General features: G+C 42.7%; 1 long non-coding RNA gene across 1 annotated transcript; it reads left to right on the forward strand.

Moving 5' to 3' along the window:
- The first annotated feature begins 29,224 nt into the window (after positions 1 to 29,224).
- Positions 29,225 to 30,377, forward strand: LOC142829771 (uncharacterized). Its single transcript, XR_012904522.2, has 3 exons — positions 29,225 to 29,393; positions 29,914 to 29,972; positions 30,221 to 30,377. It is a non-coding gene; the product is annotated as an uncharacterized LOC142829771 (long non-coding RNA).
- Positions 30,378 to 72,089: the final 41,712 nt, after the last annotated feature.

A 72,089-nucleotide genomic window follows, 5' to 3' on the forward strand; every position in this document is an offset into this window, starting at 1 on the left:
CTATCATTCTGGCGTGGCAGCATTTTATGCTCATTTTGTATTCCTTTTGCCTGCATGTAAATGCCAAGACAAGACATAAGGCAGGTTGGCCCTTATGAAGATCCCACTACATGCCTATCTACATCCATAGCTGCTTACATACGTTTGAAAAATCCTTACTCTCTAACCTCTAGAAAGGGGTAATAAAACTTCCCTAACTCACAGGAGTATTCAATAAATACATTACATGCAGGGTCCACAAGTACCTAGATAACTATATATACTGCCATCCCCTTTTCCACAACATGTTGGGAATACATAGGGCCAGATCTTTATAACTGGTGTAAATCAGAATAGCCCCACTTAAGTCAGTGGATGATTGGGCTCTCATTGAACAATAATCCCGTGATGGTGAGAAACCTTTTTTTCCATAGTAATCCTGGTGGGTGGAATCAGCACCACACAGTGCTGTATGTGGGTCGCATGCCTTTGGGATAAGAATGGTAAACAATGCTTCTCCCTGTCATGCTGTTTAGTCACCTCCCTGTAGGTGAATCTTGTTGATCATGTGACACCTATTTTATACTCAAAGACAGGGCTGTAATCATTATGGGAGGGAGAGGAAGGTACCTGTGAAAAATCAAATAATGCTTATTTCCTGAATCATTGCCATTAACAACAAAGACCACTAAAGACTGTATCTCTTTCTGGTTTGGTTGTTGTGTGTGTGTGTGAGAGAGAGAGAGAGAGAAGAGAGGAGAGGAGAGGAGAGAGAGAGAATCATGTATTAGAAGATAGAAAGTCCTTTTTATTGAAAATTGAGCAGAGCAGTTTCACAGGAGAACTGGGTTCCTTGGCCTGTGGCATGCAGGCTGCCTATAGTTTCTGGTAAACAGTTCATTACGAGACACAGGCTTTGTTTACATGTAACAGTTTACAGTGCAGTCACAGCAGTGCTGCTGCAGCAGCACTTTAAGCAGAAAGCGTGGCCATTGCACGAGTGCTGGGAGCGAACCCTCCCAGTGCTCTATGTAAACCACTTCTATGAGGGGAGTAGCTACAGTAGCGCAGCAGCCTGGTTCACATGGTCGCTTTACAGCGCTGTAACTTTCTGTGCTCATGAGGATGTTTTTTCACGCCCTTGTGTCAGAAAGTTACAGCGCTGTAAAGTGTCAGTGTAAACTTGGCCACAGTGCAGACACTTCCATGGGGCCAAATTCAATCTGGACACAAGTGGCATGGCTCTTGCTGACTTCTGAGGGAATCTCTTCTACAGATTTTTCCCAAGGCTGAACTAGCACAGCTTGAACAATTGCAGCCATCACAAGGTACACAGAAGGTTATCGTTTGAAAGACAGTTTTAAGTTAACAGACTTTAACTGTTACATCTGGACTCGTGGTTCGTTGGCCCCTAACCTGCCCAGACTAGCACACAATTTTATTCTGAGTCTTGTGGCAGCGGGTATTCTTCTTAAAGCCCCACCTTCCGCATATTGTGATTGCATGATAGTCTCAGGTTTAAAAAAAACCCATCAATTTCTTGCCATCATGGATGCAAGGGAAAAGCTTGAAAATGTGACCCATATGCACTCTTACAAGCTCAGAAACCAATAGGCAATTAAAAAAACCCTCTAATTTATTATTTAAAAAATCTCATGATTTTAAAGGCAATATCATGATTTTTGAATCCTTGAGGTTGACAGTACTGACAGAGCTGCCAAATTCCACATTTATCAGCTAGCCTGAAAGGATCTAACCAACATTAGGAACCCCGCCCAGGGCCTGAAACTTCCACCGTCAAGGTCTCAAGATCCAGCATCCCCCTCCCTTTCCTGGGGCAACAATTTTGGGCACAGAGAAGGAGGCCGTCCTTCTGTGCTCTGTGTTGAAACACAATGCTCTCCTCCTAATCCTCACTGCAGGACCTGGCTAAGCTCACTCCAGGCTCTACTCAGGACTGGGAGATGTAAAACACTGTGGCTAATACACTGCACTCACACTGAACTCCTGTCAAAAAAAGTGCAACAATAGAATGATTACTATGAAAACAACTTGAGTCCTGCTCTGCCATGTCCTTACAGTCACCTACTGCTTTAAACAAGATCTGCTAAACATTTTGAGGAAGCCATGCTCCCATAATGAACTAATCAAACCTCAGTGCTTTTTATTAACAGAGCAAGGCAAAGGGATTTTGCATATGCAAAGTACTTCATTGATAGTTGATGTAGTAAGTATATTCCAGGGGTTGTGGGCTTTTAAAAATGCTTTTATTATAGTCCCACACCTTTTGAATTATATATACAAACATGAGGTCAAATGCTAAACCAACTAGAAAACATCTAATAAAATGAAAACTTTACATATTATTAAAGGTAAGTTTGAACCAATTATTTATTGTACTTTTATAATACCGGTAAGTGCAAAGGTGACATGAAAGTAAATGCTGACAGTTTTAATGGCACTGAGTCATACCAAACATCACAGTTCAAGGAACTTTGGAACTCAGCCTTCTCATTGTCTCAACTATCATTAGTTTCCAAATAATTGTATCTTTTTTTATATGTTATCCATTATGTTTAGAATGCGTGCAAGTGCAAGAATAAGTGGAAAGAATGCTATCTTTCACTTTACTCACAGATTTTTTATGCCAATTTAGATGTCAAGAGATAAGAACTGAAATATTTTTCTACATAGTAAAACCTGTTACGTTTATGGCATTCTTCAAGCAGCTTTTAACATGATCTTTGGAATTGTGCTCCTTACACAGCTTTGCTGGTTTAGATCAGTCCAGTTTAAAACTGCAATTAAACTAAGGATAGGCCTCTGATTGTGGCCAAGTTTGGTTCTGAATTGGAAATTCCACAAAGTACAGTGATGCTTGGATCTGCAGTTTTAATTTAGCTTATTACAAAGAGAGAGACTTGGATACATGTAGAGTTTGGATCATGGTTTTGGTCCATAATTAAATGTAACATTGTTATTAAAAATATGTTTTAATGAGTTAGAAAATACCAGCTCCATGACTTTAGTCAGTTTCCAAGCACCGATTTTTCTGTGTACTTCACATGAACTTCATAACAGGATACATCAAACCTGATACCATCTATCCCTGAACAGGATACTAGTTATACAGCTCTTGGATAGAACTTGTGTGTTGTTTATTTATTATCTCTCATATAGTTTATTATCTCTGTTATACAATCTATGAACCCCACAAGTATCAGAGCCCCATTGTGTTCATTGTACAAGTTAATAGTAAAAAGTACAATCCTTCCAAAGAGCCAAATCTGTGAAAGGCTTGTGCTATCTGCTCAGGGGTTCTTTTGATTGCAGTGCCTTTTGTTTTACGTGCACTATATCTTACATTTCTAAACACTCTATGTGCAGAGTTCAGCAGTTCTCGTACCCAGAAGAGACACACAGTGTTCATTATCTTGGAGACTCATTTTAAAAAAAAAGTAAACCAAGGATCTTTTGCTTATATTACTTTTGAATTAAACTGTGTTTTTAAATCCTAGTTCCAGATAATGAGGTATTTTGTGTAATGAATAATACATTCCTTGGAGGAAAAATCTTTATTTCGCTTAGAACAAGGATAAAATGTATTGCTTCTCTAAACTCTGCATGTGCCTACATGCTAGTAGGTTTTTCAACATTTTCTTATTGCTCAAACTCAGGCCTTAAATGTGAACAAGGAATAACTTTGTGCACAAGCCTTTGTCTTTATAAAAGAAATCCCACCCAGAGTGCTTATCTTAACGTACCTGCCGAAAAATTAAGGAACAGAATTTAGTTAATCTGATTAGATTTTTGTTTCAGTTAATAGAATTTTTAATTTATTTCATGTATACATCTGAGTGCAGACAGTTTAAAGCAATGGTAGAAGGAACAGGGGTATATTGGTCTTTTCTATATCACACTGTGCTCACAGACATAAACACTGTGCAATAATTCATGATATTTGGCAATGTTTCTTTCAGATCTATTGATCAGAAAAGAAAAACAAACAAACACAGATCTTGTTTGAATCTGATTCATTTAACCAGCCTTTAAAAAATTACCTATTATCAAAAAAGGTTGGTTTCAAGCAAGTATTTCAGTCTCCTTGAGTCAAGATACATCTGTACTGTTCACTCTTGTGACATAAATACCATTAAGCCTATCTTTCCAATAATTAAATGCCTGCTGCATGACACCCAATATCATATTTGTTGTCAGGTATGGCGCAAGACACAATGGTGATATATGATCACACAAATTCAGTGTGAGAGGCACCACACTCCAACAAAGAAATTTACCTTTGGTATATTATTCTAGTTGTATATTTTACTTTTATTTGGTTAACCATTTAAACATGCATGTCATGTAATATACCAAAGCCAAGAATGGCTGGATTATTAAGGTACAACTGTACAATACAGTTAAAATCAAACACAATTAATTGAAGACATGGTCAGCTTTCCTACTTCTCCCTTAACAGATTTAATACATTTACTAAACCCTTCCCCTAATTCTATTGTGCTGTAGAATGCAAAAATCCATTACTGTAATCACTTTAAAGTGCCACCGTACCAGGAGTTTTAGAACAGCTTCAAATAGGAATTTAAATAAAACAGAAGAAGCTTACTGTGCTTTTCATAATTCTATTTCATTCTGCTCTTCTGGGATTACCATAGTTTCTGGAAAACAAAAGCCCCACTCCTGCCATTGTTGTTCATACAGAACTCCTATGGAAGGCAGTGGGAGTTTGAATCACTTGCAATTTTGAACCCAAAGGATGAAATCCAATCCCCATTAAAGACAATGGCATAATTCCCATTCACCTCAATGTCACTCATACTGTATACAAATAACATATAGACCTGATTCTTACTGTCTTTCCCATTGTGCAAACTGTGCAAAGTGAATGCAAAATGCTACCAAATCAGCATTCTCCAGATACTTTCATTGGGGTAGCAATTTACATTCACTTTACACAGCTGTAAGTGTCTGTATCCAACATAATTTTTGATGGAAAATGCAATTCGAGGAAAAGTTTGAAAATTCCAATTTTCACTCAGTTCTCACAGTAAGCCACTTTGGCCTGAGTTTCATTTACACTGGCCAATTGTTAGCTGAGTCTGTGTCATTTACACTAAAGGATATGTATACAAAGGATCCTCTTCATTGACCCAGGGTCGTCCACTTTAAGGCCCTTTACAGAGCAATGCAAAGAGGCCTCGTTGTGAAAGGGAATAAGACCCTACGTATTTATTTTCTCATCACTGTCAACTCCTCTCTTTCCTTGTCATCTCTCTTCTAACCACTCATCTTCCTTCCTTAACCCAGGCCCGACAATAAAGGCAGGCAAAAGAGGCAGTTGCCCTGGGACCCAGTGATTCTTTTAAGCGGCTCGGGGTGCCTAGCTGCTGCTGCTGTTACTGTGGCAGCAATAGTGAGTGGAGCCCCGTACCCCTTTGATCTGCTGCTGGAGAGCTGCTCCACCACTCCACACATCTCTCAGGGCTGGGGGGAAGAGATACATGCTGCTATCTGGGCATCAATGAGGATCACCTTCTTCCAGTCCCTCCCCTTTGGCCTAAACCCCTACCCCTTCCAGGAGCACAGAACCCCACATCCCCATCGCTTGCCCAGGGTCCCACAGTGGCTGTCAGCCCTGCTGCCTTAACCTAACCTTTCTTATTCTTGAATCTTCTGCTCTTAGTCATCTCACCTCCCTCCTTGTTCTTCTTCCTTCATCCAGAATCTTTAAAACTCTATTCTCTCTTAAACTCACCTGCTCTCAATTTAACTTCCACTTCCACTATGGCACTCTCCAGGATATCAGAAGTGTTCATGACTCAGAATTGATTCCATCCATTTCCTTCTCTAAAGCAAGATCTTAGGGGAAAGTATTTTACCTACATACACAAGATTTCTGCTCTCCTGCTTTCAATTTCGCCCTTGCTAAACTCTCCACTGCAGTCTCACATTTTTCTTTGTTCACAAGAGCAAAAGAAGTATCTTGAAAATAACTTTGTATAACTTAGCCTATGCAGATGGCCCTAAAGGTCTCTCTATTCCACCATGAGTTGTCAGGTTTAGTTTCCCTGTTGAAATCTCTCCCTTCTTGTTGCCACTGCTTCTAATCAGTAGTAATGATTGATGGGTAGAAAGATCGGGCGATGGTCAAATGTTAATTGTGTAGATTAGTTAACTTTCTCCTCCATCTATAAGAGAAATTGTGTTTCTGAATCAGGAGCACAAGAACATGGACACAACATACTGAAGTGCTTCTTACCTAACTCTGTTACATGTGACTTCAGCATTAGCTGTTGGCTTTGCACTAAGGATCTGCCCGCCTTGTTATTTGCCTCTTTATCTGGATAGTGAATAGATAAAATATTTTTCTCTGGCGGTGAGATGAGGAGACAACAGTTTCTAACCACCAGAGGAATGAATTTCTGAAACAGCCCTCCAAGGGGAGTCATGGGGGAAAAATACATAACTAGTTTTGAGACTGAGCTTGGTAAATTTATAAAGGAGAAGTTTCTAAAGTTTATAATTTGAGCCCTGCATGGATACAAAAATTGTATCCAATTTCCACATCTGTATCTGCAAAAATGAGCTGTGGATATCTGCATCCACATCCACAGATGTGGATATCCATGGATACAAAGCAGATATCTATGGATTTGCAGGGCTCTGCCTAGAACGATTTATGGCCCATCAGTGACTACTATTAGCAAATATTTCCAATGGTCAGAGATGGGACACTTACTGGGGCAGACTTCGAGCTTCTACAGAGAATTCTCTCCCACGTGTCGGATTGTTGGGCCTTGCCCACATGATGTAGATCTTATTGACATATTTGGGATTGGGAAGGGATTTTCCCCTGATCAGACTGGCAGAGACCTTTGGGTTATTTTGCCTGTCTCTGCTGCATGGGACATAGATCACTAACTGGTTTGATCTAGAGTAAATGATGGATTGTCTGTAACTTGAAGTCTTTAATTCAAGATTTTGAGGACTTCAGTAATTCAGTCATTTCTGGGCCTTGTAGAGAAATGGATGAGTGAGGTTCTATGGGCTGCGATGTGCAGGATATCTGGTCAGATGATCATGATAATCTCTTCTGCCTTAAAGTCTATGAGTAGATTGACTTGGCTCAGGCCAGGCCAGCATCAAGTATCTTACTAGCTTGGATGCGTCCTCAAACAGCTGCAAGTCTCTCCCCATCAGAGGCATACCTATAAATACCACCAGATTTATGTCCATCTTGGACCACTTGTAAAACTTTTGTTTTGCTACATGTTGTTGTTCTAACATGTGCAGACTGGGATTCCATTCATCACAAGCACTTTTCTTCTCTGTCACATGCTGATATTAGGTCTGCTCCAGTAGTTGTAGTGGTGAATTACTGAATGATAATAAATAATAATAATTATAAATGAAAAGGGGAATGCTCTGGACAAGGTTGCAAGCAAATCAAGACTCTCTACGTGTCTCAGCTTCAGATTTCCAGATTTCCATGTGTAAGACCAGTAGCATAAAAGTTTATTTATTTCTTTGTTCAAGAGGAGTCATAATCAAAGTTATACCTGCCATGAGGGCAGGGGACTGGACTCGATGACCTCTCGAGGTCCCTTCCAGTCCTAGTATTCTAGTATTCTATTCTATAAGTCATTTAATTGCTCTGTGCTTCAGATCTGTAATAATATTCTCCTACTCTCACCCTTTTTCTATCTTATCTATTTAAATCATACATGGACTGTCTTTTACTATGTATGTGCCCAGTTCCTAGAACAATGGGGTCCTGATCTTGGTTAGAATGTTTGCACATTACATAGTATAGTAATGAGGTTTTATGTTTAACCCCAAAAAATATAGAGACAAATGCCCAGTGTATTATAACTGAAAAATGAAAATGAGTAACCATAAATGTACAGATATTGCTGTTAGTTTCCCCACTGCCAGCCCGGATTAGTTCCAATGGCATTAGTGTGCTACTCTAAGGTAACTGAGCCCAAGCATTCCTCATGGTTTATGCAGAAGAAAAGAAAAGGCAAAAATAAATCTTTGGTCTATATAATTGTAGGAGTTTTTAGCTCACATGAAGGGGGCTTTTCAATGAAGAAATTGCTTTTTTGTCTTGCAAAAATTTTCAGTTGTGTGTTTGTTAGTCTGGAAGGGTGAGCTGAAGGTTAAAGTGTAAACTGCTTGCTGCACCATGATTTTGTGAGAGGAATCAATACTTCCATGACCATCAGCATTCACACACTCCTAACAGAAAAAGCACTCACATGAGAGTCAGAGGGAAATACCAAAAGAAATGTGCTAAGAGTGGTGAAAAAGGCATTCTCTGCCTTTCAGTGGGTTCTTTTCCTCACCTGCTTTTGAAATTAGAAAGAAAAGATTGATTTTTGCTTTTTTCGGGATGAGGGGAAATCACAGAAGGAAGATAAGTGTAAAGAATTAGGTGGCTGAAAGCAACTGTAGCTCAGACTCTGGGGAACGGAGAAGGGAAATATAGTGTGGGAGGGGGGGAGAATATTCTAGTTACTCATTTACCACTTTACATTTTTATATGGTAGCCCATCATGAGAGCATCCCATCTCCAGGGTTAGTGGAAGGTATACTAACTTAGGCTGCCATGCTTTAATTTGATCCAACAGGTATTCATAAACACTCCATAATTTAAAAACATCACCAGAATTCTCCTGGGATTAGGTAAAAGATCACATTGAGAAATTTTTTTGCCCCACCGAACAGTGTAAATTTGAACCTTGGACCTAGATCTGTTCCCAAAAGCTCTCATATTTGACAACACAGAGAAGACAGATCTTCATTGGCTATGATCTTGTAAGGACTATCCCGCTTTTATAATGGACAGCATCCTATAGTGTCAGAAAAACATTTTAATTTGATGCTGAAGAACATACAAGAATGCTACAAGAAGAGTTATGCAAGGATACGTCATGCCATATCGTATCTGAGCAGAACCAGGAATGATTTGGAAGGAAGTCCTTCTAATTTCTTTATTTCCTGTCTTCCTCTAGTCTTAACCTCATATAAAAGAGAAGAGGTGTAAACACAACAGTCATCAGTAAAACCGTAACATTTGCCATCAGTTATATTTTTGGTATACTGTACTGCCTTTATACTGCAGCCTTTATACTCCCATGATATTATGTAGTAACCATTGGCAAGTACTGATTTTTTTAACATCAATCCTTCTAACATCGTGTTTAGAGCCTCTTTCTCTATAAAGGAAGCTGTGGGTAAACCTTGGTTGTGATTAGAAGACAGCTACAACTTCCTGGTCTCATAGTTTTGCACCAGAAAGCAACACTAAACTGTGCAAGATAGTTAAGACCAAAGCAGATTGTGAAGATCTTCAAAAAAGTTCTCACAAAACTAAGTGATTGGACAATAAAATGGTAAATAAAATTTAATGTTGACAAATGTAAAATAATGCTAATTGGAAAAAATAATCCCAACTATACATACAATATGATGGGGATTAATTTAACTACAACTACTCAAGAGCGAGATCTCGGATTCATTGTGGATAGTTCTCTGAAAAGATCCACTCAATGTGCAGCAGGAGTCAAAAAAGCAAACAATGTTAGAAAGCATTAAAAAACGATAGAGAATAAGATAGAGACTATCATATTGCCTTTATATAAAACCATGGTACATCTACATCTTGAATACTGCGTGCAGAGGTGGTCGCCTCATTTCAAAAAAGATATATTGGCACTTGAAAAGGTTCAGAGAAGGGCAACAAAAATGATCAGTGGTTTGGATCAGGTGCCATATGAAGAGAGATTAAAAAGACTTGGACTTTTCATCCTAGAAAAGAAGAGACTAAGGGAGATATGATAGAAGAAAAATAATAAGAGGTGTATAAAATCATGACAGATATGGAGAAAATGAATAAGGTAAAGTTATTTACTTGCTCCCATAATATACGAACTAAGGGTCACGAAATGAAATTAATAGGTAGCAGGTTTAAAACAAATAAAAGGAAGTTTTTCATCACACAGCACAGTCAACCTGTGGAAATCCTTGAAAGAGGATGTTGTGAAGACCAGGAATTTAATAGGATTCAAAAAAGGACTAGATACATTCATGGAGGCTAGGTCCATCAATGGCTATTAGCCAGGATGAGTAGGAATGGTGTACCTAGCCTCTGTCAGAGGCTGGGAATGAGTGATGGGAGAGGGATTGCTCGAAGATTCATCATTCTCTTCACTCCTTCTGGGGCATCTGGCATTGGTCACTGTTGGGAAGACAGGATACTTCCTGTAGGTTTAGAAGATAAAATAAAAAAAGAGCAAGTTAAAAATTATTTAAAAACATTAGATGTCTGCAACTCATGAGGACCTGATGAAATACATCCTAGAATACTCAAGAAGCTGATAGAGGAGCCTTTAGCTATCACTTTTGAAAAATTATGGAAGACAGGAGAGATTCCAGAAGACTGGAAAAGTGCAAATATAGTGCCCATCTATAAAAAGGGAAATAAGAACAACCCAGGAAACAACAGACCGGTCAGTCTAACTTCTGTGCCAGGGAAGATAATGGAGCAAGTAATTATGGAATTCATCTGCAAACATCTGGCAGAAAATAAGGTGACAGGTAACAGCCAGCATGGATTTGTAAAGAACAAATCATGTCAAACCAATCTGATAGGTTTCTTTGATAGGATAACATGTCTTGTAGATAAGGGAAATGCGGTGGACGTGGTATACCTAGACTTTAATAAGGCATTTAATATGGTCTTGCATAATCTTCTTATCAATAAATTAGGGAAATACAACCTAGATAAGGCTACTGGAAGGTGAGTGAATAACTGGCTGGATAGCCATTCCCAGAGAGTAGTCATTAGTGCTTCAGAATCATGCTGGAAGGGCATAGCAAGTGGGATTCTGCAGGGGTCTGTTTTGGGACCGGTTCTGTTCAATATCTTCATCAACAATTTAGATATTGGCATAGAGAGTACACATATTAAGTGTGCAGATGATACCAAGCTGGGAGGGGTTGCAACTGCTTTGGAGGATAGGGTCATAATTCAAAATTATCTGTACAAACTAGAGAAATGGTCTCAGATAAATAGGATGAAGGACAAATGCAAAGTGTTCCACTTAGGAAGGAACAATCAGTTTCACACATACAGAATGGGCAGCAATTGTCTAGGAAGGTGTACTGCAGAAAGGGATCTAGGGGTCATACTAGACTACAAGCTAAATATGAGTCATTCTTCAACTCTACTAAGTGCTGATTAAGCCTCGGTTGGACTATTGTGTCTAGTTCTGGGCACCACATTTCAAGAAAGATGTGGAGAAATTGGAGAAGGTCCAGAGAAGAGCAACAAAAATAATTAAGGGTATGTCTATACTACCACGGTATTTCGAAATATCTAATTTCAAAATAGTTAATTCGAAATAGCTTATTTCGAAATAACGTGCCTACACACAAAATGCATTTTTCTATTTTGAAATAGCGTGTCCACACTGAGTGGACATTGAATTGCATTTAAGGCTGGTTGGAACCAGTTCTGGCAGGGCATCAGGTCAGAAGTTACCTTGTGGCCAGGGCAGCCAGCAGGGCACCCTGGGAAGGGCTGGAGGCCCCCTATTTTGAAGTAAGTGTCTACACAACACTTTTTTTGAAATATCAATTTCAAAATAGGCACTATTCATCATGGAATGAGGTTTACCAATTTCAAAATAAGCCCTCTGCTATTTCGAATTAATTTAGAAATAGCAGTTGGCTTGTGTAGATGCTAGGAAAGTTATTTTGAAATAACTGCTGTTATTTCACAATAACTTTGCTGTGTAGACATACCCTAAAGGACTAGAGAACATGAGCTATGAGGGAAGACTGACAGGATTGGGCTTATTTAGTTTAGAAAACAGAAGACTGAGATAGCAGTGTTCAAGTACCTAAAAGAGTGTTACAAGAAGGAGGGAGAAAAATTGTTCTCCTTGGCCTCTAAGAATAGGACAAAAAGCAATGGGATTAAACTGCAGCAAGGGAGGTTTAGATTGGACATTAGGAAAAACTTCCTAATTGTCAGGGTGGTTGAACACTGGAATAAATTGACTATGGAGGTTGTGGAATCTCCATCTTTGGAGATATTTAAGAGCAGGTTAGATAGACATCTATCAGGGATGGTCTAGTTTGTGCTTGGTCCTGCTGTGAGGGCAGGGGACTGGACATGATGACCTCTCAAGGTCCCTTCCAGTTCTAGTGTTCTATAATTCTATGATTCTCTGATACTGGGCTAGATGGACCTTTGGTCTGAGCCAGTCTGGCCCTTCTTATGTTCTTATGTGTCCCTTTCAGAATCCAGATTCCATTCCCCTTCGAAACAAATGAGATAGACTTAGACAACAATTGACCAGTATGATGGATTAAAAAATAAGGGCAAAAAACTTCCTCTAGTACTTGTCATTCACAACCCACCTTTCTTGTTTGGGTATAAGAGTGAGCTGGCTGCCATAACCAATTGAATTCCTCTTGGGTCCAGTCCTTCAAATCAAGATCCAAGAACTTGCAAGATCATAGCACCCACAATAGTCCTGTTAGAGCCACTGGGACTCACGGCAATAATGTGAGGACATAAATAAAAAGAGCTATGCCTTAAGCAGCAAATAGATAACTCTCTGACTAAGAACACCCACTGTTTATTAAGCTCCTTTTGAAATACATTCTTATCCTCTGCAATAATTATGGAGGACAAGGAACTCTAAAACTACTCCATGATGCCTTTCCATGAAAGTCACTCATTGTCATTCCTAAGTGGACTGTCTTCCACACAGATCTGGTGCCCCTCATTTTTATTGCTGAAAATTAATTACATCAGCAATAAAGGAGCATGACATTATGCTATCAAGTGAGTTACTGAAATTGAGGGAATAAATCCCAGCGCACGTTAAGTTTCCTACATGAATCACATTTTTGTCTCTCTCATTTTGGATCTGTGATACACACTGCATCTCACCTTTGGACTCTGGCAGACTGACAGGTATGATGGGAGTTCAGTGTGAGTAATACTAGGCAGGGTGAGACTCTTTGATTTGGAGAGCACTAAGGGGGCTGTGAAGTTCAAGGTTATCCTGGGTGTGGAAGGAAATTCTTTATTCCCTTTTGTCATTAATCTTGCCCTTTTTGTCAATCTAGGGGTCTTGTTTAGACTTGTTACCTGCATCTTAAATTACTAATTTGGTGGCTGTATGTCATGGATGCTGGGTCTTCGAATTTATGGAAAATACAGAACATTCAAGCTGTCGAATGGATGAATCTGAAGTTTTCTTACATTGACCTCCTACCCTCCATCCAAAAGGCTGCCCTCTCAAGGCCACACTTGTAATTCATTTCTACTCTTTCGTGCCTTGATTTCTGTGCCTCCACCTCCTGCTGACAGGACCTGAAACAAGAGACAACCTTCCCTTTGCTGAGTGGTTATAAATTCACAGCTTAGCAGATTTCAAGCTGATTGCCTTCTCTCATGTTGTCCCTCTGTGAATGAGGCTTTTCACAGATGACAGATAGCATTGCTCCTCCAAGACATAAATTCTCAACTAACTCCAAGCACTATTACAAAGAATTTTGTTTCCCTGCCAGCTCAGCGTTCAACTCCTTTGGATGCCACTGACCATATGATGATAATTTTTAATCCATTAGAATTGTTGCGGGGCCTGAAGCCTCCCGATGTTACGTTATGTTATAAAGGCTCCCTTTGCTCTGAGCACGGTATTAACCTCAGCTCCTGAATAAACATGACTGCCTAGGGTGACTTTTCTCTTCATCTGGCCATTCTAAATTAAGCAAAATGAGGCGATAGATTTCCTTTATTCCCTGCAATCATAAATGTATTTTCCCCTTGTATGTCAGATTTTTCAGGAAGGCTTTCCCTCAGTTTCAGGGTTGTCCGAAGTATAATTTATTCATATTTCCGACCTCTGGGGAAGACAATATCTTCAGGGTCAGGAAGTGTTATTAGATGTCAGGGCTGATGCTCACAGTTCTGGATTCCTTTACAATGCCACATTTAATCAGGGCCATGTAATGGTGGTTGAAACACCTTCTCCTGCAATTAATCCTAGAGAGGCCACTTCTTCCTACTAATAACTATTCAATATTTGTCCATCTCTTAAATCCTCATAATGGAAAGGCAACTTCACCATTGTTTAATTTCTCTGGATTAGCTGCAGGGACATTATATGACAGGATATACCCTGCACTCCCCTTGTGCTGGTCCAGTTCATCTATAATTTACCAACGGTGATCTCCCACTAGCTGAAAACTCCATGTAGGAGATGCACAAAGGAATGCTGTCAGTGTAAAAGCCTCTGGCTGTCACAGCAGCTGAAGGGCAGCATAGGAAATGTACTCTACATTGTCTCTGACTCCTGGGAAGGATACCATCTCCCCAGACCTGATACAGGTTCCCCACCCCAGGCTCATTGTCTCAGACTTAGCATAAACACTTCATGTATCTGACGAAGTGGGCTGCAGCCCAGGAAAGCTTATACCCAAATATGTTTGTTAGTTTTTAAGGGTATGTCTAGAGTACAAGCTTTTGTCGACAGAGGCTTTGTTGACAGATACTGTCGACAAAGCCTCTGTCGACAAAAAGCATCTAGAAGGATCTAGTGCTTCTGGAAGGTCACCAGGGCAGCCTTTAAGTCCAGGCGCTGCTGCATGCTCTTTGCAGAGACATGTCCTTAAAAGGATCCTCCTAGACAGCCGTTGTTTGGCTCCTGCTTCTGGCTTGCCTACCTCCTAGAGGGAAAGCAAAGATGCTGCAGTTTTTGCTCTGGTTGCCCTGCTTCCTCGGACACCACAGCAGTTTATTTTCAGGTTTGTTTTTTTGCTTTGCACTGTGTTTTTGGCCATGAAGCCTCAGCTGCCCCATGGCAGGCGATGACCTCATACTGTGATGATGGAAGTTCTGCTACATGTTCATGAGACCATCATGACATTTGCAGCAGAGCTGGATTCAGAGCCCAGCTTTGAGCCCCTCACTCAGGCTGCAGCCCTACTACTGCCCTTGCCCCCGAACTTATTCCTGGAGAGGTGAGTTTGGAGGCTGCACAACAGTTCCGAGTGGTGGGACCAGCTTGTTATGCAGCGGTGGGATGATGACCAGTGGCTCTGAAACTTCTGGATGCGGAAGTCCAGCTTCTAGGAGCTCTCTGCGGGTATGTCTACACTACCGCACTAATTCGAACTAACTTAATTCGAATTAGTTAATTCGAACTAAGCAAATGTGAACTAGTGTATCTAGACCTAAAAACTAGTTCGAATTAGCATTTTGCTAATTCGAACTAGCATGTCCACATTGAGTGGACCCTGAACCGAGGTTAAGGATGGCCGGAAGCAGTGCCAGCAGGGCATCAGATTAGGACTTAGAGTGTGGAGCTGCTGTCTCAGGCTAGCCGAGGGCTGTGCTTAAAGGGTCCCGACCCCCACCCTGGACAGACAGTTCTCAGGGGTTCCCAGCTCGCTTGTCTACCTCGATGAGGGACAGCAAAGCAGTCCTGTCTTGGAGTGCCCTGAATGCCCACTCTCGGCACATCACAGCACTTGGCCATCAGCCCGGCTGCACTTGCCTCAGGCTGCCATCCGGGGGGTATCAATCGGGGGGCTGCAAGAGAGCTTCCACCCCGAGGAGCCCGCAGAGCCACCCCAGTCTTCCCCATCGGGGGCTCGTACCCCATTCCTTCCTCACCTCCTTCCACTTACCCCTCCCTATCCCCCCTTCCTGATGTACAAAATAAAGGACGTGTGTGTTCAACAAAACTCATGGAGTTTTATTGAACAAAACTCAGGGAGACTTGGAAAAGGAGGTGGGAGAGGGGAAGAGAGAGGGTGGGAGAGGGGAGGGCAACTAAAATGATCAGGGGTTTGGAACAGGTCCCATATGAAGAGAGGCTAAAGAGACTGGGACTTCTCAGCTTAGAAAAGAGGAGACTGAAGGGGGATAGCATAGAAGTCTATAAAAGCACGAGTGGTGTGGAGAGGGTGCATAAAGAAAAGTTCTTCATTAGTTCCCATAATAGAAGGACTAGAGGACACCAAATGAAATGAATGGGTAGCAGGATTCAGACTAATAACAGACAGTTCTTCTTCACAAAGCAAATAGTCAACCTGTGGAACTCCTTGCTGCAGGAGGCTGTGAAGGCTAGAACTAGAACAGAGTTTAAAGAGAAGTTAGATAAATTCATGGAGTCTGGGTCCATGGAGTGGTATTAGCCAGAGGATAGAAATGGTGTCCCTGGCCTCTGTTTTGGAAGGCTGGAGATGGATGGCACGAGACAAATGGCTTGGTCATTGTCTTCGGTCCATCCCCTCCAGGGTCCCTAGTGCTGGCCGCTGTCGGCAGACAGGCTACTGGGCTAGATGGACCTTTGGTCTGACCCAGTATGGCCGTTCTAAGCTCAGGGGTCAGGGTCGGAGGTCTCACTGTACCACTTGATTTTCATGCACACCTGCTCCTGGGTGGCCAGGCTGGCAGCTTTCCTGCCCTAGACGGCCACTTTCCTGTGCCTAGTGTGGAGGTCATGGATGAGGTCCACGATGTCCGCACTAGACCAGGCGGGCACCCGCCTCTTGCGGCCCCGGGCAGGCTCCTGGGAGCCACCAGCCTGGTCCTGGGAAGAGGCGGAAGGCTGGGTGGCAGCAGGTGGCTGGTTCGTGCTGTGCCAGATGCAGGGACTGCTGGCTGGGTGCTGGCAGGCTTGCACCTGGCACGGGCACCATAGCCAGACTGTGCCCCTTTAAGGGCTCCGGGGCTGGGAGGGGGGCAGAAGAGTTTCCCTGGTGGTGCCCAGAGTGGCCACCAGGGAAAGCTGGGGAGGACTAGCCTCCCACTAGTTCGAATTAAGTGGCTACACAGCCCTTAATTCGAACTACTTAATTCGAACTAGGCGTTAGTCCTCGTAGAATGAGGTTTACCTAGTTCGAATTAAGTGCTCCGCTAGTTCGAATTAAGTTCAAACTAGCAGTTTGTATGTGCTGCGTCTATCAAAGTGAATTCGAACTAACGTCTGTTAGTTCGAATTAACTTTGTAGTGTAGACATACCCTGCTTGGCTTGACCCTGCCCTGCAACACTAGGACACCTGCTTGCAGGCCGCCATCCCCCTGGAGAAGCGCGTTGCTGTTGCTCTCTGGAAGCTGGCCACCCCCGACAGCTACCGCTCTGTGGGACATCAGTTTGGGGTGGGGAGGTCTACCGTGGGGGCCATCTTGATGGAGGTAAGTCACTCTTGGGGGATAGTCCCGGGGGTTGGGGTGGGCGGATAAGGGGGACGGTCAGGACCGGGCACAGGGAACGGGGGATGGGGTGGGAGTAGTAGAAGCTTGCCTGGCCTCACCCTGCAGGGGTGCGGGCGGCTACGGGGGACACACACCCATGGCCACCCTCAGGGAGGGGTGTACTACCCCTGCACCCACATGGCTGCAAGGCACCACCTGCTCCTGCAGGCAGTGATGCCAGGTGCAGGCATGGGTTGGAGACTCTGGGATTTCCACACAGCTTCAGGCCTCTCAGCAATCTGTGGGAACTCCAACTGTGGCCTGACACTTGTCTGTGCTGCTTGGCAATGGGGTGTGTGGTGTGGGGCAGGATGGTGGCCTACACACCTTCTGGGCTCCATGGAGGCCATGGCTGCTGGCCAGGCCACACCATGCCTTACTGAGACCCAGATGAGCATCCTCTGACCCTATGACAGGCACTGACTGCTGAGAAGGAGGGCATGCCTTCTCAGGGAAAGTGGGCATGCATGATTGATGACTTTTCCCTCTTGTTCGCCACAGCTGGACCAGCTGACCACGAGGGGGGCTGAAGGGAACCCATTGGCACTGTTGCATGTACTTGGATCTGGTGCGCCAGCACATCTCGGTCCTGCAAGGGATGCAGGAGACATTTAACCGGAGGACGGAGGCAAAGTGGCGCAGACACTTGCTGGAGGAATTTGCCCTGCAGCGCACTGATATTTGCACTGCTATCCGGGAGGCTTGTTGCCAGAATGGTAATCCTGGGTGCCTGTGCCTTTTAAAGATGGCTGCAGGAAGGAACAATAGAGTTGAAAGCTGTGGCAGCAGTGTCCACCAGGGCTTCTTCCTGGAGGCCTTGATTGTCGACATAAATTCTCCCCTGTGTCCACACCTAACTCTGTCGACAAAGGCGTTATTCCTCGTAGAATGAGGTTTACAACCATCGACAAAACTGCCATGTTCTGTCAACTTACTGGCGACAGAACTCGGCGGTAGTGTAGACACAGGTATAGTTTTGTCAACAAAAGTCCACTTTTGTCGACAAAACCCTGTAGTCTAGACACACCCTAAGGTTCCATCTTATTGTTTTTGCTGAAACAGACAAACACAGCTACCCCTCTGAGGGTTAGCCTAGAGGCTCCACCATTTGGCTACACTATAATTATGAATAGAACTGCCAGCTGTCTCTCTATTAGCTCTTGCCTTTCCCTTCCATACTGCCACCCATCTCCTTTGTCCCTCTGTCCTTAATGACCCATTTGCAGGGCCTGCAGGGAGATGGAAACAGTCTCTGCTCACACAAACAGCATCAGGAACCTTCAAAGGAAGCACACACAACAAAACTTTCCATAATCCCTGCTATCCCTCAGCATAATTATCTATAATGAGAAATTCAAATGACTGAGATTGCCTTATGGTTTCCCCAGGAGCATTACCTGTTACACTTTATCTTCCCACCTGTGAAATGGGGATAATAATACTGACCTTCTTTGGAAAGTGCTTTGAAATCTGCTGAAGGCAAGTGCTATATCATAGCTATTTTATTTATTAGTATTATCATCATCATGATCATCTCTGATTGCTCTCTCTCATTTAGAAAATAAGTTTTAATTTGCTCCATGTTCAATCAGGAAAATAATTGATTCTTGATGTCTGTTTCACTATTCTCCTGGGCATGGTCTAGCAGTAAAATTCTGTATCACAAGCACCATCTGAAAATAAAACTCATTTGGAACCCAGTTGCCCTGTTGCCTTGTTCTGGGCACACCTTGTCAAAGTCTCCTGTTTGGAACATTCTGTACCCCTCCATGGAAGATCCTTATTCCTACTTGAAAGATCCTACTTGAAAGTAGGAATAAGAGATCCTACGGAAAAGGGCTTTATTCTGGAGGATCGCACCAGTCTGGACGCTCTTTTCCGGCTTTTCCCCAAGCCGGAAAAAAAGCGGCGGCCATGTTTATTTAAATCCCGCGGGGGATATTTAAATCCCCCGCGGATTTCCCTATTCCAAAGTTAGAAATTAGCATGCCTCTTCCGGAGAAGGGGCCAGTGTAGACGTAGCCTGACAATCTTACATGAGATCATCAGTGCTTTTGCGGAAATTCAAGCGGCCAGTGTAGACAGCTGGCAAGTTTTTCCGGAAAAGCGGCTGCTTTTGTGGAAAAACTGGCCAGTCTAGACACCGCCTAGGTGTCTTTGAATGGCCCCCAGAACCCTGTTATTTAAATATTATTATAATAATTGTTGTTGGTTTTTTTACATTTTCACTGGAGTCTGGACCTTGATCAAAAAGAATCGACTACCCACAGGCTGCATTGTATCAGTCCATTCTCCAGTACTTAGCCTTGTTCTGATTTTGACTGCCTAGGGGAGGGGGAAAGTTAGCACTAGCCTAATTACTGTTTCCCTGGTCCTCAGCCCTGTTCCCAATCCTCTCCCACCCTCAACAAGAAATGAGGTAGGGTGAGGGTGGATGATGCAGCAAGAGGGAACAATTCTGCCTTTATCTCTTTTCTCAGCAGTCAGAGTAGCTGGCCAGGGGCAAAGGAGGAATACGCAGCTCCAGGCAAAAGGATGAGGTAACTCCCTGTGAAGAGAAAAGGAAGAACGGGAGGAATTGTGGCTCTAAGGTCTGATTTGTTTCCTGCTCATGCACGAGAAGCTGCAGTTGTGCACCACTCCTTCCACAGGAGTTATGGATGGTCTTGTTCAGGAGAAAAAGCAATGGACCCATTCACGCAAGGTCTTAATTTATGAGTCTTCACTAGCAGTTGAGAGTGATCCCCACCAAGGAAGATCACAGCCTTGTGCACATGCAGTAAGAATATCCCCGGTCCCTTCAGCAATCATGACAAGGACAAGGCTTAAGATACTAAAAGACAAAGCTCTAACTACTTTAAGGATTAAATTGTCTTTATTTTGTTCTTATTTTAGCAAGACATAGAAAGCCTGATAAGACCAGAGTATAAAAGCATTGTAATTGTTTTATAGTAGAAAAGTACACAGATTTCAGTTTGTCTTTGCAAATCAAGCCATTTTCATTAGATGAAGCAAAGAAATAGAGGAGGAATCCATTAGATATAGGGCTTCTGTGAACAGAAGTTATACTTTACCTGTGTATTTCAGTGGTTATTGGGGAGTCCACTGCATTATTCAATTCCACTTGCTCTTGTCTGTATGCAGAAATATGTTTGTTCAATAGGTTTGATTTTAGTGAGGATTAGGACCATTTCCTTCCACATTGTCAAGATCTGTTTTGTGCAGGGCTTGGAGGAGGGGCATAAGCGACTGTGCACTGTTTGTGCTTCTCCTGAATCCAAGAGTCTGCTGCAGACTGGTGGAACAAAACCACATTTCAAAACCTTGAAAGTTGCCACAAAATGGAATTGTTGTCCACCAATACTTTCTCCTTTCCATGGGACCTGTGGCATTTTATAAGGCAGCCCGGGGAGCAGGTCAAGCGAAGACTGACAAACTTACAATGACACTCATGTGGTACCCTGAAGCACAAACTCCCTCCCTCCAAAAGTGGAACAGACTTCAGTACAGTACTATGTTCTAATCTCACACTGGGAAGGGACTCTCTTATTAACCCAAAGCCAAGCACTACATTTCACCAGATTAAATCCCAATTACACAGGTTTTATGTAGGTGAAGTGAATTTGACCATAGTGCTATCACAATATAAATTATATAATAATAGGAAAATCTTCCTGGAACAACTTATTTCTTTGCTTTCAATCAAAATACAGGCAAAGTTTATGACAACATGTCTGAAATGAAATGCAAGGCCACAGTCCTCAGCTGATGAAAATCAGCACAGCTGATCTCACCCACTTTGTTTTACCTCTGTGTACTGGATTTTGATCCAGTTTTCAAATCAATCAAAGCTGTATACAAGAGAGCTTGACACAAGACTGTTTCTCTTTTTACAATGATGTAAATCAGAAGTAACTCCCTTGATTTCAATGGAGTTATACAGGATAAAATTGGTGTAAATTAGAGGTGAATTGGTCTCTTTGTTTTTCTTAATTTTGCCAGTGATTCAGCATGATCATTTCTCAAGGTGCTTGTAGCAAATAAAGTTTGAAAAGCGAGAGAAACATTTAAAAAAAATATTATCCATTTTTTTACAGGGAGATGGTTATTAACCTATTTGAGAATAAGTTCACATTCTTGTTGAAGCACAAAGACACGGCTTGATGTTCATTACTATACTCCCAGATGAACAGTAAGTCTTTGGAACAGTACTTACAGACTGTAATAATATTACTGCTCGGTCTGCTACATGGTCCCTCAGTCATTTTTTCAATTAAAAAAGGACCAATGCTCTATTAACCTTTTGCCTGCTACTCCATTCTTCATACAGCTGTTGTACCGAGATTGCAAGCCATGTATTAAAAAAGGCATATATTACTGTAAACCATCTCCAAGTTTTCTGTCATTAGAAAGATGAAGTATCATTTTTTCATTTAAAAATATGAGACAGTTTATCAAATTCACAACCTCTGAACCCACAGTGAAATCTCTTTGTTATAGCTGAAGTGCACTGAAACTCTTATAAACTCAGCTCTTAAAATGCTTTGGAAACTAATATGGGTTTCTTCATGCTAGTGTGAAATTGCAAAGAGCAGGCTTTGGTGTTTGCATTTGGGGCTGTGGGTTATTGATATTTTTGACAGCCTTTTCGATATAGAATGACATATTCTGCTTACAAAATACGTTGGCAGGAAACATTGACTACTCAAAGTAAATACAATAAAATAAATAGGTGCATCTGTTTTACTCAGAGAAAAACTGGCCCTAGAGATGTTACTGAGTACTCCTGCCTGCCTCTTCCGGTACACTCATTAGCATTTTAAGGGTTATCTGAGTAGATTACGGCTGAAGAAAATACACCTGACTTATTGAAATCTGCACTTTCACAGTATTCCACATTCCATTTGTGAATTTGCCAGACAATTCCCAATACAGGTTGGATTATCAAATGAAGAGTGAAATGCTGAGTAATGGGAGAAAGAGAGGGGCACTAATGCTTTAGTGGTAAAGCACTAGATTGGAACACCACAAATCAGGGGTCAGATCCTGAACCTCCCACAAGCCTCATGTGCGAACTTAGGCAAATCACTTAACCTCTATATGCCATTTCTCTAGTTCTGGTTAGAAGGTGGCTTCAATCTCGACAACATGTTGTGAGGTTCCTATCATTTTGTTCTAAAATGTTGGTGACATCAAATACAGACCCCAACCCAAACCATATCCCTGGTTTGGCTTTGCAAATCATTTCTCAAGTCATTGCCAAAGCCTGATCCAGATTTGATATGACTACTGCTTCCTCAGGCAACCTCTGCTAGTATAGACATGGGGGCAAGGTACAATTTTCCAGTGCTACTGAAAACAATTAGGCATGTTTACTTTTCAAATCTAAATGCTATGGTTGATATAAAATAAACGGGTTGCATTTTTAAGGGCTGTAATCTGTAGCAATAATATATAATCTGTAGAGATGTAGTCCTTGGAATCCAACCACCACATAATGCTCAAACCTGAAGACAAAGGGTGCACTATCATAGCCTTTAATTGTCATGACTACATCAGCGAGGCCAACAGACTACTCTTTGACTTCTCAATAGTACATGGTGTCAGAGAAAAAGCCATAAAACAATTCACACAGGAAATGTACAGATATCATCAAATCTTTCCCTGACCAACTCTAGGAATAACTCTTCAATAACACCCCCCAACAAACCCACCCAAGGACTGTCTACATATTTTCAAAGATAAACAAACAATGGAACCCAGGCATATCCATCACATCCTTCAGCATGCATACTGGAGGAGTCTTAGAAACCATCTGTAAACCACTCACCATACAAAGGTCCAACTTTCCCCAATACCCTGGGCAGTTATTATTGTAGACTTCATAGTCGAGCTCCCAGTGTCTAATGAACACACTATAGTCCTCACCATAGTTGATAAACTGATTAAAAATAGCCAACTTCATCCCCATTGTGCACCTGCCATCTGAAGGAGAGATGGCTTAGGTCGTGGTGACTCATGTCATACATCTCCATGGACTCCCAGAGTGAGTCACATCTGATTGGCAGCCAGTTTGTGTCATGGTTTTGTTGTGAAATGACAGACTTTCAAAGAGCTTGTATTGTCCAGGAACATACGACTAGCATTTCAGGGGACAACTCTGGGACAGGGAATTTGCTGGTGTCACTCTGCATTATGATTCCAGGGAGGCATCTGGATGACTGGAGCCCTTTTGCAGTATAGATGGGGTTTTGCCTTTGCAGATGTTTGTTTGCCCATTAGCTAGTGCACATTTGATTTTAATACTTGGACACAGGTTCGGCACCCAAAAGGTCGCAATATTAATTTGGATTCCATGTTAATATCAAAGTTGTTTCAACTGGAGCAAGAGCTTGACTTAAAAAAGGCCTATTTCAATGCCCCTCAACGTTCAATGATACTAAATCAAATGTCTCTAAATTTTGGGTAAATTCAGCTCTAGACTTGTTACCAGATCCAGAGTTTTCAATTCTGGCCTACTACTAGCTTCTGGAGTACAACTGTTCTCTGTACTTCAACCTTTTGAAAATGTGCCAGAGTGAATGAAAGAGAATTTATGAGTACAATAGCATCAATTGGATAACTCTGTGAGCATTGCTATTATTTGCAGTCTTTCAGGAGGAAATTAGGCTAAAAAGTATACAGGTTGGAGGGAACGTCTAGACTACATGCCTCTGACGACAAATCCCAGGAGGCATACCTGGAAAGTCGACAAATGCCTTTGATGTTGACCACGGAGCATCCAGACTACTGCACTGAGCCGACAAACAGCTGATCTGCTCAGCGCGGCAGCCATTTTAATTTAAATGAAGCGGCGATTATTTAAATCGCCGCTTTATTTTCCTATGCCGGGTAGCCTAATCTACACGCCTCTGTCGCCAGAGGCATGTAGTCTAGACGTACCCTTGGACCTCTCTTGCTTGGCATCTTCGGGACCTGAGCGGTCCCAGAAGAAGGAATTTGACAATGGGAGGTCCCCTGAAAACAGCCCCGCATGCCACTGCCACTTCCTTCAGCCTGGCTAGGCTGTCTGTGGACCAGCCCCAGCCCCAGCCCCACTGCCAGCCAGCTGGGAAGCTCCAGCCCCACTGCTGGAATGGCATGTTGCCCGATCAGGCCATGCTGATTCTGCCTGGCTGCCGTGGCTGGCATCCCCTGCTGGGCTACTGCAGTCATAGTCTCAGCCCTGCTGCCAGGCAGCCCCAATCACACTGCCACTGCTGCGAGCCTGCCACCTCCCAGACTGACGTAGCCCATCCAGGCTTCCCCTCTTGGGCTGTTGTGGTCCCAGCCCCACTGCCAGGCAGCAGACAGTCCCAATTATGCTCCACCCAGGCTGCTGCTGGGAGCCCAGTGCAGACCTTCCGCTACTGACCTTCCAGCCCCAGGTCTCTACTGATGTATGATCCCTACTGATATTTGATCTATCTAAACCAGTATAACACATATGAATGTGCATAAGAGGAATCTTCTACTTCAAATGTATACACATTTTTATATTCAATGATACAAAAAGACTAGTCATTTGGTTGTATTTCTGACAGATGTTTGTGGATCTCTCCCTGTCTGTCAGGGTGGGAGATCACGCCTCTTGCTACAACTTCCAATGGCCACAAATCCAACAAAGGATCCCATTGCTGGATCCCATTGAGATTTTACCCAGGTGGGGTAAAAGGCCAAAGGCCATTTTTGTACTGTAAAAGTTGTTAGATGTAGCTGCAATCTGAATAATGCTCCATATTTTTAAAACGAGTCATCCATGGCACCTTAGGGTACATCTACACTGCACTCTTATTTCGAAATAAGCTATTCCAGGATAGTTATTCTGACATGGTTTATCTTGAAATAGCACATCTACACTTCAGGGAAGCCTCAAAATTAGTCCGAGACAGGCTTCCCTAATGTAGAAGTGCTATCTCGATTTAGAACCCCAGGAGGGACTGGGGAGGAATAACTTAGAACGGCCCTGGTGAGGGGCTATTTCGAAATAGCAGCAGTGAAGCGTCTACACATGCCTTATTTATTTATTTATTTTTGCAGCAAAAGTATGCCTGATGTGTCGTGCACACAACCACTATACTGGAATTTGCTAAATGTTGATAAATATCTCATATCAAGGCACGGTCCCAGAGCCAGCATTTAGTTGCCTTACATTTTCCATTTTTGAGTATATAAATGAGTTGTTAGTTACGTTTTTTCTCCTGTGTAACCACGAATGCAACATCAGAATTTCTGCTCTGTGTTTTATCCTTTTGCTGACACTGTTAAATGTAAGTTTTCATGCTGCATTTTACTGCACCTCCTTCGCTTTGCTGTGCTGGCTTCATTCGTGCTGATCTGTGTGGCAAACCAATAAACACATTTTTAAAAGAATCAGTTTTACCCTAGCATCATTTCAACTTTGCAAAACTCACTGAGTTTTTAACATTTATTTTTTAAATGCCATTATGAAAATTAGCAGGCATCCTTTGGCATAGCTCCACTGACATCAGCGCAGATTTGGACTTGCCACAGAATGTGGCCCAGTGTCTGTAATTTATTATATCTACATGCTCACAAAGCTATTTGCCCTACATCGCCTAGTGCAGCTATTTATTCTCACAGCGAAGCCGCAGGAGCCAACAATGCAAGGCAAGGAGAGGAAAGGCACTCACTTCTGTAAAAACAAATCTCAAACATCTTCCCCGATTAGACCTGCCTTTTTATTTATTCATTGTTTGGAGGGAAGGGACTGCCTCAGGCATGGAAACGTGGACTTTCTTTTTCCACACCCTACCATGATCAAGACATATGCCACGGAGACCTTCAGCTCCCTGAGGCTGCAGCTTAATAACTCTGGGCTGAAGCCATAGAGTTTTCAATCTTCCCATACCTTCTGGGCCCATTCTTTTGTCTCCTTATCATTCCTTCCCTCCCCCAATACCAAACAGTCATCCAGGAAACACAGATAATGCTCTAACTGTGCCATGCAGGAGAACATTCAATTCCTCAAAGGGTCCTGATCCTGCTTTGTGATGCATCTGGGCAGGCTCCACATAGCCATAGGGGTCTTCCCAGAAGTGTCAAATGGCAGATGGGGACCCAAGATGGCAGAGATGTGTTTAACCAGTTAAGGCCGGATCCTGCTCTCAGGTGATACAACTACATTCAGATCAATGTTCCCTCTAATTTTTTGCATCCATGTGCAGAATAAATTTTGTTATGTGCACTAAGGCATGTGCAGATGTGCACCCACCAGTAGAAACACAGGCTGCCAGATGTGGGAGGCTGTGGGCACTCTGCTAATTAGCTGAGCAGCATCTGACTTTCTAATAGGCGGCTGCCCAAGCTGCAGTGAGGATGTGGTTTTTTGCAACCCTGTCAGGTGACTGTGCTCAGAATTTCAAAATAGAAGAGAAAAGCTGACTGGCAGCATGGTTAGTGGCCCAGTGAGCTGTCATGAAATAACCCCGTTAAACAGCAGTTCTGAGATATCTGTTCTTGTAGCCAAGAGGAGCGAGGGACAGAAACCTGGCTCAATGCCTGTCAGATATTTGGGGCCCAATTCTGACATCAGCTGTGGTGAGCCAGATCCCCAGCCGGTGTCACTCAGCATAGCTGCACTGAAGGCAATGAAATCTCACCAATTAACACCAGCTGGGGATCTGGCCCACTGATGTAGATCAAGAGTAGTGTCAACCGAAGGTCAGGTGCCTGGTGGTAAAAATGCCTCTGCCTGCTCTACAGAGATCCCTCCAAATGAGCCTAGTGAAGAGTAGCTCTGTATTTATGCAACTATATTTAGGGCAGAATTTCAAGAGCAGATTCCAGCCCTGGGAATCCTCATTCACATCCAAGCCAGAAAAGCATGTTCTGTCATAACAGAGCTGCTACCCAGCTATCAATCAACCTTTCCTGTTTTGTTATCACTCTCCTTGGGAATGGGGTGGCATCTTTCAATAGCAATGGAAATAACAGGTGTAAAATGTAAAGGCTGATGACTAATAGGCATTGGTCATGTGGCATCTATATGGGGAGGAGTGGGAATGCTGCCAAAGAATTAAACTCCACCCCCACCCTCCACCTGGAATACTAGGCCAGCCTTTTCAAAAGTGGCTAATCTTTTTGGGGACTGGGTCTGATTTTCAGGGGCACTGAGCTCCTATTGGATCAGCTCTTCAGAAAATCAGGCCTAAACTATGTTGTGTTGGGAACCCAAAGGCAGGAGCCACTTCTGAAATTCTGTCCTAAATTTCCAATCACTGGTATATAGAAAATCCAGCTCCAGAATCATTTCTGTGGTCAGCAGACTTTCCAGATAGTCCCTTGAGCCCCTTCCCACTCATTTCCCTTTCCCTGCCTCCCCCTGTACTAAATAAAGAACAGAGGAAGTGACCCAATATTTACAGGAAGCATGTCATCTACCATTTCATTTACCACTGAAATCCATTCTTCTCTGGGGCAGAGGATAGAGACAAGGGGTGGATAATCAGAACACACATGCTACACAAGAGATGGCAAAGGGAAATATTGGCTAAACCTCTATTTAAACAGAAACTGTCATGAGAACTTAAAAGTTCACACAAATGAGACAGGTCCTCAAGTTTATGATCTTTTCTAACAGACCAACAAAAAGTAAAACTGCAAAGGAAACAGTCTGTGTATCTGAAAAAGACAAGCTGAGCTGACCCTGTTGGGATTTGATCCATATTCCTCTAGATGATGGAAACAACTCTGTGAGGGGTTGAACCTCCCTCCTGCACTTTTACCAGCTTAAAACTCACCACAGCAGAGCTCCATGGGGCAGTATTTGATGAGAGTCAGACCAGAACAACTACCAGGTAAAGCACACATGGCTATTTCAATTATACATCGAGAATGTTCATCAGCAGGCCTGTTTCCTGGCAACTCCTACAACCTAAGTCAGCCATTATTGACCTGTGGCTTGGGGAGAGGTGTGTGCAGAGTCGTGAAACTATTAACTCCTGTTGTGAAACTGACTAGTTATCAGTGATGCCAACTCTCCCGATCTGATCATAAGCCTCCTGGTAATGAGTTGTTTTCGGGAGGGTTTTTTCCTGGAAAGCCCCTGCTATGGTATTAATACTAAGCTCGATCTGGGAACTTCACAACCTGATGCCTCATGCACCACTATCAACTGTGATCACTCCGACTTAGTAGGTTATGCTTGTTTGCTGGTGCATGGCATTACAAGAGAATCCCAGCCTTTTTTTTCTGTTTTTTTTTCCTTTTAAAGGAAGACTTTAGGTCTCCTGGTTTGTGGAGGCAAGCTAGAAAATGTGCCCTGAATTCAGCCAAAGTCCTCAAACACCAGATGCCAAATTAAAAGACCCCAAGGCTATGTCTACACTGGCAGGTTATTGTGCAAGAACATCTGGCGCAAGGGTTCTTGTGCAAGAAGTCTTGCGCAAGAAAATGTCCATGCTGCCATGTGTGAGCTGTGCTTTTGCGCAAGAGCATCCATGGCAGTGTGGACGCTCTCTTGCGCAAGAAAGCTCTGATAGCCATTTTAGCCAGAGGGCTTTCTTGAGTAAGAAACCCCTGCCGAGCGTCCACATTGCCCTCTTGTGCAAGAGCTCCTGTGCAAGAGAGCTTACATCTGTTAAAAAGAGCGTAGCTCTTGCACAAGAAGCCCTCTCTTACCACGTGGTACTGTAAATTTCCTTGCGCAAGAGCGGGTGGGCAGTGTGGAGGCTCTGCAGATTCTTGCACAAGAACTGCCATACTTACACAAGAAGCCGCGAGTGTAGACATAGCCCATGTGTATTTTTATCTGTGATTTCAAGAAGCCTTTCTCTTTTTGGGGGCTGGGAGACTGATTTCGTGAGTTTTGAACACTTGAAGTCAGCAATACAGCACATGAAAATTGATAGTGTCTCTCCCTGAATCCAGGAGCCCAGACAGAGATTAGGATCCTACAAGAGACATGAAACTGAGTCTTCAACCTGCCACTCTCATCCCACATCAGCTTGGGCAGCTCCCTGGCCAGTGTGATTCACATCACAGCGGAAGAAGCCAGCACAGCTTCTTGGACTGAGTGGTGCCCTCTGAGGCTGGGACTGTGTAGGTATTGGGGGTTTGGATGCAGCTGGGAACCATGTGTGAGGGTGAGTTCCTGCATGCTTGCCCCTCCTATGCCTCCAGACCCTATTTCACAGGATGGATTGGGAAAGTGCTCAGGTCACAGATGGTCCACGTGCCAGGTGTTTGAGACCCCTACTGTACAGGCAAAGGAAACAAAGCCACTCTGTAAAGCTTGTACTGGGTGCAGGGACCCCAAATAGCAGATTACTTTACTGGTGCTGAAGACTGGCTCCATTCCTGCATTGACTGAGCACAGAGCCTCTGGAAAGTCAAGTGTTTCGTTATTACCCTGTCATCGTAGGACACATTCTGAATAAAGACCAGAATGACCCCATCTCATGTTATTTATGACAGAGGGTCTGTATTAAGAACAACCTCCCTCATTGCAAAGTTGCTTTGGAGCAAGTCCAATTAGCTAGGTACCAGAGAAGTGGGGGACATCTAGACAATTTGGCAATTAGCCTGACCAAGGCAGGTCAAAATAATTTTTAACCTACAGGAAATTGGCAAGACAACCTGAGGAGAAACCCCAAAGCATTCATCCTCGGATCCCCTCAGGTGAGCAGCAAAATCTATCATGTACTGGTAAAAAAAAAAAAAATGCAAACCACCAAAAAGAATGTTAAAGTGGCTCAGCTATGTTCCCCCTCTTTTATTAAACACGATAAAGTAGGGAGCAGTTGTTAATGAGGGACAGATGTAATTAATCTTATGATAAACAATGAAACCCTCATGCTGCCGCAAGGAACTCATTTAAGTGCAGATCCCTGATCCTGATCCGGTTTTCATCATTTTCTCTGTCTTAGGTGGAGTTACACCGCAGTACGCCAGATCAGAATCAGGCACAGAAAAGGCAACGTTCTCTCGCACCATTTCCCCCATTTGTTCTATCAAGATATATATTTTTTAATTTGCCTCTCACTCTTTTCACTGCCTATCAGTGCAGTACAACTCTAATAAACCAGCACGCCAATTGCTACGTATACTCACCCTAGTTGTACTGTAATAAATGTTATGTGATCCACTTGACACTCACTGCATGTTCAGAAATGACCTTGGTTACTGGTGGGTGACCAAGGCTTAGTGACTGTCTCTGCAAATTTCCTTCAAGCTTCGTTTCTTCCTAGCTACTTGCTCCCTGGTTACTGGGAGGGCTCTGTCCATATGGCTCTGCAAGCTTTCCATAGCAATGCATTGAATCTTAAACACAAACTGGTTTATTGTGATTTGCATCTTTATTCAGGTCGCATGACATTTCTTCATGCTCTTCCTGACAGATAGGTAATGACTGAAACCCCAATGTATGTCAGAGGCAATGTGCAGTTACAGGCAGATGACTGTATTTACTGTATCTTTCAAGTGTTTCTGACTTTTAAAAAAATTCATATGGAAGAAAGAAAAAAATATGAATGTCTCTCATTCAGGCTCTGACTTAAAGAAAAATATCTAAGAAATTCAGAGGCAAGATTTAAATCCCACCGTTACTCTGCTGTGCTTAGGTATTATAGCCTATATAAATCATTAAAATAAACCATCCCACTTTCTCTGTTTTAATGTAAAAATCAGTTTATATGTTACAAAATGAATGATGTTAAATGAGTCTACTATGTGCTGCTAAATCATGCTGGTTGCAGGAGCTTTCTGAAGCCACAAGAGCTAAGACACAGCTAAGACACCTTTTCATAATCCAGATGCTGATGTGCCTCCTCTGTTGTGCTGACTCCACCAGATCGTGTGATAGACCTTCTGCACATGCCATTTCTACTAGAATGCCAGGACTATAGGATATTGGCTTTGTACATATGTAAGCAATCTTGCCCCCTAGTAACTGGTACGCAGAGAGTCTTAGGCTGTGTCTAGATTGGCATGATTTTCTGGAAATGCTTTTAACGGAAAACTTATTCATGATCAAAGGAGAGAGACAATGTCTGTGGATAGGAGTTGCCCACACAGTCACAGCTTTGCAATCAGACTGGCACACAAATTCTTCATCCCCCTCATCATAGGCCCAGCTGGGATGTCCGTTTCAGTGTCCTGGCTCATCTCACCTGTGCCCACATCAAAACATGACTAAAAACTAACGGCTGTGTCTAGACTCTAGAGAGGTCCAGGTTGGATATTAGGAAAAACTATTTCACTAGGAGGGTGGTGAAGCACTGGAATGGGTTACCTAGGGAAGTAGTGGAGTCTCCATCCCTAGAGGTGTTTAAGTCTCGGCTTGACAAAGCCCTGGCCAGGTTGATTTAGATGGGATTGGTCCTGCCTAGAGCAGGGGGCTGGACTTGATGACCTTCTGAGATCTCTTCCAGTTCTATGATTCTATGATAAGGGGATGGGTTGATGAGAGAATATGATCTTGGTAACTAATTGACCATTCATTTTCAGTGGGAAATATGTCAATGGAGGGATGATAGGAGTTACTATAGAGAATTTCTGGGTGTCTGGCTGGTGAGTCTTGCCCACATGCTCAGGGTTTAGCTGATCGCCATATTTGGGGTCGGGAAGGAATTTTCCTCCAGGGTAGATTGGCAGAGACCCTGGAGGTTTTTCGCCTTCCTCTGTAGCATGGGGCACAGATCACAGCTGGAGGACTCTCTGCATCTTGGGACCTTCAAAGTATTTGAAGGCTTCAATATCGGAGATATAGGTGAGAGGATTATTCTAAGATGGGTGGGTGAGATTCTGTGGCCTGCACTGTGCAGGGGGTCAGACTAGATGATCATAATGGTCCCTTCTGACCTTAAAGTCTATGAATCTATGAATGGATCTATGAATCTAAGTTTTTCTGCAAAATCATCTGCTTTTGCGGAAAAACTTGCCAGCTGTCTACACTGGCCGCTTGAATTTCCGCGAAAGCACTGACTATCTCATGTAAGATTGTCAGTGCTTTTTCGGAAATACTATGCTGCACCCATTCGGGCAAAAGTCTTTTTCCGAAAGACTTTTGCACAAAAGGGCCAGTGTAGACAGCAGAGATTTCTTTTCCGCAAAAAAGTCCCGATCACGAAAATGGCGATCGGGGCTTTTTTGCGGAAAAGCGCGTCTAGATTGGCCACAGACGTTTTTCTGCAAAAAGTGCTTTTGCGGAAAAGCATCCTGCCAATCTAGATGTGCTTTTCCGAAAATGCTTTTAACGGAAAACTTTTCCGTTAAAAGCATATCCGGAAAATCATGCCAGTGTAGACATAGCCACAGGAATTAGCATGAATGCTGCACATTATGCAGGAACCAGCAAGCACTTTCATGAGGAAAGAGGAAGAGGTGCTGAGGGCCCTAGCTAGTGGGAGATGGAAACCTGCAACCAGCACAGTTCTAAGATCTGTCCAGAAACTGGAACAGATGAAGAGATTTACCCCGCTAATGAAGAAGAGCATCGCAGAAAGGCAGAGAGGTAGAACTGTGAGAATTCAGACTTGATAAAATAGCAATGGATAAAGGAAAGACTGATATTTTTCACCCATCAATTCTCTGGGCCCTGTTCTGTCTGATTTAGGATTTTATGCCCATTCCCATGGCATCTGAGTACCATGGACTTTAGTTTGAGATTAGTTTGAGGTCATATGTATCTAGGCTAGAAATGGATTTGGGGAGTTAAAGTTTAACCAAATAGAACAGGGATCAGAATAGGACAGAGATCCTCAAACTCTGCTCTGCAGACCCCTCACTGTTCATGTAACTCTTCAGAATAAAATATTTGAGAACTGAACAGTGGGATGCTGAGAAGATGGCTCACAGGAGGGTCTTTCACTAGCTTTTGACAGAATCCAGAAAATAAAAACTTTGGAAAGCCTGGGCATAAAGAGGGATGCAGATATGGGACCTATTTCCCACCGACTCAGTGGTAAAACTGCTAATGACTTCAGTGGACATGGAATCAAGTATCTGGGGAATAAGATTGTTACATGGCACATGACCTTTCCAAAAGAAGCTCCCTGCTCTGCGTTGGTCAGCAAGGATTTGGGAAATATCATACAGAAGTGAAGGGTGATGAATATACACAAAATTCAGAACTGGATCGTGATCCAGATTTCAAAACAGTCGAAGTTTGGAGTTGTTCACAACTGGTGTTTTGGTTTGAGCCTTATAAAGCTAAGGGCAAACATTGTTCATTTAAACAGGGAGAAACACAGAGCAGCTGTGAATGCTCGGCAGACCTAGATGTAGGACTTGGACTTGACCTCATATTTAGAACTTCTATAATGCTTTGCAATTTCAAAGCATTATAGTAATTATTCTAATTTATCCAGGTCTTACATAAAATGAAGGAGCAGCCACATTTTGAATGATGGGGTTTTATTTTCCTCCCCTGGTGATCAGCCAGACCAATCAAACTTCACCCCCATTGTTTCTAGTGTCACCAGAACATTTCACTGAGATTACAGCCCTGAAATGGGCCATCCCTTTTATTTCATGTCAATATAGCACTCTTATCTCCTTAGAACCAATATCAATTTGAAGACAAAATGAAACAAAATAAGACAAAAACACAAAATTATATATATTGACAGTGGCTGGCTCATTGTTACTAGGGTACTATCCAAAATAAGCACAAACTAGAGAGAACTGGGTATTTCAGTTCGATTTTCAGGATCCACAAATAATGGTTGTTTGCTAGAAATTACCCAAAGCTCAGCTCTTCTGAGATCATTCTGCCATATAGAAAAGAGGCCCTGTTGCAATCAATAGGTTTCCCATGGTCTCTGCCTGTCCACTGGCTATTATTTTGCCAGTTTTATTTTGCTTACAGTCCCAGCTGCATCAATACATGCATTCAAACTGCTCCTGGGTCTAATTGTAGTAGCAGTTATCAGATTTTTTTTTAGAGGTCTAACACTCTCCCTGGCAAGGTTACAATCCCTTGATCCAGAGAGAGAGGGAGAGAGAGAAATTCACTGTATTATTGTGATCCACTTCAATTTCATGGCTTTAAGCAAACATAAACCCTGATACATTATTCTCTTACTGCAGCCCCCAAATACTCAGTGTCTATACTCCCACTTGGGTTACTTTGCATTATTCCTAAATATAATTACAGAAGCATAAAAATGAGCAGGCTGAGCATGAATTGATAGGATTATGTAATTATTGCGGCATTATGCTAATACACTTTGTAGTGGTTAAGGTATAACATGGGTGAGAGGCATTCAGAGAAATGGAGAGGGGAAAAAGCAGGTAGGGGGTGTCATAGTCTTAATTTCAGAGAATTCATATGTATGTATTTTTCCTAGGCAGGTATTAAATGGTTCAGAACCAAGTCAGACTTCAACCTGAATCTTGTAGCTCACAATGCTGGGCATACCTCAATATGAATATTGATATTGGATTGGCAGCATCCATAGCACTCAGGCAGGTTAAGTGGACAGCTTTTCTAATTTTTTTCCTGCAATCTTTTTCAGTAAGAAGCTACTTGACAGTTATATAATTTGAAAGATTACCTCTCCCCCCCCATCCCCCATCCGCCATCCATGGGCTAAATTGTTCTCAAAGCAATGATGGGCTCTATCATTGCTAGGTATGCAATTCTCTGAGTTTATAACACAAAGGAACAAAGGCTGGTTTCTCCCTGCTCTGCCATGGCTTTCCTGTGTAATATCAGGCAAGTCACTTAACCTCTCCATGTCTAAGTTTTGTCACCTGTTAAAATGAGGGATAATATTACCTACCAGGTACCCACCATAAGCAGGTGGCTCAGTTCTCTGGCAAGATCCCTGGATTCTGTGGAACTCCATTAGATAATCCATGGCAGCTTTAGAGAATTTTTTTTTAACGCTTACTTTCAATGAAATTAGAAATGGTCCAACAGTCAGTGTAGCAGCGATTTAGTCTGATATTCCACTTCAAGACTTTTGGTTTTGATATGAGGCAGTATTTTGACTGGAAAAGGCATAGCTACACACAGAGGTTGTCAGAGGAGATGGAGTGAGCATATTAACCAGATATTTACATTAAAACAAACAAACAAAATAATCAATGATATCAACACTTAAATTGCCACCATTTGATGGTAGCGTCGCTGAGATCCCCATCCCATGTGTTGCAGCTCGGAACTGGAGGGGTTGTGCCTCTAGAATGAGTAAATGTCACTCTCTGTGGCCCACTCATTCTTTGGAGCAAGAGTGACAGACAGCACCAATGATGATAGTGGCTTTTAGGTTCTGGACATCTGACGAGGTTCAACAAGGAGAAGTGCAGAGTCCTGCACTTGGGACTGAAGAAACCCAATGCTACAGGCTGGGGACTCACTGGCAAAACAGTAGTTCTGCAGAGAAAGACCTGGGGATTACAGTGGATTAAAAGCTGGAGATGAGTCAACAGTGTGCCCTTGCAGCCAACAAGGCTAACTGCATATTGCGATGCATTAGTAGGAGCACTGCCAACAGATCAAGAGAAGTGATTATTCTCTTTATTCAGCATTGGTGAGGCCACATCTGGAGTATTCTGTCCAATTCTGGGGCCCTCTTATAGACAAGATGTGGATGTATTGGAGAGAGTCCAGCAGAGGGCAACAAAAAATGATTAGGGGACTGAAGCATGATTTATGAGGAGAGGCTGAGGGATTTGGGCTTATTTAGCCGGAAGAGAAGAGGGAGGAGGGATCTGATAACTACCTTCAACCATCTGGAGGGGGGTACTAAAGAGGATGGAGAGAGGCTGTTCTCTGTGGTGACATATGACAGAATGAGGAGCAGAGGTCTCAAGTTGCATTGGGGGAGGTCTTGGTTGGCTATTAGGAAAAACTATTTCACTAGGAGGAGGTTAAGCACTGGAATGGGTTACCTAGGAAGGTGGTGGAATCTCCATCCCTAGAGGTTTGACAATGGCCTGGCTGGGATGATTTGGGTGGGATTGGTCCTGCTTTAAGCTGAAGGTTGGACTCAATGACCTTCTGAGTTCTCTTCCAACCCTTTGATTCTGTGACACCTTCTTACTAGGTAGTAGATGTAGACCATGGTGTTATGTCACATAGGCTACCAAGCAGCCTCATGCTCTTTCCCATTTCTGATCTGATTGAAGTAATACTGGCTAGTGTTAACTCTGCTTTGTCTTGTGATTGGCTTCCTGGCTATTAACAGCTCATTAAACCAGCAAGCTTTAAGCAATGGCAATGCTGTTAGAATGTCCATCCTGGATAGCTTTGTATACTTCCTTCCATCCTAATTACTTGCATCAATACAACCAACAAGGAGGAACACAACGACAGGAAGTAAAGGGTCAGAACTTACTCCCACTGTTAGAAATCCAGAATCATACCATTGAAACTAACAGAGTTAGGCCAATGTGAGGTTTTGTAAGTTTGAAAATGAAGCCAACAGCATTTAGAGATAGACCTGAAGATAATACAACTGCCTCCCACATGGACATAGAATCATAGAATTCTAGGACTGGAAGGCCATCCTAGAGGTCATCGAGTCCAGTCCCCTGCCCTCATGGCAGGACCAAATACTGTCTAGACCATCCCTGATAGACATTTATCTAACCTACTCTTAAATATCTCCACAGATGGAGATTCCACTATCTCCCTGGGCAATTTATTCCAGTGTTTACCTACCCTGACAGTTAGGAATTTTTTCCTAGTGTCCAACCTAAACCTCCCTTGCTGTAGTTTAAGCCCATTGCTTCTTGTTCTATCCTCAGAGGCCAAGATGAACAAGTTTTGTCCCTCCTCCTTATGACACTCTTTTAGATACCTGAAAACTGCTATCATGTCCCCCCTCAATCTTCTCTTCTCTAAACTAAACAAACCTAATTCTTTCAGCCTTCTTTCATAGGTCATGTTCTCTAGACCTTTAATCATTCTTGTTGCTCTTCTCTGGACCCTCTCCAATTTCTCCGCATCTTTCTTGAAATGCGGTACCCAGAATTGGACATGATGAGGAGAAGTGACTTGCCCCTGTGTAGGAAGACGGGATGAAACATGCTTATTGGTCCTTGCTGAGAGGTAGGTGAATCTCTAGCGGGATTGGATTCTGCTTTCTGTTACATGTGTGTTCATCCAAATACCTCCATTGAAGTCAATGGGTCTATCTGGATTTCCACCAGCATACCAGAAAGCAGAGCTTGGCTTTTAACTTCTGCCTTGGAGTGAAAGCAGTTGTGTGTAGCAATTACAAGTACCAGGGTAATAGTATTTCTTAATAAGGGTATCTCAGGCCTAGTCTATACTACATCTTCCCCCCACCTTTAAATCTAAGTTATGCTACTTCAGCTTCTTGATTAGCATAGCTGAAGTCGATGTACTTACCACAGTGTCTTCCATGCAGTAAGGTCAGGAGGGCTGTTCTTTTGTCAGCTTCACTAGCAGAGTACTGGATTCAACATGAGAGCATTCAGACGTCAATTTATTGCATCTAAGCAGGCACGATAAATCAACCACTGGTAGATTGATCCCTGCAGTGTAGTGTAGTGAAGACAAGCCTCAGTTACATAATAAATATTTAATGGCGTTTATAACTTCATTTTGACCTTCAGGCTTTGCTATCTCCCCCATCACTCCATCCCCCTTATTTTTCTTTTTCATCACGTTTCTCTTACTGTAACACAGTGACTTTCCTTAGATGTGCACCCCTCTACCCAGAAATAAGTTAAATGGGAATAACTCTTTTACCAGCAGGATGTTCCAGCTCTCTCTCTCTCTCTCTCTCTCTATCACTTGGCTCACAGCACCTGAAGGAATTAATGCACCTGAAGGAAACTTTATTTGCTTTGCCTTCTTTACGGGGAGACAGCCATTATCCTCAGCAATAAATTAAATCCAGGCACTTGCAAGGGATGTCAGCAAGTGTGAGATCTGGAGGGTTTTCTTTTAACTTTGTGCAGCTTAATTTGGATTGCATCATGGTGTGTGGCGGTATATCACAGCATGCTGGACATTAGTGTGACATGATTGCATGCAACCACATAACTGAAGAGAGCACTGGTGTATGCAAAACCTTTAATATAGCAAAGGCGATTTTCTGGAGCTGGCATCTACTCTATCCATCTGGTTACTTCCATTTCCATTTCCCCTTTGCCTTCCCTTTCAAATGAAGTCCTGTTTCCCCAAACACTCTGATGTTCCTTGTGTCAGGAATTATTTTTATACCACATGGCCATGGCCTTTTGGTTTGACACTTTTGGGGCCAGATCTTTGGGTCTGGGAAGTGGTTTTCCCATCCAAGGGTGCTGTACAGCTGTGCAGACCCAGACGCAGTTCAGGGAAAGGAGCGTTTACTTTGCTCCAAGTAGCAGATTACTACTCAGTACTCGCCATGCCAGTTCAGCATGGGGGAGGGAGGAAGGGCCAAGGCTCTATCCTCTGCCCCCTACTCTCCACCCACTTGCAGGGAGGCGGGAATAGAGGGTATGCAGCACATGCTCACCTTTGTGTGCCTAGACCCAATGTCTGGGAAAGCCATACAGAGACATTGACACGGGGAGTCTCATTGTTTTGTAGCTCCCTTCTCAGTTATACCACAGTCTGGATCTTACTGATGTCAGGATACGGCATTTTGCGTATCTTTTTCCAATACTTTTGTTGGAAGAGGCTTTTCCACACTTTGGCCCGTCTACACTGGGCCAAATTTTGGAAAAAAATCCTCTTTCGAAAGCCCCCTTCTTCCTTGTGGAATGAGGAGAACAGGAGCTTCTGAAAGAGTTCATTTGCTCTTCCACAAAAAAAAAAAAAGCGAAAGAGCAAACGTGTTCCCTGGACCTGGTGGAATTTTTTCGGGATACCTCTGGTATCTCAAAGCCCCCCCGGCTGTCTAGCCGTACCCTGATCTATTGCCTTATTTTTGGATTATGTCCCATTTCCGTCAGAGTCTTTTCTGCTTCAAAGAGGCAATTTGGATGAACAGGAACCTCCATATTAGCTATAAACCCTTTTAATTAGGCTGACCCCTAAATTGCTTCTCTAATGAGATTAGCCCACCTTTCACAGTGTGTCTTTGTACCTTTTATCTTTAAGGCAAGCTGTTGCTATATACTACATCATCCCAAAGGGTAATTGGCACACTGACTGCTGACCAGAACTTATATGTAAATATCCAGAAGGCACTAACCAATGCTTCACAGAAGTATTATCATCTCTCCTTATTTAAATTGCATTCCAGAGGACAGCATCCTATTTCCTTCTTAAGTCAAACTGCATGAAGGCTTTACTGGTTCTCCTGTAATAACTTGTCTAACTTTCCAGCCATTGTTTTCTAGCTCCCTTGCTTTTAGCTGATAGTCTTTCTTTTGGCTCCTTGCTCCGAGATTTATTATTCTACAGCAATTGTGTTGAATTGCATTTGAAATCAATTAGCACAGGTACTCAAAGATGAATGTTCATGCTCTGAAAAAAGGTGATGAAAACATACCATTTAAATAGAAATCAATTTCCCTTTCATGTATTTCTTCCTAGCTTTTGCCCCCATATTAATAGTTTTTAAATATTATCATAGAAAGAGGGGACTTGTCTCTCATAAAGCACTTCTTTCTCCTCCTGCCTAGTTGGACGTAAATAATATAATCCACTGAGATGATATTTCTGGATTTCTCTGTCCCATTTTCTCTGTCCCAAATAGAAAACTAGCACATTTTTATTTGACTAAGGAAGTCTAGCTAAGTCAGGGTGAGTAGAATTTGCTCTCCTCCTTTCATATTTTCATGACACCGTTGGCTGTGTAGCCACAGGAAGTGATTTAATTGTAAGAATAATAAACATAAGAACTGCAGCAAATGAACCCCATATAGCCACAGTAGCTCAACCTTCACAGATTTAGATTTACATCCTCAATAAGCCATTACACTGCATTTACATTTCATTGGCATAAATGTAGATTTTAAGGTAACTGTTTTCTGCATATTGTACTTTCCACTTAGTTCCAAGAACCACTACTTCATTTGGCTTATCTTCATCCCATTCCCTATTACTTTATGCTTTTGAACTGATACTTTTTCATGGGATATGTTAAAAATCATTCAGTTCTTCTGATAAAACCATCATTGGAGGCATCTACTAGTTATTTATAATATTTGTAGCATTTCAGAAGGTACCAGACAAAATAACCTGAGCCTGTCTGTTACTGCAGCATAAGGGAACATCTCCGAAGTCCCTTCAGGAACATACATTTTTTAAAATAACGATTCTTCTATTGTTATCTGAGCCAGTGTCAAAGCCAAAGGTTAGGTTAAATCCTGCATGATCAATGCTTTATTCCTTTCACTAACCTCAGTCTCTATATAAAGCTTGTCTGATTTGTCTATCTGTCCTACTCCGGGACCACTTAGGAAACCACTCTAATAACCTCCATGATAAATCTTCCCCCATGTCCATCTTTCATCTCCGCTGTTACTGTTCCCACCATGATGACCATCTACATATCAAACACCTGATTCTGAATACCCATCCATCACATACTTCAAAACTCCTCTCACAATTAGCCAGAAGGATGCTTTCCTGGCAAGTTTGAGAAGGTGCAAGGGTGAGAGGGAAGAGAAAGCAGGAGACCATTTGTAGAGACGACTGGCAAAGCCAACAAGTTTTGCATAATGTACATGTCATTAAAAATAAAATAAAACCTTCCAGTCCTTACATCCATGAATCCTCCCAAATGTGAATCGGTGCCGTGTTGTATCCCTTAGTCTACAGTTAGATAGTCCAGTGCCTCCTGTGTGTTCATCAGTAGCATAGGAGTAAAATTAATAAGACTCCAGAGATTTTTCACTACTTCTGTTCAGAACCTTTTGGGCACTAGTAAAATTGAGAACAATTAAATCAGTTTCACTCTGCTTCTGCTTGGAAAAGCAATGAGCAGCTGCAGAGGCAGGCACCAAAGATTTCCACTGTTTCATGTGCCATATGCTGGCTGATAAGTTGAGAAGATTCCATGTTTCTAAAACTAAACTGGTTCTTTATTAAGAAAACTATTTGCAGAGATGCTAGTCTCAATCTCTTAGCTTTTCCTAAAGAGCCTATAATTAAATTGAGACTGGATGTCTTTCCAGCTCTGCTCTTGTTCAACAAGTTACCACGCTTGATATTTCAGAGGGAGAGCCGTGTTAGTCTGTAACTGAAAAAACTTAAAAAACAACAAATAGTCCTGCAGCGCTTTACAGACTAACAAAAATGTAGATGGTATCATGAAACTATCTACATTTTTTGTTAGTCTCTAAGGGTATGTCTACACTACCCCGCTAGTTCGAACTAGCGGGGTAATGTAGGCATACCACACTTGCAAATGAAGCCCGGGATTTGAATTTCCCGGGCTTCATTTGCATAAGCGGGGCGCCGCCATTTTTAAATCCCCGCTCGTTCGAACCCCGTGCAGCGTGGCTACACGGGGCACGAACTAGCTAGTTCGAACTAGGCTTCCTAGTTCGAACTACCGTTACTCCTCATCCCACGAGGAGTAACGGTAGTTCGAACTAGGAAGCCTAGTTCGAACTACCTAGTTCATGCCCCGTGTAGCCGCGCTGCATGGGGTTCGAACGAGTGGGGATTTAAAAATGGCGGCGCCCCGCGTATGCAAATGAAGCCCGGGAAATTCAAATCCCGGGCTTCATTTGCAAGTGCGGTATGCCTACATTACCCTCCTAATTTGAATTAGGAGGGTAGTGTAGACATACCCTAAGGGTATATCTACACAGCAGTGTTATTTGGAAATAATGGACATAATTTCTAAATAACTATATGCGCATCTAAACAGTAATGCTGTGTCTAGACTGGCCAGTTTTTCTGCAAAAGCAGCCGCTTTTCCGGAAAAACTTGCCAGCTGTCTACACTGGCCACTTGAATTTCCGCAAAAGCACTGGCTTCCTACTGTAAGAAATCAGTGCTTTTTGCGGAAATACTATGCTGCTCCCATTGGGGCAAAAGGGCCAGTGTAGACAGCTGAAAATGGCGATCGGGTTTTTTTTGCGCAAAAGCGCATCTAGATTGGCCACGAATGCTTTTCCGCAAAAAGTGCTTTTGCGGAAAAGCATCCATGCCAATCTAGACGCTCTTTTCTGCAAATGCTTTTAACGGAAAACTTTTTCGTTAAAAGCATTTCCGGAAAATCATGCCAGTATAGCGTAGCCTAAGTTATTATTTAAAAATAATTTCCACATGGAGGACTTCTTACTTGGACTCCTGTAACCCTGATTTTACAAGGAGGAAAGAAAGTTGAAGGAAAACAGTTGCTCCTTCGACTTCCTGCTGTTTAGACAGTGCCAAAAGCCGAGCTAAGCTATCTCTACTTTGGCCATGCAATTGACGTAGCTGAAGTTTTGCCCTGCAGTGTAGATGTGCCCTGTGGTACTGCAGGACTATTAATAATTTTTTAAGTTTTTTTAAGCTTGATATTGTGTTTGCATTGTTATGCTAAACAGACTGAGTTGCTTGAGTCTATTACTGTGAGGCAGTTTTTTTAACCCTTTTTATCATTCTCCTGGCTCTTTTCTGAACCCTCTCTCAGGATATGTCTAGACTGCATCCCTCTGTTGGCAGAGGGATGCAGATTAGGCAGGTTGACATTGCAAATGAGGCAGAGATTTAAATATCCCATGCCTAATTTGCCTAAAAATGGCCACTGCCTTTTGCAGACTCGGCACTTTGTTGGCAAAAAGCAGTAATCTAGAGGGGGATTTGTCGAGAAAGAAAGCCTTTTTCGACAGAGCCCTTATGCCTCCTGCAAGGAGGTTTACAGGATCTGTCAAAAAAGGCTTTCTTTCTTGACAGAGGGATGCAGTCTAGACGTACCCCTAGTTATCAGCCTCCTTCTTGAACTGGGGCCACTAGAACTGGACACAATATTCCAGCAATGGTTGCACAGTACCAAATACAGAGGTAAGAAAACCAAAATCCCATCTCTACTCCAGAAATTCCTCTGTCTATGCATCCCAAGATTACATTAGGCCTTTTGGCCACAGCATCACACTGGAGCTCATGTTCAGCTGATTATCTATCATGATCCCCAAATCTTTTTCAGAGTCACTGCTTTCCAGCATAGAGCTCCCCATCCTGTAAGAAAGGCCTACATTTTTTGCTCCCAGATTTATTACATTTACATTTAGTTGTATTGAAATGCATGTTGTTTGCTTATACCTTGTTACAAAGTGATCTATAGACTTCCATTTTCAAGACGTGTCATTATGAATTTTTCAGGAGTGCTAAATACACTTTAAAGATGTTTCAGTGAAAGCCTACATTTAAATACATCTTGGGGTTTTTTTTTATGATCATTACACTTTCACTAGGAGAAAATAGGTTGGCAGTTTAGTCGGTTTGCAGCACACTCTGCACAGATCGGTAATAAAAATTGTTCACCAGTTCTCTTTTTGTTTCTTTTCTTCAAATATTGATTATCTCTCCCATTTTTCCCATTCTCTTTATTTCTGACACTGTTTATTTTGGTTTATGTTGCTTGCCAGCAGCTTCTTCTATCCAAGCTTTCCTCTGGTTCCTTTATTTGTCTTCCAGACTCACTACACATTATAATAACCCTAAACAACTTCTCCATTTATATACCATATACGCCTTCACTCCAGCCTTTTTGGTTTATTCCCAAAATGGTACCAATTATCCACTAACAATACACGTTCATGTTGACTGACCTATCCACCATTCAGTTGGATCTCTCATGTTTGTACTTAATGTATATCAACAAATAGAAAACTCTCTTTTATATCACATTTCCATAGTCATAGTTAATTTTGAGCCACATGCTTTAATCTTAGATTGTTATTTAATTCTTTTAAATCTTTCCTCATTTGTTAATTTGTCCATCTATTTAATATTTTTATTGATCAGATTTGGATTCCTTCTTTTATTTTTATAGCTGTTTATTTCCAAAATAAAAGCAATTTTACCACTGATGATCATATAAGCACCAAAAATGCCATAGCAATAATTACAAAAATGAATGTTTCACTTTTTGGATAGAGGATTTAAATACTGAAGAAGTCTTTTAAACTTTCTATGTGAATGAATATTACCAAGTTACAAAAGAAACCCATTTCATCCTCCAGAATAGGTTATTTCTCGTGATTTTCTTACAAAACTTAAAAACAATATGCTTTTCAGGTATATTAACAAACCAAAGCTAGCCTATGACATTAAATATTAAAAAAGAGTAAAATGTAATAAATGTAGCAGCAAGTGCCCTTTGTTCAAATAATGATTAAATAGTAACCAAATATCTAAATATCTATTTGTCCTCTGTCTATTTTCCTGAGTGTATCCTTGACGCAATCACTTTTCCATAACAATAATCGCTCATATTTTTTGAAGCCACTAATTTTTCCTTCTGCATTCTGTCAACATCTTCCAGATATTGATGTGCTCAGAAGTGAATGCAGTATTCGAGTTACAGTCTCACAAGAGTGGTATGGGTCAGGGCTGCCACCTTCCTAGTCTAATATGTGACAGCATATAAATCACTACAGATTTTTTACTGACATACAGTATTTCAAGATGATATTCGGTTTGTGGTCTACCACCATCCTTAGGTTTCATTCAGCTATGCTGCTATCTCCTTTCCTGCTGCATATGATTTATGTTCTTGGGAACTGACACCAATTGTACATTTCTAATCCTCTCTTGTATAATTTCTCTTTGCTGCATTTCCTTAATTACCCTCTTTCTGACCTTCTTGTTTACCTTCTCATTCCTCTCTCCACCTTGGCTCTTGGGCTTCTGTGCCCTACACTGACTCATTCTCTCAATTTACAGTTAAGTATATTTCTTGTATCCCAGGCCCTAATTCAGCAAAGCACTTAAACCCACGCTTAAGCCTCATTGAGGACAGTGAGCCTTAAGGACCTGTTTAAGAGCCTTGTTGAGTCAAGTCTCTCTACGCTACTCTCCATTTTCCAAACAACAGCTACACAAAAAGAATCCACCATATGCTGGAACTGATTGAGCAAACAAATGCAGCACACGTGAGGTCTGAAAGGACAGGGCAGTTCTCACACAGACATGCCTGTATCCCCATCAGTCTACTTCTCCCACCAAAACAAAAACCAAGAAAAAACTGAGAGAAGCCTATAGAAAAGGGAGAAAAAGAGCATTCACTACAGGGATTGCAGCAGTCTCATTTAGTCTTGAATGGCTGTGACCTTTATCTCTTATTTCCTTCAGCGATTCCACTTTCAAGGGAATTCTCTCTTCACTTCTAGAGAGACATTGCAAGTGGAATCAGTGAGGCAAACGTATTCCAAGCCTAGTCACTGAAGCAAGCACACACTGAGAGCAGACCAAGTGGCGGACAGACACAGAGCAAGTGGCCAACATTTAAAGCAGCAAGGAGCTAAAAACATAGGGAGCCTGTCCATTGCTCCATAGAGGGTATCTAAAAATAAAATAAAAGCCCAAGTTCTAAAAAAATCTCCTTATAGAAATTGAGTTTTGGATACCACAGGCTTGCTCAGTCCATTAGCCGCTTTAGACTGATTCAGCAGTCCATCTCTATTCAGGAATGCACTGAAGCATTCACTTCACTTCAAGCATGTGCTTAAATCCTATTGAATTCAATTGGGCTTAAGTATGTGCTTAAAGTTATACATCCCTGTCTGATATTGGCTCCCGCTTCCCTGAAACTCAAACCCCAGGTTTTTAGTATGCAGTTCAATATACTTTGTCCAACGCCAATGTACACTAATTTCTTTAGAGCAAATGAGCTTTTCTAAGTAAAGCTGTCAGGACAGAGGTAAATTGCCAGTATGGACTGGCATAAATCCCACCCCAGTTAGACTTTAAAAAATGATTAGGCTTTTCTGATGCTTATAAGTAAAGGCTACAATAGCTAACTATATAGAGAGATTGGCTAAACAAGAAATAAGGGAATGGAAAGACAAGATAATGGTCTGTAAATATTTCAGCAGTGTAAACATTAAAGTACTGCCAAAGCCTAAATGTGGGAGGTGACGTGCTACAGAAACCCAGAAAGAAGGACATGCAAATATTATCAAGCCAGGAAACTTAAAATACTGTGGGACCCATTCCCTCAGGTGAATGACTCTCTAGCTTCAATGTCAGGGTTCTTTATTTCTGATGTCAGGAACTTTCAACAGCAAAAGTGATGGAGACATCAAGTTTGTTTGGTATCTTGTATTTAATGGAGAACCAATCCTCAGAATGAGGAACACTTGAGAGGTAGATTATTAAATCCACATGAGGGCTTTTAAATATTTCCTTGAGGTGCTTAAATGAGCATGCAAGGATTTGAAACATGTATTTATTAAAACATCTCGGTCAACCAAATAGGGAGTAGAAACAATTTTATGTCATCTGAATTATCAGTCATTCATTGTGACTAGCTGAAGTGAACAACCCAAAGCATGAAAGCTGTGCTTCTAAACTATTTAGCAAACTATAGAGTGGGTCCAAAAATAGGATTTTTTTTAATTTCCCAGAACATTTCACTTTTTTGGAATGAAATAGAAAACAGCCAAAACCAAAACCTGAAAAGTTTGATTTGGGAATGTTGCAACAGTGCCTCGTGGGAATTGTGGGTGGCATGGATCAGCGTCCACATCACACTTTCTATCAGTACCTGGTTCAGACCGGGGGAGCTAATGATCCAACCCGCAGCCCAAAGTTGGTGATGAATCCTGGTCATGTGCCACCTGAGGCATGTTGTGCATATGCTAAGAGGAAGATGAGAATTGTAGGTCAGGTCTTTCATGCTCCAATTCTCCTGTGTGGACTGGATTAATAACCAGACAACATCTCACAAAATCTACCACCGCCTTTCCACTTGCTGAGTCACTGAAGTTCATTATGGGGATCACGTTTGCAGTGTATCATGTGGTTCCACAGGAAGCCGAGTCTATAGAGGAGAACTGGAACAAAAGGTATCAAAACTACAACTCCTATTAGGCACTGTGGTAGCATTTCCAAATCAAAATGTTTAGTTTAATGCTTCTAAGTTGGACAACACCATTTCAGTTTTCTGGTCAAATTGCACTGAACATTTTCAGCAGAAATCAGTCACTTTTCACTAAAAATATGAATCCAAGCTTCCCACCGATAAACAGTTTCAACAGAATTTTTTAACCCATCCCTGGTAAATAGTCATAAAGAAATGACTTGATCTGCTCCCACTGAATTTTTTTCCAGTTAATCCAGTTGCATAGATCAAGATTGGTTCACAAATTGGATAGTTCTCTGAAGATGTCCATGAAGTGTGCAGCGGCAGTCAAAAAAGCAAACAAGATGTTAGGAATCATTAAAAAAGGAATAGAGAATAAGACGGAGAATATCTTATTGCCTTTATAAAAATCCATGGTATGCCCACATCTTGAATACTGCATATAGATGTGGTCTCTTCATCTCAAAAAAGATATACTGGCATTAGAAAAAGTTCAGAAAAGGGCAACTAAAATGATTAGGGGTTTGGAACGGGTCCCATATGAAGAGAGATTAAAGAGACTAGGCTTTTCAGCTTAAAAAAGAGGAGACTAAGGGGGGATATGATAGAGGTATATAAAATCATGAGTGGTGTGGAGAAAGTGAATAAGGAAAAGTTATTTACTTGTTCCCATAATACAAGAACTAGGGGCCACCAAATGAAAGTAATGGGCAGCAGGTTTAAAACAAATAAAAGGAAGATCTTCTTCACACAGTGCACAGTCAACCTGTGGAACTCCTTGCCTGAGGAGGTTGTGAAGGCTAGGACTATAACAGAGTATAAAAAAGAGCTAAATAAATTAATAGAGGTTAAGTCCATTAATGGCTATTAGCCAGAATGGGTAAGGAATGGTGTCCCTAGCCTCTGTAAGAGGGTGGAGATGGATAACAGGACAGAGATTGCTTGATCATTACCTGTTTAGTTCACTCCCTCTGGGGCACCTGGCATTGGCTACTGTCAGCAGACAGGATACTGGGCTGGATGGACCTTTGGTCTGACCCAGTATGGCCATTCTTATGTACAAATAGCAAAAAGGGCAAAATTCACAATAATTTTTTTTCTCAATGTTTAATTCAACTCGCTTTAGTGAATATTATTTTAGGGCTTTTTGCTGCCCAGGAGGTTCAGATGGCAGATATATAGTTGGGCAGTCATCATAAGTCTAGTTTAGATTGTATAGAGCTATCCCACATAGTCCAGAGAAAGAAAGAAATAAAAAAGAATGAGAGACAAGAAAAAAAAAGAATGAAATAAGGGGAAAAATTCAGAGAAACATCAATATAGTAAGGGGTCTTCCACTGAGATTAGATTGCCTTCAAATGGAATTGGCTACAAATAGACCAGGAGAGAACCTCAATACACTATAATAAATTGGTGAGGAGATGGATGACTATAATGCACGTTATTGTGGAGAGAAAGGACTTGTTAATGGTCAGCTGAAATTGTTGCAGTGAATGCAGTGCTATAGGTTGGTGATGTCACTTTAATGAAAGCAAAATGTTTTGTCAGGAAAAGAAATAAGAGAACAATAAAGTTCACTGAATTAGGTTTATATATACTTATCTAAATTTCTGCTCTTTTTATTAGCAGAATATTAAATCGTAATGAAAAGATATGTATTTGAATATATGTTATAAATAGCATTATTAGGAGTTCTGAAATGCTGAAACTGTGTGTAATTCCCCCCTCCCCTCTCCTCCACATTTTCAACCTTGGGTGTCTAAAATTAGAGCTGGCCAAAAAATTTCAGCAAAAACTCTCAGTGGAAAACTGAAGTTTAACTTCTCCCTCAAAAAATTCATAGAAAGTGCCCACTTTCCATAGGAAAGTTCAAATTTACATTGAAAATGAGATAACCCCCAAAAGCTGTAGCTGACAACTGAAAACTTTTTGGCTTGAGGATTTTTTTGATGAAAAACGTCAATTTTTTTTGCAGAAACAAAAGACTTTTTTTAACCCATTCTAATCTACACCAGTATATAGGCAACTAAATCCATGCCCTGATTTTCATTTGCCTCACTAGGACCTGTGGGTACTCAGGCCACATATTTAGTCACCTTAATCCATTTTAGGTACCTACATTTAGGGAGCCAAACATAGGTGGCTCATGGTGCACTCAGGAGGTGAACTGCCCCTTATGCCCCCACAAATGTTAATTGCTAAATGGAGTGCCCCTACATGCATCCTCCTGGCCCTTCTGGGTGGTCTTCTCTGCACCCCATCACCCCCAGTCACTCCTGCAGCCACATTTGAGACTATTTGCCGTTTCTGGGTTGCACAAAAGCAGCCAGTCTTGATCATTATAAATTACTTTTTCTTACATGAATCAAACAAATGCCCACCATGCCCTTTCCCCAAGAATTTGGGGAACCTTTACTAGGGCCAGTTTGAAATGCTAGAATGTTATTATTCTGCAAAAAATTACTTGCTCTCTGCAGTCACAAAGCAAACCATTTTTTCAAGATAGTAATGTTTCTGGATATAGCCTTCTCACAGCCCTTCCTGGAGTGAATCTCTGTGCTGAAGTGGGGCCTAACCTCTTAAGTAGTTTCTTCAGGAAGTTACAGTATTTCCTACTTAATCTAACACAAAGCCAAGTGATCTACATGCAAATACAGTAGCTCTCCTCATTCCTCTCCCTTCTTACAGTGTATTGCAGCAATTACGCCACACATTGCAGAATCATAGCTGCAAACTATGAGGACATCATGGACTGGGGAGTACAGCACAAGACTGGCACTCAGGTGACCTGGATTCTATTCCTGGCTCTTGTACTGAGCAACTGCATGATCTTAAGCCAGTCTTTTAGACTCTGGGTGTGTCTAGACTACATGCCTCCTTCGACGGAGGCATGTAGATTAGCCAGATCGGAAGAGGGAAATGAAGCCGCGATTAAAATAATCGCGGCTTCATTTAAATTTAAATGGCTGCCCCGATCTGCCGATCAGCTGTTTGTCGGCAGATCGGGGGAGTCTGGACGCGATGCCCCGACAAAGAAGCCTTTCTTCATCGACACAGGTAAGTCTCGTGAAACCAGGTTTACCTGTGCCGATGAAGAAAGGCTTCTTTGTCGGGGCATCGCGTCCAGACTCCCCCGATCTGCCGACAAACAGCTGATCGGCAGATCGGGGCAGCCATTTAAATTTAAATGAAGCCGCGATTATTTTAATCGCGGCTTCATTTCCCTCTTCCGATCTGGCTAATCTACATGCCTCCGTCGAAGGAGGCATGTAGTCTAGACACACCCTCTGTTTACTCTCCCACTCTAAGGCTACACCTATACTGTAGGGGTTTTGCGCAAAAGGTCTTGCACAAAAGCACGTCCACAGTGCCATGTGCTTTTGTGCAAAAGATGTGCTTTTGCGCAAGAGCATCCATGACAGTGTGGATGCTCTCTTGCACAAGAAAGCTCTGATGGCCATTTTAGCCAGAGGGGTTCTTGTGCAAGAAACGCCTATTGCCCTTCCACACTGCCTTCTTGTGCAAGAGCTCTTGCACAAGAGGGTTTATTCTTCATGGGGAGAGGTATAACTCGTGTGCAAGAAGCCCTCTGTTCTGACACCTTACTGTAAATTTATTTGCGCAATAATGTGCGTGCAATGTAGACGCTCCGCAAGTTTTTGTGCAAGAACGGTTGTTCTTGTGCAAGAAGCCTGCAGTGTAGACTTAGCCTGAGCCCTTTGGGGGTAGTAACTGTATCTTACAGAACACCAAGTGCAGTAGGGCCCTGATTTTCATCAGTATCTCTAGGCATTACTGTGATCAATTAATAATAATACTAATGTGGTGTTTGTACAAAAGTGGAGGCGGTTGCAGTAATTAAGATTAGAGATGATAAGAGCCTAGATCAAAGTTTTATTTGCATGGGTGGTGGTGGGAGGGAATGGTAGGATCTTAGAAATGTTATGGAATAATCACAGGCAAGATTTTAATATAGCTACCTAGATGTGTGGGAAGATGAGGGAATAGATTGAGGGATCAGGCAGATTTGTGAGTCATCAGCATAAAGATGGGAGCTGAAGCAATATGAGTGGATGAGATCACCCAAGGAAAGGATGTTGAGTGAAGAGGAGGGGGCCAGGCCAGAGCCCTGGGGGGATCGCCTACTCAAGCACACAACGAGGATCAGCTTCTAGTTGTTTCAGAGCTACAGATGGGGATGTTAGAAGTTATAAGAAGGAGGCGTATTTCAGTGAAGGTGGCAGCAGAGCCCATCGCTTCACCCTCTTTCCCAAGCAGAGCAGATTTCTGTTTTCCTGGGGAAAGTCTTCCTCAGCAGATGGAAATATTTACTGCAGAGCCAAGATATTCCAGGGCTTACACAAATACCTGCTATTTCATATGGTTGAGTGCAGACAGCATTTCTGTTTGGCTGGCTAGTGCATTTTCTTATGCTTATCTGGAAAATAAATTTAAAATATACACTGTTGTTGTTCTAATGAGATAGAATTGGCTCTATTTGAGCATAGCTTTAAGAGAAGCACTTCTATGATATTCTTCCTCCTGGAAACCTGCCTCTGATATATCATGGGCTATATTTCTGGCATCACTCAAAAGCATCCTGAATGTGTCCTGATCTTGGATTGCAAATTAAAAACTTCAACTTGCCACCCTAACTTCTGATGGACATCTCAGATGAAAAGAGGTGCTTCTGTTTCCTTTTAACACTAATTTTACTGCTTATGAATAGTGGTGGAATGGCAATGCTGAAAATTAAAGCCACCCATAGGGCAGGTCCAGTGCACAGAGGAAGGCAAACTTCTCCAACCCTCCACCACCATGCAGATACAGTACCGGAGCATACCATGAACTCATCAAGTCTTCTCTCTAGCAGAGGCATGTAACTGATACTTCAGATGAAGGGACTGTCCTTTCTGCTACACGGTTCCCTCATTTCAATAATATATCCACCCAAATTATGCAAAGATTTTTCAAAGAAAGAGCAATTCCCACCCACCTGCAAGCAACCTCATGGTAACCAGTGAGAACCATAAAGCACGAGGTCTAATATTGTACTTTTACATTGATATGATGACACCACCTCTAGGAGGAAAGGGTAGCTGAATTCTCCATGCTCATCACAAGATTAAAGTTCCTACTGATTCGACCAACAAACATTTCAACTGATGGCACCAGGTCTTTGATGCTTTTTGTTCTATCCAGTGGATAAGAGCTGTTTCCTTCCATAAGGCTCTGCTGTTGATTAGTCCAAATTTTGGAAGTGACTGAAATACAGGACTCCAAGGTGTCTCATATCTGTATGTATATTCAACTCGCATTATTGCACATGGTTACATATGTGCATAGACAAGAGACTAGATACATCCCAACCATAAAGTTGAACAAAATGCAAAACTCTTATATGCTTGAAAAAACAGAGGTATGCACTTCCAAGAAGAGAGCGAGCGAGCGAGGGACTGACTGCGTGATCAGGATGGCTAAATGTTTAACATTGATGTGATGAGTTGCAAAATAGGTAAACTGCAGGATTATTCAATGACCTTTCAGAATGTGGCTCATATCCAGCAATTATCAAAAAGAAAAAAAATGGATGGATCAAATGACTGGAGAAGGTTCTAACTGTAATATGATTTATGGTCTCTGCACTTTCCCCAGCAAAAAATTTAACAAGGTTAAACTCAGGACTACATTACTTTCCGCATTCAGTTGTATTCCTCTGACTAAGGTATAATAGGGCACATCTACACAGCAGGGCTAAAGCCAAAATAAGCTACGCAACTTGAGCTATGTCAATTGTGTAGCTTACATTGAAATAGCTGACTTCAGCTTTTGGCTCTGTCTAAGCAGCAGGAAGTCCAAATGACAGCACTCTTCCTCCGACTTCCCTTACTCCTCATAAAATGAGGGTTACAGGAGTTGAAGTAAGAAGTCCTCCAGAAGAATGAGAAGCTAAGCCTGGCTTGCTGAGAGTTAAATCTGTTGTTGCACAGGATACCTAAAGCCCCAGTTCATCAAAACAGTTAAAGCACTTAAACATGTATTTAAAGTTAAATGCTTGCTCAAATGTTTTGCTGAATCAGGTCCCAAAGCAAGAAGGCCCGGATAGGCTATTCTCCTCACAGTATATATACGATGAATGTGCACCACATTAACAGTAGTTTTAGGATGTCCACGCTGGGAGGAGAATAAGCCAAATGAATACATACGGTTTCCATTCCATTAGCTAAGAGAAGCAATAAAACCTGCAACAGAGTTAAATATTAGCACTAGCATGAAGGGAAAAAAGTCTCATTTGAGATTTTGAAGCACTGTGTTTCCATCTTTCTTCTCTCTGCTGTTGTTCGTGCAAGCATTAGACAATCCACGGCAAGCATGAAATTAGAAATGTTGAGGGCTATTAAACTCTGGATTGTCACTGTGGTTCAACACAAAGTTCTTCCACACAGGTGTTTCTGTAATTGTAATAGACTTAGAAAATTAACAGTGTTCAGTGGCCCAAAGACTCACACTGCTTTCTCCATGGTGTGCTGGTTTAGCAATAGGCTGTGATATATAACAGGTGAGGATTCTTGCTGGCTTCAGTTTGCCTGAGTATTTTCAGTTCCTTTAATGCTGGCTGGGCTGCTTTGTTTATCAAGATGAGTTTCTTTCCTTCCACGTTTACACAATGAAATATCTTTAAAGTGAAAGGGGAAAATGGCTTTCTAAAACTGAAGAAGGATTGTCTTGTGGTTAGGGCACTGGCTTGGGGGACTTGCTGGCTTTAATTTTCAGCTCTCCCACAGACTCCCTGTAGCCAATTTTTTTACTCACTCTGTGTTCCCCCTATTAATTGGGGAATGATGATACATCTGTCTGTCTTATTCATTTTGATTCAAAGTTTTTCAGAGCAAGGCCTGACTTTTAGTCTATGTTTGTACAGTGCCCAGCAAAATGGGGTCCTGATCTTGGCTAGAGCCTCCAGATATGACCCCCTGCCCTCCAAGGTTTGAATTTCATCCACACTACCAACCTTGTTATTCAAGAATAAGGGGCCACAGAATTTGAACTTTTCACGAGGAGCAATGCTATTCCCAAACTTGTAAATCTGAAATAACATTAGTGTGGACGCTCTGGTGCTGCCAATTCAAATATCTTGGACACTGGGAGGCCTCCCACAGCTCCCCACAGTGCTTCCTGGGGCTCTGAGTCCAAGGTAGTATGTACACATTAACGGAGTCTGCCTTGGACTACATTTGATTTTTCCCCATAGTGAGGACATGGAAGTTCGAATTTGTAAAATTGGGTGCCCAGCAGTTGAATTCAATAAATTGAAATAATTGCCTAGTGTAGAGATGACCTTAAAGACTAACACATTTTTTGGGCATAAGAGTTCTTGGGTAGAAAACGCTTTTCCATATGCATGGGTCAAAACTATTTTATCTCCATGCATCTGACAAAGTGGTTTTAACCCACAAAAGCTTATGCCCAAATAATTCTGTTAGTCTTTGAGGTACCATACTTTCATAAAAAGTTTGATCTTATTATTGAAGCCAACAGGTGTCAAAGGGCAGGATGAGGTCCAGAATATTTTATCTCTAGAAAAACAACAAGGAGTCCAGTGGCACTTTAAAGTCTAACATATTTATTAGGATATTAGGGCAAAAGCTTTTGTGAGCTACAACTCACTTCCTCAGATGCTGAATAGAAAAGAAAACAGAAAAGGAAGGGATACAGAGATGAGTGTGTGACATCAGCGCTAATTAAATTGGACTGGATATGGCTCATCTCCAATAGTGAAAGGACCTGAATGGGAAATTACCTATTGTAATGTGAGAACCACTCCATGCCTCTATTTAACTTGTTTCAGGATGTCAGTTTTGCATATGAATTCCAGCTCAGCAGTTTCTTATTGCAGTCTGGTTTTGAAGGTTTTTTTCCCCTAAGAATGGCAACTTGCAAGTCAGAAACTGTGTGTAAAGGGAGGTTAAAGTGCTCCCCACTGGTTTTTGTATGTAGCCGTTCTTAATGTCTGTATCCATTTTTTTTTTCAGAGACAGTCCAGTTTGTCTGATGTAGATAGAAGAGGTGCATTGTTGACACATATTACATTAATAGATGTGCACATGAACCAGCCTTTGATAGTATAGCTGATGTGGCTAGATCCTGTGATGGTGTCATACGTAGATAGAGTTGGTAACAGGGTTTGTTCTAGGGATAGGTTCCTGGATTAGTGTTCCTGTTCTGGGGTGTGAAATTGGTGGTGAGTCTCAAGTTGGGGATTTCTCTGTAAGAGAGGACTGGCCATCCTCCCAAGGTCTGTGAGAGAGAAGGATCATCATCTATGATGGACACAACTAGACACCACTGCCTATGTCCCAGTCATGTGACAGCAAACACAAATGCCAGATTATCACGAGAGACACTGATCTCCTGCTGCACTTTTCCAACAAAACTGACATCAGAGATTGCTGGAATTTTCTGAGAGCCTGTTCTCACAATATTTACAGCCCAGGTTTGGAAAGACAACAAATTTGATTATCTGTGCGTGGCTAGGAGAAGTAAGAGAAGCAGTTTGAGGCTCGTACCTAAAATGTTACGTGGCTTTTTTTCACTAGCAGCTTTGGAGATATTTAAGCAAACACAGAATCATATCTGAAGGACAGCAAGGGGTTAGGAGATTGCTGGATTAGGGGCTGGAGAATGCAGAGCAAGGGTAGCATGAACATTCCTGCTGGAAAAAAGCACTGAACCATATATATATGGTATAAACATATAAACCAAAGGCAAAAATCTTTAAATAAGAAAAAAAGTCTCTCCCTCACCCACCTTTCAAAGGACGGACTGAAAATAGTCCAGCAACAGGAGCTGTTAGTACTGCATGAGACTGCAGGAAGGAATGAAGGGGCTAACAAGGAAGTACACCTGACCGAGGTGAGCAGGCTTCAAAAGCCAGAGGCAGAGTGACCAGGGGAGCGAAGTGGACAGAGGGCTGCGGATGAGGGAGTTTGACAGAGGAAGTCATAATATGGTTAGGAAGACCTGCAACACCAATGCCAGCACGGCTTCTATCTACTCCACCTGAGTCTGTAGCCAAACAGACCGCCTGACCAAGAATGCTACTACCCAGATCCTGGTGTGATTTTTTAGGGACTGTGGCTTGCAATTCCCACTTACTGAAATCCAGGCTGGAGGGGACCATCTAATGGGAAAGGTGCCTGCTGGTTGAATCTCTCAGGAAGCAGGTGGCAGAGCTACAGGAGGAGGTGGCAAAGGCTGAGGTGCATCCGAGTCCATGATTAATTCCTTGAGAGTATCCTCGTGGGGACTGCTGAGGAAGCTATTCCATTACAAAAGACTGCTGATGCACACTGGTGGAGGAGTAGATGGTTCAGTCTCAGGCTGGACACTGGCAGCTAGTCACTTCTGGGAACAGGCAGTGCTCCACCCCTGCTCCCAATCCTCCAAGCCATACGTCTTGCATTTGCATACAGACATCTAAGATACTGATTTGATTTTGCCCCTCAGTTCTGCCTCATCCCTATCTATTATAACCCATTCTCCCTCTCATTCCCGACCCATCTCCCAGGTCCCCAAGTTGTTCACTTACCTGTGGGCTTTGGTTACCTGCCCCCATTGAACCTAGTTTAAAGCCCTCCTCACTAGATTAACTAATGTGAATCCAAATACTTTCTTCCCCTTCCTTTAAAGAACCATGACACTGTTCTAGATATGGGAGACTAGGAATTACCCCTTAAGACAGAAGAGTAGAAGCCTCCAAGCCTAGGAGGTGTGCGAGGAGGAAATGTAAAGTAGTGGTGGTTGGAGACTCCCTTCTAAGGGGGACAGAGGCACCCATCTGTTGCCATGACACGACATCTTGGGAGGTTTGCTGCCTGCCAGGGACCCATATCTGAGACATTATGGAGGCATTGGTGAGGATTATCTGGCCCTCTGACTACTACCCCATGCTACTCATCTATGTGGGCACAGATCAAGAATGACTACAGGGCTCTGGGAGTACAGGTGAAGGAGTTTGTATCAGAGGTGGTGTTCTCTTCAGTCCTTCCTGTCAAAGGTAGGGGCCCAGGCAGAGACAGGCGCATTCTGGAGGTGAATGCCTGGCTGTGAAGATAGAGTTGCCAGGAGGGCTTTGGCTTCTTTGACCATGAGATGCTGTTCCAAGAAGGACTGTTAAGCGGGGGGGTGGGGGGGTTCACCTTTCAAGGAAGGGGAAGAAAGTATTTGGATAGTGAGTGGTCATGGAAATGAGGTAGGTTTAGAAGTTAAAATTAGAAAAATAACAAGTTAAAAATCACTTAGAAAAGTTAGATGTCTGCAAGTCACCAGGGCCAGAAGAAATGCATTCTAGAATACTCCAGGAGCTGATAGAGGAGGTATCAGGACCTTTAGCTATCTTCTTTGAAAAGTCATGGAAGTCGGGAGAGACTCCACAACACTGGAAAAGGGCAAATATGGTGCCCATCAATAGAAAGGGGAATAAGAACAACCCACAATACTACAGACCAGTCAGTTTAACTTCTGTACCAGGGAAGATAATGGAGCAAGTAATTAAAAAATTCATCTGCAAACATCTGGATGATAATAAGTTGATTGGCAACAGCCAGCAAGGATTTGTAAAGAACAAATCATGTCAAACCAATCTGATAACCTTCTTTGATAGGATAACACGTCTTGTGGAGAAGGGAGAAGCGGTGGACATGGTATACCTAAACTTTAGAAAAACTTTTGATACCGTCTCATATGACATTCTTATCAATAAGCTAGGGAAATACAACCTAGATAGGGCTACTGTAAGGTGGGTGCATAACTGCTTGGATAACCATTCCCAGAGAGTAGTTATTAGTTCAGAATCATGTTGGAAGGGCATAATAAGCAGGGTTCTGCAGGGGTCTGTTTTGGGACCGGCTCTGTTCAATATCTGCATCAACGATTTAGATATTGGCATAGAGAGTACACTTATTAAGTATGCAGATGATACCAAGTTGGTAGGGGTTGCAACTGCTTTGGAGGATAGGGTCATAATTCAAACTGATCTGAACAAACTGGAGAAGTGGTCGGAGGTAAATCGGATGAAGTTTAATATTGACAAATGTGGAGTACTCCATTTAGGAAGGAACAATCAGTTTCATACATACAGAATGGGGAGCAACTGTCTAGGAAGGAGTACTGGAGAAAGGGATATAGGGGTCACATGAGTCCACAGGGTGACACAGTTGCAAAATAAGGAAACATGATTCTGGGATACATTAACAGGAGTGTTATGATCAAGACATGAGAAGTCATTCTTCTGCTCTACTCTGCACTGATTAGGCCTCAGCTGGAGTATTGTGTCCAGCTCTGGGCACCACATTTCAAGAAAGATGTGTAGAAATTGGAGAAGATCCAGAGAAGAGCAACAAAAATGGTTAAAGGTCTAGAAAATATGCTATGAAGGAATATTGAAAGAATTGGGCTTGTTTAGTTTTAAAAAGAGAAGACTGAGGGGGGACATGATAACTGTTTTCAAGGGACTAAAAGGGTGTTACAAGGGAGAAAAATTATTCTCATTGGCCTCTGATGATAGGAGAAGAAGCATTGAGCAAGGGTTGGAAATAAGGAAAAACTGCCAGGGTGTGGTTAAATACTGGAATATTTAACTGGGGAGGTTGTGGAATCGCCTTCACTGGAGATATTCAAGTACAGGTTGGAGAGACCTCTATCATGGATGATCTAGACAATGCTTGGTCCTGCTATGAGGGCAGGGGACTGGACTCAATGGTCTCTCAAGGTCCCTTCCAGTTCTAGTGTGCTATGAATCATCATAGAGCCATAAACTTCAAGGCCAGATGGGACCAGTGATGGCTTGAGGCTTCAGAACCAGTTCAGATTATTTTACCACACTTTTGGCCCTGTTGTATCAAGTAGAAAATCCTATAAGGATGCAAGTGGAGGAGGAAAGAGGCCGATGAAGATTTATTGGCAGGGTCTCTCCATCTCCAAGCTGTTCTCCTGTGGTAGCAAGCTTCACTGAACAAGCTATGACAGTTATGCAGCCCAGCCAAATTTTCTGCTAAGTAACTTGGAAGGAGGAAGTGGAAGCCAGATCTCTGACCTTCAGTGGACTTCCACAGCACAGAGAGCCATTGGATCTTTTCTGCTGAATAAGGCTCTTGATTACAGCTGCAAGTCTTCAGAAAGGCCAGTAGTCACAAACAGCTTGTCCTTCAGCTCCTGTCATAAAGCGTCCTTCAAGCCATTACTTAAACTAATGTTAATAATGCAAAACTATATTGGATTTCATATTGTTTTACTGGTGGTAATTAATTAATTATTTGAATATCCCCTACCTTAGACATAATAATGGGGTGATATTTTCATGCTAATGTATTATTGCAAAGTACAGCCCATATTTTTCAATCAGTTAATCAGCCTAATTTTATGTGGCCCAAAATTAAGATTCTGATTACCAGATAAAAACTTTATTAGATCCCCTATAAATTACTAGTAATACCCTTGTTGAGAACTAACTGCAGCCATGTTACTACAAAGGGAGGGAAAATCACAATAGTCAACTTCAAGAAATCCCTGGAACATCGTCTTCATAATTAATAAATGAAAAATGTTACTGCAGCTAATCAATAAAATTGTTAGAGAGAATTGATCGGAAGGGGAACTCTTTTTGTGGGTACAATTTTTCACCTATTCAGAACAAAAGACTCCCTAGGGTGCTATCAAACTGATAGACACTTAAGAGGCTGACCCAAAAGGGGAAAGGAAAAAAAAAAGACAATTAATTAAAATCTGAGAGAGTGACGTCTGCTTTGAGGTTTGCAGAAAGGAAGCAGACTCAGGTGTGGAGACTGTTAATATGCTCCTCTTGATGATCAGTGTGAAATGACAGCGGCTAGCAAGCACTGGGAGAGACTGGACCACTATTTCTCTTTTTTATTTTGTCTCTGCGTTTCACTAGACAATGGGGCAGGAGGCAATGCTAACCCTGGAGTAACTCTACAGAGTTCACTCATGATCTCAATACTCTACCCCAGGAATCAATTTGGCTCAATGTGGCCTTTGGTATTGCTAAGAAAAAGAAAAGGCTACATCTGATTTAGTGTGATCTGGTGTCAGATTGCTTACACTAATGGTTAAGAGCCAGTGTATTTTATATACTGGAAACATGGACATGATACTGCAAGCTGATTTGCAAAAGCAGACACCTGCACAAAAGGCGAACCCCCACTAACTTCTTTGGGGCTTAGCACAAATGGAAGCCCATGGACTGCTGGCAGAGTTGCAAAGGTCCATCTGCATAGATCAGCCAGCAGGACTGAGCTCTGCCACCAGGTTAGAGAAGGACCTTCCATTATTATGTATATGATATACAGCAGCATCTAGAAGCTCCTTTAGACATCCAGGCCCCATTATAGGTCCTGTATATCGTAAGAGACCCAAAGAGCTTAATCAAAATCAAAATCAAAATCAAAATAGACAAAGCAGACCAACTGCAGAAGAACAGAAATGGTAACATCAAATACAACTTTAATGGCCCCTATGCTGTTTGTAGCACCCTTCTCCCTCCTCCCTCGCCTCCCCACATGAATATATTTAGTATATAGACAAAGCCTTATAATTGTTTTAAGTTGTAAAAAGGGTCCTGGGGTTGTACTGTTAAAACGCACCTGCTTTTAAAAAGGCACAGATATCTGTGGCAGGACAAATGCCTTTTACTTCATTTCAAACCCACTTGAATATTGAGGGTTCAAAAGTTCAGCATGCTATGGAGTGTGTGTTCTGCTTAGATAAGGGTGTGAAAGCAAAGAACACAGAGAGAAAAGAGTCACTGAAATGAGAACACTGAACAGTGAAGGTGAGGGGAAGGGGCTAGTGGAAGTTTTGGGGTATTATAAACCTTTTTTTTTTAAAGTTAATTTTTGTTTGAAACATTTCACATTTACTTTATTTTTAAACAAAACAATTATAAAACATTCTTTAAAAATGTGAACATTTTAGTCTCATTTTGAAAGATTTTGTTTTGAATTTTTGTGGGGGTTTCCCCCTCTCTTTCAATTATTTTAGCTTTTCCTCCCTTTTTGGTGGAGGGTAGAAAGTAAAGCTAGTGAGAGAATGCTGGAAAATTCCCCCCGTCCACACTCAAAGACAAACATTCAAAACAAACTTTTAAAGAAAATTCTTTTGAATTTAATTGAAAAATATTGACAATGCGGTAATTTTTCTAGGAAAAAAGCGCATAAAACCCCTATTTTTTGTTGGAAAAGCTTTTAATTCAAAAATTTTGACCAGCTCTAATGAGTGCTAAGTTCATGGCAAGCAGGGCATGCATCAGCTTGCTGCTCATTAAGTGTCTGTGTTGATTGGCTGCCCCCTGCTAACAGGTCCCTAGTGCACCTTGACCTACTCCCCTTTCAGAGTGGCATAGATCAAAGAGCACTAGGGAACTTGTATTGTGCATTAGCAGGGTGCACATGGCCACAGTCCAGGGCAGGCTAGTGTGTGTGGGGGATTAGATTGACCTAATGTTTGCATAGACAAGCTCTGAGTGTGGCTTCCTGGGGTGTGGGACAGAGGAGGGGAGCAGTGAGGTGCAGGCTGTGCTGTTTTTTGTATTAAAGCAGGTTGGTTTGTATTTAACAGATATTATTTTTATTCCACCAGAACAGAAACCAGAGTTGCCATAGTTGGATCTGCCCCTTGCAGTCCCTACCTTCCAAAATGGAGGCCTCTGAGCCATACACAGTGACAGCTAATCCATATACAGGCAAAGGAAAGAAGCAATGAGGAATGGGTGTGACATAATTTTCATTATAGATATATAGCACCATGTACTTCATCCAGGGGAACCTCTGCAAAACTCTGTGCTCTCTGCAAGCAGGCACTGAGAGGTTCTTGGGCACAGCAGGGAAAGCTGTACTCCCCTTTGGATCTGCTCTGACTCCACCCCAGTTTCAAATGAGTTGTTTGTGGATCAAGTGCAGGCAGCTCCTTAAACCTACCCAGCTCTGGAGAGCCTACCCACTAGAACCTATGTGGTTCTCCAATTCCCTCCCATGCTGACCCTCTCCCATCTACAATAACACCAAGCCGGGGTGGAGAGGGGTCTTTCACTGGCCTCTAGAGATTGCATTATATTAGCCAAAGAGGAAACCTGAGAATCCCTGTTACCTGAAGATCTGGAGTAACCAGAAGCTCCAGTCCTGAAAAGTACAGAAGCAAAGATTTGTGGAAATTCTAATCTTCATAGAAGAGGAGCTTCTGTACCCACGATAGGGCAAGATACCAGAGAAGGATGGTGGGGAAATAGCAGCTAGGACCTGGGAAGGGAAGTGAATGGGAAGAGGCAGATTGTGCTATTCCTGGCCGATGGATGTAGGGAATGCACTGCTTTACCTCATCCTGTTCCAGCAACCTGCCCAGGTACTAGCTTGCCCCTTCCAGCTTTCAAAGATTCAGTTACCCTGCTTTTTACACTTCCTCCTTCAAATTGACACCAAGCCAGGAGAAATAGCCAACTTCTGAGTGATGGGAATGTAGTTATTTGGGGTTTACCTGCATTTGAATGAGACCTCGTTGTTAGGATTATGGGTAAATGTTTAAGGGGTTTTCAGAGTCACTGGATATCAAGGGACACTGCTTGAAAGCAGGCAAGGCACCCCCCCCCATACATCTGCTGATCCTTCAGAGGAAAAGCAATGAGTCCTAGACTTATGCCGCCTACAGCTTCTTAATCATGTTGGGTATCTAATGGATGGGACTTTGGATGGGCTAACCTTGTGTAGGGGCTGTTCCTGATTCAAGAGCTGAATATATACAAGTCCAGGCACAAACCTAGAACATTTCCATGTGAATTATTGTACTTAATTGTACCTTCTCCTGGGAAGGGCTGAAGGGAGGCAGTGAGGTTTTGTGCTTCATATTGCAGCAGTACTATATGGCTCCATGGAAGGCAAGGAAATATTTAGCATCTTGAGAGCTGGTGTGCAACCCCTCCCCCCCCCCCCCATGAGTTCAGCCTATGATTTGTTCCTGGCTTTTAGGGACTTACATTAACCAATTAACTGTTAAATTAACAGATTCTTGGTGTGCACCAGAAAACAGTGTGCAAATGTCTATTCTTTGGGTGGGGTGTGTGCATACAACAGAAATTCCTTGCCCGGCATAGTAGAGAGAAGAGGAAGCAGGTACTCTGCTGCTGGAATAGACAAGCTAGCTATACTCTCCCCCATTCAGTGTAAGCAGTGATACAATCTTTCAGTCTAAAAGATAAGGAGCTAGATTCTCTGCTGATGTAAACCCGAGTCAATAGAACTGCCCCAGTTTACACCAGATAAGAAGTTGGCCTTAGATTATCTAAAGAATGTGAGCCCTTCCCTTTCCACTCTTCCACCCCCATCCAGCACAGCTTCTTTAGTGTCAGTTCAGTTCTTTCCTCAGGATGTGTGTGAGGCAGTATCATATTTCACCAGATCAGCTGCAAAAAGGTGGGAGACCAATTTCATTTCTTTGTCACAGAAGATGAACAAATATCTCTCTGTCACACACTCACTTTCTCAGCATCATTGCTTCTTATCTTCAAAATACCAATAGCGACATGCTAGTGTCATTAAGGGAGGGTTAATGGACAGCGAAAACAAGAGATTTTTTAAACGGTTATGCCTTTTCCTGCAACATTAACTTTATATTATGCTTCCATGCGTGTACAATTAATTAAACTGGGGGTCATGTAACTAATTCCAGAAAGACTCTGCAGTGCCTGATGAAGAAGGTTATGGGAGTCACGGAAATAGTAGCATTTAAACCATCTTCCACAATTGCTGCGGTTTCACTTCTTTTAATGTGATTTTTCTCTCTATCAGTTCAGAGGGCATCTGGGAACACATTTTGGCAAGTTGTGGGCCAGTCCAATAGCTGTGACTGGACTGGAATGGTTATATTAGGCTACACAGATCAGTGGTGTATGGTCAGAGACAAGGAGGGGATCACACTCAGTTTGCTAGGAAATCTAGGATCAGGGTGCTTGCCAATGGGTTTGGAACAAATTAGGTGTCTCTGAGTGGGGGTTTGGTCAGGTGATCTGTGGGAGGAAGGATGCTGTAGGCAGGTTTATCAGCTGGGGGGAGAATGGTTTGCAATTGCTTGTTGGTAGTCAGGTAGGGGTACTGGAGAAGGGTTCAGCAGCACCTTGGAAAGCAGTCTGTTTGAGGTAGTTAGCACAGGACTGCAACTGGATTCAGAAGCTAGTAAAGTTATCAGTGTTCTTTATTACAGATTCACTCACCAGTGTGTGTGTGTGGGGCACATAAAAATGTCTGCTGCCTATTCCTTTGCATACATCTCTCCAGGGGGGTAGGGAGAGCTATGGGAGGAGTCATGCCTACATAGTTCTTTGCTCCCCAATTTTGTCATGTGGATTTCAGGGTTGTTTCCTTGGTTATAAGCCTACTTTGAGTAAATGTTCATACTGTAATAAATGCATGGCCAGCTATGCTGATACCTGCAGCACTGGGAGCAGAACCCTGAGCTAATGGAGAATACCCAGGAGCGGTCATATGGCTAGGAGCTATATTGCTCTGCAGGTTGCAGCTCACAGAGGGTGGTATCTGCCATGCTCAGCAGTTAGAGGGCAGTTGTACAAATATACCCCAAATATGAGCAATGCAGTACAACCTCCTCCTTGATATCAAAGTGTTGAGGCAAAATCCCGAGTACACAAAAGTCCAGTCCAAGTTTGATGATTACTGTGCTGCATGGGGCTTCCCACCTTTTCAGCCTCAGCAGAGTCCAAGGACCTGGCTCAGTTCCTCGTTGGTATAAATTACGCCATGTCTGAGTGGGGGCTGTCACACAGTGACCACACAGGATTTACTTTTGGGGCGGTGGGGGGGGGGGGGAGTTGCCCTATTGTGTATTTGGAGTGTATTTGTACAACTGCCCTCTAACTGCTGTTTCGTTCTCTTGAGGAGTGTCTCCCTGGCTACATTTCTGCTCTTATCTCCCTATTGTGGGTGGGTGCCGCTTGGGCACAGCTATTGGGAATATGTGGCAAGCAATTCCAATTTGGTAGCTGAGGAGAGCTTCTGGTGACACTTGGCCGTACTTTCATCCTGCCTCAGAGGCAGGTTTGGAGTGACAGGACATCAGTGGCTCAGTGTCTTCTTAGTAAAATAATAATCAGCACTTTTATAAAATCAGACTGGGGATAATACTGGGATCCTTATCAATGTCTCTCAAAAGCTGGGCAAGTAGTTCTTGTTGTTCAGTAAGGGTATGTCTACACTACCACCCTAGTTTGAACTAGGATGGTTAATGTAGTCATACGAACTTGCAAATGAAGCCCGGGATTTGAATTTCCCGGGCTTCATTTGCATGTTGCCGGGCGCCGCCATTTTTAAATGTCCGCTAGTGCGGACTCCGTGCCCACGGCTGCCCGCAGCTACACGTGGCACAAACTAGATAGTTCGGATTAGGAAGCCTAATCTGAACTATCTAGTTTGTGCTGCGGGCAGCCGTGGGTACGGAGTCCGCACTAGCGGACATTTAAAAATGGCAGCACCCGGCAACATGCAAATGATGCCCGGGAAATTCAAATCCCGGGCTTCATTTGCAAGTTCGTATGACTACATTAACCACCCTAGTTCGAACTAGGGTGGTAGTGTAGACATACCCTAATACACCTGTTTTTCTCCTACAGTCCTGAAACGGTGTTCTATAGACACTTTGTAGAAATTGACAGTATCCCAAAGATAGTGAGCAAAGCAATGCTACTAGCAGAGGTGGCACTCTTCTCATTCAGGTTTCCTTACTGAACAGGAACTTGGCTGAAGATATTCAGAGAGCAGGGCCCATAACAATAGCTCCAATCACATTTTTTCCTATCCAACCCCCTTTTTTCCCATTATGTCTGACATTTCTGAGGCTGAACTTTGTAACAGACAATTCTGAATGTCAGTGGACTGGGGAAATGAGAGCAGGACTAAGTTATAGTACACAAACAGAGAGCATGAAAAATGTGAACTACAATGCATGGGTAAGAGAGCTCTGAGAAGCTTGGCAACTCCTCACAACAGGATTTCATGGAAACATTTTCTGTGGCATCAGTCCCTGCAGACTCCAATGCCAAAAGTTTCACTTTGCTTCAGTGGAACCCCCAAACTCAAGGGCAAACATAACTGAAATGGACAGGTCAACTAATGCAGGTAAATCAAAAACTATAAAAAATTTGACCATAGCATGAGAGCTGGTTTTCTGACACCGCTACCTAGCCTGCTGACAATTCTGCCTCATTGTTTCCTGGTGCTCCCCCTATGTCTGTCTGAATCCACCTGTCTTTTGTTTTACACTGAGATTGTAGCATAGGAACCAGCTTCCCTCTAGGCAGTAGGTGCTCGACCTCACCCTGCCCCCTACTCCACCCCTTTCCCTGAGCCCCTGGCCTGCCTCTTCCCACTCGGTTCTGCCCTCCCCCTGCCACCTCTCACCTCTTCTCCCAAGTCCCCACCTCCACCCCCACTCTGCCTTTTCCCTGCCCCTCCCCACAGCCAGCTCTGCTTCTAGCTCCGGTTAGCCCCTTGCTTCTGGCCTGGCCAGGCTCCTGCCAGGTTGCCGGCCTCCCTACCATGATCCTGGCCCCAGTAGGGCTCCCAGCCACTAGTTCCACTGCCTCTTGAGCTCCCAGCCCCAGGTCTCTCTGGTCCAGGAACATCCATAGTTCTGCTGGACCACGGATGTTACTGGACCAAAGAGTCCCAGTTGAGGGAAGTGCAACCTGTACTAACCATGGGGTTTCAAGGATGTCTCTCATAATGATATCTAAGCATTGGAAAGGAGATGCTGGCACTTGTATCCATAGGTATATGCCACAAAGTGCAGAATGGGGATTACATATATCAAATTACAATATGCGAGGTCTGACCACTAATAAATGACTTTCAGTTCTCAAGTGAGGAATTTCGGTGTTAGCGAAGGCAAATTAAACAGCGTATATTTTCATTTCAGCATATGGCCTCAGAGCAATAGAATGGCTGAGAAATCATTGGGGTATACCTGACACATCTCTCAGGTCTATTGATACTGACGAGCAAGGTGAAGAAAATGATTGCTCCAGAAAGAGATAAGGAAATGGCAAAATCTGTGTCTTAGAGACAGCAGAGTCATTGCAGGCACCAGCTCCTCTGAAGTTGCAAACCTCAAAATCACGATACATACCAACATGCCTGGTTAATGCCTCAGTGTAAACTAGCCAAAAATGAGTCATATCCTGGGAAATCCAGAAAGATTCATGCATATAGGAAGGAAAGGCAGCACAAGGTTAATTAAGTGACTTTGAGAAGTATTTCACAATCTACTTACTAGCTATATATACAGTTATTTCAAGATTAAGGGAGGAATTACAGCAGCTAAAAAGAGTGTGTATAAGAGTAATATCTCACACTTGTCTGCCAGTGTCTCTACTGAGCACGTCCAGTGGGAGCTAGAGGTCTGCAGACATCCGAGTGGAGGCAGACTGAGCTGAATGCTCATGGCAGCTAATAGATATGCTGGGTCTGCCTCAATCTCACCCCACCCTGTCTGACTGCTCTGACAATACATAGCAGCCATAAAATTGGCCTCTCTGCTTTCCCTTTGTGCAGGGGAATCCTCATGTGGCAACAGCTAGCATACCTACTCCTGCCCCCCATTCCTCACAAGCATACAGGATATTCCAACGTGGGTTAGGAGTGTGATTCATAGATCCTGGGGGGCCAGAAAGCCAACGTAGCATAGAGGATCTCTGAGATCCTAGCATCCTCAGGATCAGGGGAGTGCAAAAGTGGCAAAAATCCCCCATGATCCCCGCCCAAGATTCATGGTGTCCCTCAGAATCTAGCTTTCTTCTCAAACTTTCCCCTGTGAACCTGACTTTGATCCTAACCAACTTTACACCATAGAATAATTTTGACTGTTCTTCACCTAGTGACTATAAATGAAAATACAAAAGAGTTTGCTTGTTCTACTGTATGTGACAGGAGAGCAGGGAGGGAAAAATCTATTTTCTTATATGAACTGGGCTGAGCACATTTAATCCTGGGAAGCAGCCTCAGCTCCTGATGGTGAACAGCTCCCCTTTACATTCAGTGCATGGACTGCAGACTGCAACAGCAGCAGAATACAAATGATAAAGGCCTAGCCCTGAATTTTTTGAAGGCTGTCACAATCTATAAAAGTCCTCTTAGAAATGATAGCGTTAACCCTTCTGTGCCTTTGCACAGAGCTTACCTGATCAATTACAGACCAATGTAAATTTGCTTGTGAAACACACAAGGTATTTTCCCATAACAGAATAATTTGCATTACAGAGGCATGTCTGTGCTGCTCCTGTGAAGGCTGGATCAGCTTTTCCACAACTAACCTGTTATTCCTGGTGGGAAATAAGTCCTATTTTAGAATGTTTATAGGGCAATAATGACTATATAAGAGTACTTGAGTCAGATTCTTGCCATGCAAGTATTTGCTCTGACACATTTTTTAAGCCTATTTTATTTTGAAAAGTGCTTTGATTGTTGTACTTCACTCAGAAAAAAATGTGCTTGCATTATGTGTAGCTGAGAGTCCATTCTGAGAACCATGTTTCATGATCAGTTTCTGCTCCCGTTGAAGACAAAATTTGCACTGACTTCCATAGGAGCAAGATTAAACCGTCCCTGCGTAAAATCTTTCTTCAATACTGTGAATGTTATATTGAACTCATCCTGGTCCAGCAAACACATAAGCATGTGAGTAACTTTACACAAGTGAGTAGTCACATCAACTTCAATGGTACTGCTCATATATATATATATGAAGTTAAGCATGTGCCTAACTTTTGGCTTGATCCAGGTTTTAATTATCTTTTGTTCTAAGTCTGTTAATTTCCCACATGGTCTAAATCAAAAAGTAAATACTGATTTTCTATTGTTTTAATATATGTCTAGATTAAAAATAATTAAAATAAATTCACTGCTTTACTCATTGTGATAACTAGAAAAAATTTAAGTGTACCATATAGCTCAGCTATGGGTTTATTATTTTGCTACTATTATTTTTCAGGGGGCATTTCAGTGGTGAAGAGATTTAACTTTAAAGAGGGATGGCTACTATGTACTTTTTAATCTCACCAAATGAAATTAATAAGTAGCAGGTTTAAAATAAACAAAAAGGAGTTTTCCTTTACACAGCACACAGTCAATCTGTGGAACTCCTTGCCAGAGGATGTTGCAAAGACCAAGACTTTAATGGGGTTGAAAAAAAGAACTAGATAAATTCATGGGGGCTAGGTTCAGGATGGGTAGCAATGGTGTCCCTAACCTCTTACAGAGGCTGGGAATGCATAACAGGAGAGGGATTGCTTGAAGATTCCCTGTTTTGTTCACTCCCTCTGGGGCATCTGGCATTGGCCACTGTTGGAAGACAGGATACTTGGCTAGATGGACCTTTGGTCTGGCTGTTATGTTCTTAGGGATACAAGCCAAGGCCCTGGTTCAGGGAGAGCAGTAAACAAACCAGTTCACAGGTAGTAGGCCCAGTCCCTGGTTCAGGGCAGGGCAGGGCAGGGCAGCAAATAACCCAACAGACAGGTCTCAGCAGGGGCGGAGAGCCATCCTACACAGGCAGTGGGCCCACAATCATGGTGGGAGGGAGAGACTGCAACCCACAGATGAGGTGTCAGGGTGGACACATGCTCACCTGTTCCACTGTGTCCCAGCCCAGGGCCCTAACTGCAGCAGATCAGTCTGCAATGGGGTCAGCGGGGATCCTCACCACAACATGCTGACCCAAACTCTGTCCCAGCCAGACTAAAGTCAACTGTCCCCGAGCCACTTCCACACTATCCCTCCATGCATACCTGGTACCAATGCAAGTCCTTCCTTTGGAAACCCTGGCAAGATGGGCGGTTCCTCCAGGTCAGAGTCTGTGGGCCTGGCAGTCCAGGCCAGTCCTCCACTTCCTTCAGGTCCATCTTCACCTCCCAGCTGGGAAGCACAGGGCTGGCATCTGGCTTCTCTGGCACCTAGCAGGGGAATTGGCCTTCCAGACTGCCTTTTTATAGCTCTAGTCCCACCCTCCTTGTTTCCAGTCCGGTGATGCGCTGAAGCCAGAATCTGCTCACCAGGTTTCTGGGATGGGCTCCTCCCCCTCCGGGTCAGTGGGTAACGACTTTGCTTCACTACAGTGCTGTATCAGGGAGAGCTTAATTCCCATAAGGCCTGAGAATACGCAGTTTCACATGGTAAAGACCCACTCTAGAAAATATTTATGCACAAGCTTACCATGATGCATGTGAGGAGTCTAAGTCTTCTTGGAATCAAGGCCTAAATATCCTGACCACTCCTAATGTATGTTCATGACAGTGTCTACTTCAGAGTGGTTCTGCTGTCCAACCTGAGAGATCCCAGGAGAGTCTCAAAGGGTGTTTGAAAACTGGCTGTTTGCTCCAACCCTTGCCTCATTATCTCTTCATCAAGACTCAGCCCAGGCTTTCCCCTCAAACCTTGATCCCCTTCCTCTTTTCCTCTGTGCTGTCTTCCTCACTCTTTCCCCTTTCCTTGTCTTTCTATTTAGACAACCCCCTGCTAACAACTTCCCCACTCCCAATACAAAAATCTTGTAACTAAGGTGATGTTTACTGCCATCACATTGGTTGCTCTATCTATATATTCTCCTTGGCCACGACTACACTAGGAAACTATTTTGAAATTACTAAATTTGACTTAACTCCAGATTTAACAAATTTGAAATAGCGTGTTCCCACTATGAGGAAGCACTAAAATTAGTTTGAATTAGTGCGCCCACACTAATTAGAGCCTGCCTCCGACTTAGAGTCCCTGGAAGCACTTTGGGGAGGGCACCAGGAAGGCGGATACTTCCTGTGGTTGCTTGGTCCAACAAGCTGTGACACATGCTTACAGAGGCTTATATCTACGGCCACATCTCACAAGCCACTCCTCCACTGCCTCCCCCCTTGTGGGAAACAAACGCGATGCAGTGCGTTCTGGTTGCCCTTACAGACACCACAGCACTGGCACCATGAAGCTAGAGCTACTGTAAAGCAATGCCAGTCTCATGGGCCTCGTGTTGTGTCTCATGGCACAGTACTTCCAAACAGCCCGCATGTTGCTCCAGCAAGATGAGGACCAGAAGGACAAACCCCAGTCCTGCTCATGGAGTCCCTGGCACTCCTGCTGCTGCACATGCTCCTAAATCCTCTGGACACCGTGGAACACCGATTCTTGCAGTGGGAGATGAGCTCGGACTGGCGGGACTGCATCGTCCTGCAGGGATGGGGCGACCAGCAGTGGCTGCAGAACTTCTGCATATGGAAGGCCACCTTCATGGAACTCTGTGAGTGGCTCGCCCCTGCCCTCAGGTGACATGAAAATCGCCATCCCTGTGCAGAAGCACATGGCAGTTGTCATGTGGAAGCTCACTACGCCGGACAGCTATTGCTCAGTCGGAAACCAGTTCGGTGTGAGCAAATCCAGTTGGGGCCGTGCTCGTATAAATAGCCAAAGCCATCAACCATGTGCTGCTATGGAGGGTCGCCACTCTGGGTAATGTGGACACCATCATTGATGGCTTTGCCAATTGTGGGGGTGCATAGACAGCACATACATCCCTACCCTGGCCCTGACCACTGAGCCTCAGACTTTATAAACAGGAAGGGGTACTTCTCCATGGTGCTGCAGGCCCTCATGGATCACAAAGGACGCTTCACCGACATCAACATTGGTTGGCTGGGAAAGGCACATGATGCCCGCATCTTCCTGCCTGTTCCAAAAGATGCACGCCAGCACTTTTCCCCACAACTGCACCATCAGAGTCATGGAGGTGGACATGCCCATTGATC

This window comes from Pelodiscus sinensis, chromosome 6 (genome assembly GCF_052426305.1).
Source record: "Pelodiscus sinensis isolate ZL-2025 chromosome 6, ASM5242630v1, whole genome shotgun sequence".
In the NCBI taxonomy this organism is placed as follows: Eukaryota; Metazoa; Chordata; order Testudines; family Trionychidae; genus Pelodiscus; species Pelodiscus sinensis.